At 37.7% G+C, this 72,089-nt stretch overlaps 3 protein-coding genes across 3 annotated transcripts; 1 reads left to right on the top strand and 2 right to left on the bottom strand.

The window, feature by feature from the left end:
- Positions 1 to 17,883: 17,883 nt before the first annotated feature.
- LOC125809874 (methylthioribose-1-phosphate isomerase) lies at positions 17,884 to 26,897 on the top strand. Its single transcript, XM_049489431.1, has 9 exons — positions 17,884 to 18,153; positions 18,281 to 18,336; positions 18,707 to 18,865; positions 18,982 to 19,081; positions 19,275 to 19,417; positions 19,622 to 19,727; positions 26,022 to 26,160; positions 26,247 to 26,515; positions 26,674 to 26,897. Exons 1-9 carry the CDS (start codon positions 18,076 to 18,078, stop codon positions 26,746 to 26,748), a joined length of 1,125 nt encoding a protein of 374 aa, XP_049345388.1. The 5' UTR covers positions 17,884 to 18,075; the 3' UTR covers positions 26,749 to 26,897.
- A 10,048-nt stretch (positions 26,898 to 36,945) lies between these two features.
- On the bottom strand, positions 36,946 to 37,610 carry LOC125809871 (uncharacterized). Its single transcript, XM_049489428.1, has 2 exons — positions 37,106 to 37,610; positions 36,946 to 36,953 (listed from the first exon to the last, which is right to left on the bottom strand). The coding sequence occupies exons 1-2, from the start codon at positions 37,608 to 37,610 to the stop codon at positions 36,946 to 36,948; spliced, it is 513 nt and encodes a 170-aa protein (XP_049345385.1).
- A 592-nt stretch (positions 37,611 to 38,202) lies between these two features.
- Positions 38,203 to 43,213, bottom strand: LOC125809870 (uncharacterized). The gene is made up of 3 exons (XM_049489427.1): positions 42,911 to 43,213; positions 42,385 to 42,784; positions 38,203 to 38,258 (listed from the first exon to the last, which is right to left on the bottom strand). The coding sequence occupies exons 1-3, from the start codon at positions 43,211 to 43,213 to the stop codon at positions 38,203 to 38,205; spliced, it is 759 nt and encodes a 252-aa protein (XP_049345384.1).
- Between the last annotated feature and the right edge of the window lie 28,876 nt (positions 43,214 to 72,089).

Genomic DNA, 72,089 nt, shown 5'->3' with positions numbered 1-72,089 from the left:
TCGAATTTCACAGAAAAGAATTGAGGTTGATCAAGATAAAGTTGAGGTAATAGGAAAGCTGCCACAACCTATCTCTATAAAGGGTGTTAGAAGTTTTCTAGGGCATGCAGGTTTCTACAGGAGTTTCATAAAGGATTTCTCAAAAATTGCACACCCACTGTGCAAACTACTCATAAAAGAGTCCAAGTTTGAGTTTGATGATGTGTTTCTGAGAGCATTTAAGGAGTTAAAAAAGAAGTTGACTTCTTCACCAATAATTATTTCACCAGATTGGGGACAACCGTTTGAAGTAATCTATGATGCTAGTGGGGTATCACTTGGCGTAGTACTGGGATAGAGGCGAGAGAAGATTTTTTATCCTATTTATTATGCGAGCAAGGCGCTGAACATTGCTAAAAAGAGCTATATTGTTACTGAACAAAATTGCTTGTTGTGGTTTTTGCATTTGAGAAGTTTAGATCCTATTTGCTTGGCACTAAAGTCATTGTGCATACTGATCATTCCGCATTGAGGTATCTTATGGCTAAGAAGGATGCAAAACCAAGGCTTATTAGATGAGTATTATTGTTGCAAGAGTTCGACTTTGAGGTGAAAGATAGTAAGGGAACAGAAAATCAAGTCGTTGACCACTTACCCAGATTAGAAGAATAAACTATGATCAAGTTAGAAGATAGAGTTGAAATTAATGATGTATTCCCTAATGAACATGTATTGGCTGCTTCTTATGAACCTATTCCTTGGTTCGCTAACTTTGATAACTATTTGGCAAGTCATTTGATGCCTTCAAATCTGTCATTTCACCAAAGGAGAAAAATCATGTCTGATGTGAAGAAATTCTTTTGGGAAGAGCCTTACTTGTTTCATATTTGTGTAGATGGGATTATTCATCAATGTGTGCCTGAGGTTGAGATGATGAGTATACTAGAGGTGTGTTATTCATCCCCTGTGGATAGGCACCTTAGTGGTATCCGGACTGCTCATAAAATCTTGCAGTGTCGTATTACTGGCCTACTATCCACCAAGATACTCATGACTTCGCCAAGTCTTGTGATCATTGTCAAAGAGAAGGAGGAATTTCAAGGAAGCAAGAACTACCAATGAACCCGATATTAGTGATTGAGTTGTTTGATGTTTGGGATCTTGAATTCATGGGTCAGTTTGTGAGTTCGAATGGGATGAAGTATATTATTGTAGCGGTTGACTATGTATCTAAATGAGTGGAAGCAATTGCACTTTCAAACAATGAAGGAAAGAGTGTCACCGCGTTACTGAAAAAGAATATCTTCTCTAGATTTGGTACACCAAGGGCAATCATCAGCGATGGAGATTCTCACTTTTGTAATAAGTTTTTCAAGGCGTTGCTTGAGAAGTATGGTTTTCATCACATCGTAGCAACTCCATACCATCCGCATTTTAGTGGGCAAGTTGAAGTGACGATTAGAGAGATAATGCAAATTCTTGCCAAGATTGTGAATGACAACAGAACTGACTGGTCAAGAAGGCTTGATGATGTTCTATGGGCTTATCACATTGCATTCAAAACTCCCATAGGTATGTCCCCCTACCAACTTGTATATGGGAAGTCTTGTCATTTGTCTATAGAGTTAGAGCACAAAGTAATCTGGGCACTCAAAGAGCTGAACTTGGATAGGGGCAGTGCATCAAGTCAAAGATTGAATGAGATGAATGAGCTCGATGAGTTTTGCCTGAAGGCATATGAGAGTTCAACCTTGTACAAGGAGAAGATGAATAAGTACCATGATCAAAAGATCAACAAACGATAATTTTCTCCCGGTGAGTTGGTACTCTTATTTAACTCAAGGTTGTGGTTGTTCCCTGGCAACCTCAAGTCCAGGTGGACCGGGCCTTTCAAAGTGACTCAAGTATTCCCACATGGAGTGGTTGAACTCGAGAATAATGAAGGAACGAGGTTCAAGGTGAATGATCAACAGATAAAGGTCTACTTGGGGAAGTCTAAAGAAGTCAATAAACTAATATACAAATGGGGTCTTGATGAAGTCTGAGTAATCAAGATGTCTATGTCGTGTCGCAACGTTAAATCAAGCGCTACTTGGGAGGCAACCCAATATGTAATATCTAGCCAATCTTAGGAATGTTTATTTATTTTTATAAACTTTTAGCTTTCTTTTCTTAGATAGAAGTGTAGTTTTTATGTAATTTTTAGAGATTGGCTTGAATAGGATAGAATAGGGTCCGCATCCAAAAAGAGTCAAGAAAATGTAAAAAAAAATGAAGTCCTAATGTCTGCTACGTGTGCAGGAAAGCAAAGGAAAATCTTCAAAAATAAGTTTAGTTTTAAAACCTCTCTCTTGAGCAAGCCAAAAACACAAGGGTAGAATTGCATTTGCAACTAGAATTCTTAAATTAAATCACAATTAATGATTGAACTCACTTCTAAATAGCATTTAAACTAACAATTAACAATACCCATAAACTAAATCAGCCCATAATCACATAATCACACCCCAAGAATTGGAGTTTAAACTAGACATTATAAAAAGGTAAAAAAAATTACCAAATTGATTCTCCATCAACTGGGTAAGTGTAGATTCGTCCTTATAATGCTCCAATTCGAAGAATCTCAAAGACCCACTTCCAATTTCTCAAAAGTGAAAAACTTCAATTCTTCAAAACTTAGGAAAAACTAGAGAAAACTGTCTCACATATTCAAAACTCAATAATAGACTAAAAATATATGAGCTTAGATACTAAACTAAATGTTCAAAAATGTATTTATAGTCGCCAAAAATGTGTTGCGAAGAGTCACTCGGTGAAGTAAGTCGGGCTTGCCGAACCACTCGGCGAGCCGCCCTTTGGTCATTTCCATCGCCTTTCTGCCTTGGCATTCATCATCTTCAAGGTCTGTAACTTTGTGCGATCCAACACTGCATCGCGGAACCACTCGGCGATCCGCCGACTGCACTTTTCTCTCGCCAACTTGGTTTTTTCCTTCTGGGCTTGGCACACTGGAACTTTAGGCGGTCAAGTGGTCATTCGGCAACTCGCCAAGTGGACTTGGCGATCACCAGGCTTTCCTTTCTTCATTCTTTCAGCCTATTTTGTTCCTTTTTGCAAATTAGTGTCCTTGCTTTATTTCTCAATCCATATACCTGGAAATCAAGGGTTTTACATCAGTTATTGGCACAAAATAAGCATTTGAGAACACTAAACCTATATAAATAAAGCCCTAAATGAGTCCAAATCTCGGACTCATCAACACCCCAACTTAAACTTTTGCTTGTCCTCAAGTAAAACTCAAGTTCAGCAATTCAAAAACGATGTCTCAAACAGTGCTACAAATGACTCAATCATGAATGCACACAATAAGACTCAACTTACTCATGCAAGGATCAATTGTGCACTCAAAGATTCAAGTTGTGACTCACCATTATCAAAGATTCTCAAGTTCACAGTACTTGCTTCAAATGCAAGTTCAAGCTCAACAGAGGTACTCAAATGCCCTCACAACAAAGATGATTCCATATTCACACGTAATTTTCAACACTTCATAGCTCTGAAATCACATACAACTCTCACACTCACAAAGATGAACACATGAATGACTTCACCCATAGGTTTGCCCTTATTTTTCAATCAACATTCATTTCAGCTCACTCAAGATCAAAAAGGTCTTTTCAAAGCTTGTAACGGGGCTGAGTGTAAAGGTATGGTCATTTAGGCTCAGTGGCTGCTATCCTCATGAAATTTGGTATGAACATCACTTTCTTTCCTTTTCTTCAACATTTTCACTCATGCTCAAAATTCACCCCATTATTCACTTCTCATGGAATACCGGACACCCTATTTCTTTTGCAACTTTCACAACTTTATTTCACAACTTTTTCATTCTTTTTCTTTTTATTTCTTCTTTTCTTTCTCTTTTTTTTTTTTTGTATGGAGGGGTTCCATCTTTTTCAAATCCATGGATCAAGGCAGACTTCTTCACACTTCTTGATTTTCGTCCTCCTTTCACCACACCCCCAACTTAGGCTTTCAACCTAAGTTGGTTATTCAACCGCACCACACTTCATGAGGATTATGGGTGAATGAAAATATATACACATAATAGTCACAAGAGGTAGGTATGAAAATACCTCACCCCACCACAAATAAAAAGCAGTTGTCCTCAAATACAACAAAATAATAAAAGCCAATAAAAATGACAGAGAGGGAAGTAAAGAAAGGTCATGTCTACACAGTCGCCCCATATGTCGAGGCATCAGTTCCCGGTGCAACAACAGCACTATCGGCTCCACTAGGACCAACCATGGACATCTCTGTCAGCGATGTCTGAATAATCGGTTGTACAATTGTCTCCTCTAGGTCTGGCAGGTCTCCATAGATAGTATCATCTGGAAACTCCATCTGCTCCTCGTCTATCTCTGCCTCCGACTCATCAACTACCACATCATCCATCGGCTCATCTTCGGTGGTGGTCGGAGGAATCTCAGAAGTAGTCGGGGAATCCATATCATCGACTGCCTCCAAAAGTGAAGTGAAGTCTGTGGACTTGAAGTAGTCCACATCCTTTCTCAAATCATCAACCTCAGCTTTCAAAGTTGTTACCTCAGAAGTTGCCCCAAATCAACTCTCACAAGTCTCTACTCTCATCGTGAGAGTGTCAATAGATGCCCAGAAGGGTGTCAATGCAGCTAGAATGGCACTCTTAATCATCCAAGGTACCGCAATCTCCAATCGGGTAGCCCGTACATCAGCAAAATGGGCTAATTGCCCTATCTTTAGGAACATGGTCTGAGTAATCTTGGCGGGCTGGGAAGCAGTAAAAGCACCAGGAGCCTAGGAGGAAGTAGAAGCAGGTGTACCTGAACGCCCGGAGGTCGGAGTAGGCAAATATGCCTCTGTAGGTATCGTCTCAACATCAACCTTCGGGGATACATCTGATGCTTTTCGTGACCAAAAACACTAACCTATAGTATGAGTGTCTACGATCGTCGATAGTATAGTAACCCAACTAAAGGTCGGGCTCGTGTACCTAGCGAGTGGTTTTGAGAATTGATAGAAAAATAAAATTTAGCTCTAACTAGTCGTAGCTAACGACATTAACGAACAAAAACATGGTAAATTAAAAGGGTGACATGAAAGTGTCAAATATCAATTGGGGGTTTTGTCACAAGTTGTTAACATAGCAAAAATTAACAAGAAAATCAAGTATGGGGAAATGTTCTTGGGGTGTGCCGCAATACAGGTTGAGATAAATCGGTGGGTACATGCTTTCAATAGGAAATTTGCAAGATAATAGTGACAAGGCTAAGCTTTAGATGAAAGTAAATTCCCTCTCGGACAACTTACCCCGTTTCAAATAGATTTCTCTCAGACACCCAATTGCCACATGAAGACCAACATACGCCTTACCCCACTCACTCTCTCAAGCTGAGTATTAGTATATGGGACTAGGGCTCACCCTCTCGGGCTGAACCTCATGTCGACCCACTCCTTAGGCCATCAGTCTAGTGGTCGTGGTTTCGCGACCTCCCTCTCGGGGAAGCCGAAAACACATGGGTGGTTTTGTAGTTTCAACTACAAACCCATTAAATTAAACCACAACCACTAGGTGAAATCACCATTAAAATACATCTACCCTATCATCAAGCAATACCCAACAACAATATCAACACATATTTGCTAAATCACACCCCAAGAATGGGGGTTTTTAGCCACACATCAAGAAATAACAAAATACACCTAAAATGATACTAAAATCAAATGGGTATAAGATATTAAACCTTGATTTAAGAAAAGGAAGAAGAATGGAGAAGACCCACTTCTAACTTAGGGAAGATGAAATCCTTCTCTCTTCAAGTCTCCCACAAAACCTTCTCCAAACTTTAGAGAAAATATCTAAAAACGTACTATTCTATTCTGAAATAATAATACTGGTTCGAAACTTCTAAAATTAATAAAGAGTTTAGTATATATAGCCATAAAAAATTAGCGCAGATGGATAGTTCGGCGAGGTTAGTCGACTCCGCCAAATGACTCGGCGACTCGCCCTTTTTCTGTCTCATCACCATTGAGTGCTTGCCTACAACATCTTCACATTCTGGACCATTGGGCGGTATAGTACTGCTTCGCAGAACTATTCGGCGAAGCACCAAATGCTCCTTTCATCGCCTTTTTGATCCTCTTCCTTCAAGGCTTCGTATACTGGTACAAAGGGCGGAGTCTGTCCTTTCGGCGAATTGCCAAAGGTATTTGGCGATGCTCATGCTTCAACTTCTTCGTGCTTTTCAGCCTTTTTGTTTCTTTTTGCGCTGAAGTGTACATGCTTTTACTAAACTTCAAATACCTAATACTTAAGATTTTTCATCAGATATTGAGACAAAATAAGCATTCAAGGACACTACTTCTATTAAAATAAAGCCCTATATGAGTCCAATTGTGGACTCGTCAACACCCTCAACTTAAAGTTTTGCTTGTCCTCAAGCAAACTTGAGTTCAGCCGTTCAAAAAGGGTGTCTCAAACAGAGCTACACAAGACTAAATCATGAGTGCACACAACAAGACTCAATTTACTTATGCAAGGATCAATTGTGTACTCAAAGATTCAAGTTGTGACACACAATTACCAAAGATTCTCATGCTCGCAATACTTGCTATTAGTGCAAGGTCAAGCTCAACAAAAAGTATCTAAATGCCCTCACATGAAGAATGATTCCATATTCACACACAGAAGTTAATAAATTCAAGATCAGAAATCAGATGCAACGCTCACACTCAAAAAAGAGGGACACAATACATGTTTTCACCCATAGGTTTGCCCTTATTTTCCAATCGACTTTCGATTCGGCTTACTCAAGATTAAAAAGGTCTTTCTAAGGCTTGTAATGGGGCTGAGTGCAAAGGTATGGTCATTTAGGCTCAACGACTTTTTTCCTCGTGAGTTGTGGCATTCCCTTCTTTTCCTTTATCAATTCTTTTTCCAATGCTTCTAAGTCACCTTTTTATCCTCCTCCATGGATTGCTTGAAACTCGATTCCCTTCATACTTTATTCTACTCTTTTTTTTGAATTGAAGGAGTTCCATTTTTATGCAATACCATGGGTTAATGGGGACTTTTCTTGCACTTCTTGACTTCTCCTTTTCCTTTTCACCACACCCCCAACTTAGGCTTTTGGCCTAAGTTGGCTATTCACTAAACCACAACTCAAGAGGATTGTAGGTAGTGGGTCAAGTAAGGTCTAGGGTTCATCAAGGTTCTTCCAAAGAAAGGTAAGGCTCAAAGGGTGTTCAAAAGAGTTTCACATGCTCACGGGTAGGCCACAAAAGAGGTATATGTCAAATTTGGCTCACACTCTTTAAAGTTGCCTAAGATCATCTCAAGAGGACACCTTTCTAAATCAATCAGACTAAAAGGGCAAATTCTAGGTTTATTCATGAAAGTTTCAAAGCAAGCTAATCACACAAGGCATTCGACACTTAAGTCAAACAAGACTACACATTTTCGCTAGTGTGCCACGGTCATTATAAGAGAATCAATTTGATAAATGGCTAATCAGAACGAGATGCAAAGAGTTCACATATTGCCCATGCATCTTCATTTGGCCTCATCGTAGCCGTACATTCATGTTCGTTCAATTGAGAGCACTATTCAAGTCATCGGTATTGATCGAAACTGAGACTCAATTTTTTTGCAAAAGAACAGCCACATTTAACTCATAAGGGGTGGCAAAAATGTGCAAAAAATTCAAAACTTTTCGAAAGGGTCAAAAATCGTTTGCAATTAAGAATAAGTGGAGCCACAAGCTCAAACAATCGCAAAGCAGTTTTAAAAAAACAATTAAAAATAGATAACCCAAATGTACACCAAAACACAAGTATTCGAAACAAGCAAAACAAAGTGGGCCTCACCCCACCACAAATAAGAGCGTTTGTCCTCAAATGTGAATAATGACAGTACCCAGAGTTTAAGAAAGATAAGATATAGAAAGAGCTCAAGAAGAGTCCTGTCTATGCAGTCTCTCTATCTACTGGGGCATTCGATGCATTTCCCTAAAGTAAAACCATGGTCCTCGGAGTATTGTTGTTTTAGTCCTCATTGTTTGCCTTTGTCGTGGCCTCTAAAACAAGATTAGTTGCAATCATTTGATCTATCTTCTGAGCTGCTCCGATGGCCCGTATTACATTAACAAAACTTTTAGCCCATGAAGGCACATTAGGGTTGATGGGAATTTGTCTCTTTGCTCTGGCTTCATTGGTATATTTCCTTTGTCTGGCTAGCTCTGCTTTCTTTTCATCTTTCTTAAGCTCTCGTGCTCTTATGTGCCTGGGTGGATCATTTCTCCCTGCAACTTTTGATCTAGCCATTACTGCAAAGACTTCGAGGATAAGTTAGATAGCACTTTAAACAGGAGAAAAAGGGTGTTTCTAGGTGTGGAATCGCTTATCCAAGCTAGTTGGCGAAGTACTTATCCTGTTAGGCCAATCGTTGAAAGTGATGTACAACTGATACAAGGGCACAATCAAAGGGCAAGCAAGGGATCCTTCGGTGAGTCACCAAGTGCATTTTGTGAATTAAACCGACCGCCGAAAATCACAAATCGATCAATACATAAAGTATTCAGTTAAAGGCGGAATGGGGATGTTAGGGGAACCGCCGAGCAGTTCGGCGGATTTTGTTCATCTCGCCGATCAGCTCAACGTGTCTAGTTTCAACCCATCCTATCAAATTTCACCTCGCAACCCCAGATAATGCAACTTACGCTTATATAACTCAATTTCAATGAAAACCCAAAGAAACTTCTATTCCCACCGCTTAACAATTCAACTCAAAGCAAAGTTAAGTGGTAGTCCCTCAAATCATGTAGAAAATATCAAGTCTTAATCGATATATATACAATCCCAGTAACTCAGAGACTCAATAGAGATTTTCTACTATCAGTAATTATGCAAATAAGTAAAAATTCTGATCAAATAACTGAGGAGTTTGATTACCAACCTTTGATACTGAATTAGATAGTAGTGGCTTGCTAGACAACAATGTGATCCTAATCCGAGCACAATTCGACACATAAAATACTCTAAAAGTGCGAGAAATATAACTGCTAAAGTGTGAGTGTGAGTTTGTGAAAAGGGACAAAGTGAAAGAAATTAAATGAAATGGAACTTTTAAACTTGTGGCTTGTAACCGTCCAATTTTGCTCATTCAGCGATGTTAGTCGATTTCGCTCCATCACTCGGTGAAATGCCGAATATCTAATTTCCTTGCCGAATATAACAGAGTTTTCAGTTCAAGTAAGCAGTGCATCAGCGGTTTTTATCGAGATCACCAATTGGATTGGCGATGCGCCGACAAAATTTATACTCCGCAATTAATGATTGAACTCACTTCTAAATAGCATTTAAACTAACAATTAGCAATAACCATAAACTAAATCAGCCCATAATCACACCCCAAGAATTGGGGTTTTAGCTAGACATTATAAAAAGGTAAAAAATAGTTACCAAATTGATTATCCATCAACTGGGTAAGTGTAGATTCGTCCTTATAATGCTCCAATTCGAAGAATCTCAAAGACCCACTTCCAATTTCTCAAAAGTGAAAAAACTTCAATTCTTCAAAACTTAGGAAAAACTAGAGAAAACTGTCTCAACAGTTCAAAACTCAATAATAGACTAAAAATATATAAGCTTAGATGCTAAACTAAATGTTCAAAAATGTATTTATAGTGGCCAAAAATGTACTGCGAAGAGTCATTCAGCAAAGTAAGTCGCCGAACCACTAGGCGAGCCACCCTTTGTTCATTTCCATCACCCTTCTGCCTTGGCATTCAACATCCTCAAGGTCTACAACTTTGTGCGGTCCAACACTGCATCGCAGAACCACTTGGCAATCCACCGACTCTCATTTCTCTCGCCAACTTGGTACTTTCCTTCAGGGCTTGGCACACTGGAACTTTAGGCGGTCAAGTGGCCATTCGGTGACTCGCCAGGCGGACTTGGCGATCACCAGGCTTGTCTTTCTTCATTCTTTCAGCCTATTTTGTTTTTTTTTTTTGCAAATTAGTGTCCTTGTTTTGTTCTTCAATCCATATACCTGGAAATCAAGGGTTTTACATCAGTTATTAGCACAAAATAAACATTTGAGAACACTAAACCTATATAAATAAATCCCTAAATGAGTCCAAATCTCGGACTCATCAACTTGCTACACTGGATGTCCCGACACATTGTTGATGAGGGAGAGAGCACCGAGTGGGTGCAAAATATGTAGTTGCTGATCAGGAAGGCAACTTTGAGTTTTTCGGCAAAATTTTGGAGGTCCATCGTTCGCAACAGATTGTCCCCCACATAGGTAAACAATGTTGATACTTAGGACCATGCGGTGATGCTTGTTGCAGTGATGTCAAGGTTCGAGGTTGACTTTGCTAGGGTCATCATAGCAGAGATTCATGAGAGGGCTTTCCAGCGGATTACTACATTGCCCTTCTCGTTCTTGATTTTTTGCTTATGCAGAGAGGCTACTGTGCCGATATGGCATTGTGATTGGTTGGTCGACATGACCAAAACGGTTGATGTGGGGTTGATACAGGATAACACAAACCCAGTTGCCCCTCGAAAGAGTACACCGGTTGTAATCCCTCCATTGGGTGCTGATTTAGCTAATGATGTTGAGCAGGTTGAGGTCGAGCAGGCAGATGATGCGATGATGCATGCCACTACAGCGACGATCAAGGCACGAGCTCCCACTTCCACCTCCACTAGTCATGCTATGAGCTCTTCACGTGCTACTACCCCTTCGGGGTCTATTTTAATACTTGTAGCCCGAGTCCAGAAATTAAAGACTCAGATAGCCACACTATTGCAGCATATGAGACCTTGTATGTAGAGGTATTTGGAGGAGTCGGAGGCTCGCATGGAAAGGTTGATGGATGAGAAGATCAAGGCGGTCCACAAGAGGTTGGATGCATTCGAGCTCAGGGTATTGGAGAGGCCCCATCTTGGGACTACTATTGATCTCACTACTTTCCAAACGGAGTTGGCTAGGGTTCGATCTGATGTTGATGCTCTTCTTGCTCCTGTTGAGGCTGTCCCTGAGCCCACACCTGAGGCAGAGGCAGATGATATGGTGTTGAGTGCATTATTTGAGGATGCAATGCTAGTACCAGACCCTTCTCGTGCGGCTGTGAAATGCATCCGCTCTTCTAAGCACACTAGTGATACTAATGAGGTCGACGGGCAAGGAAGAGAGAGCGGCAGCAGTTGGAGGTAGTACATCGACAGTCTTTTTTTTAGGAGGAGGTGCAACAACGGAGTGCACGTGAGATAGTTGCAGGTTCATCTATGTCGAAGAGCACTAATGATGGTGCTCCCACTATTGTTGAGGGATCTACTAAGGGCGTCACTCGTGATGATCCAGTGGGTTTCGAGAAATCGGACCCTACTTCTTGATTAGTCTTTAGCCCCTACGCACCACAGGTTTGCTTCACCCTTTGTTTTACATTTTTTGTGCATTGAGGTCAATTTCACCATATTTTCATGGGGTGGGGTAAATGAGTTGTGAGTGTTAGGGTGAAGTCTGAGTAACCCAACTCATAACCCTCCCTTTGGGGTTTTCTTGTATGTGTTCTTTTCCCCAAGGGACTGTTTACATTTCTATTGAACCGACATGTTTAGGATTGTATAAGCGTAAAGGTAGACTAAATGAATGAAAGTATGATGGCACAAGAGCATAAAAATTGATACCTTTCCAACATTTCAATTTGTGCTATATTAGTAGGCTTAATGAGTTGAATGTGTTTGATCTTCATATGACATCATAAGAACCGATATGATAGCATGACTAAACTAGAACTTGAACTAGATGCTTCAATGATTCAATAATAGAACAATGTGTCATGTGTGTGTGAGGTGATGTTGTATATTCATATAGTAAATGTCAATCTAGAACTTGCCTCGTTGGTCTTGCTAAGATGATCTAGGTTGGAAAATTTGGGAAATGATTATAGGCCTTTATTGTAATAAGTCCACTTGAGCCTAAATGGAACCAACCAAAAGAAATAAATCCTCCCATTGATCCAAATGTTTGAGCCTAACGAATACCATATCTTTCAATACACTTTATTTACTTGATGCGTTCAAGAATTTTCAGGCCTTGGTTGACAGACTGACATGGAAGAAATTGAAATACATTCTTTCTGATAATGGTGTTGAGTATATTGTCCCTTTTGATAGATATTGCAGAGAGCAGGATTTTCGGCATAAAAAAAACTCATCTAAAGACTCCTCAGCTAAATGTTTTAGCAGAGAGGATGAATAGAACTCTTGTTGAGAGGGTTACATGCATGCTTTCAGATGCTAAGCTATCAGATTCCTTTTGGGCAGAAGCACTTAATATTTTTGCCTATATTATCAATTTATCTCCTACTGTTGCTTTGAATGGTGATGTCCCTGATAGAGTTTGGTCTGGTAAGAATGTTTCTTATGAAAATCAAGTTAATATTGAAGATGGTGATCATGCTCAGAATGATCATTATGTCGTTGATGCTCTAGTGCAAGACGTTGTGGCTCTTCAGCAACCAATTATTATTGATGATTTAGAGAGTTCTCTCAGAAGATCTACTAGAGAGAAAATACATTCATCTCGTTATTCTCCCAATGAGTATGTACTATTGATTGGCGGGGGAGAACCCGAGAGTCTTGATGAGGCCATGGAAAGTGAAGAAAAAAAAAGGTGGTTTGATGCTATGGAGGATGAAATAAAGTCTCTTCATGATAATTATACATTTGATTTGGTTATATTACCTAAAGATCGAAAAGCTTTGAAAACAGGTGGATTTTTAGGGTGAAACATAAAGATGGTAACTCAGTTCCATGGTACAAGGCTAGATTAGTTGTGAAAGATTTTAACCAGAAAAAGGAAATTGATTTTGATGAGATATTCTCTCCAGTTGTGAAGATGCCATCCATTCGTGTGGTTCTAGGCTTGGCTGCAAGTCTTGATTTAGAGGTTGAACAAATGGATGTTAAAACTGCTTTTCTCCATGGTGGCTTAGATGAAGAAATTTATATAGAGCAGCCTGAAGGCTTTGAAGTCAAGGAAAAAGAGAATTATGTTTACAAATTCAAGAAGATCTTGTATGGTTTAAAACAAGCTCCCAGACAATGGTATAGGAAGTTTGGTTCTTTATGAGTCAGCAGGGCTTTAAGAAGACATCTTCAGACCATTTTGTTTTTGTGCAAAAATTCTCTGATAATGACTTTATTATCATTTTGATTTATGTTGATGACATGCTTGTTGTTGATCATAATGCTTGCATGATTAAATAGTTGAAGCAAGAGTTGAATAAGTCTTTTGTTATGAAAAATTTAGGACCACCAAGGCAAATTCTTCGCACGCAGATTGTCTGTGATAGAGATGCCAAGAAGTTGTGGTTGTCACAAGAGAAGTATATTCAGAAAGTACTTCGTAGATTCAACATGGACAAAGTTAAAGTTGTCAATACACCTTTATTTATGCACTTCAAATTGAGTACTAAACATTGTCCTTTCAGTGATGGTGAGAAGGAAGATATGAAGAAAGTTCCTTATGCTTCAGTTGTTGGTAGTTTGATGTATGCAATGGTGTGTACAAGACCAGATATTGCTCATGTTGTTGGTATTGTTAGTCGTTTCTTTTTAATCCGGAAATAGAGCATTGGAATGCTGTAAAGTGGATTATGAGATATCTTTGTGGCACTTTTAGTTTAAGTTTGTGTTTTGGTACAGGGAAGCCTATTCTTTGTGGTTACACTAATTTAGACATGGCTGGTGATGCTGATACTCATAAGTCTACTTCAGGCTACTTGATTACCTTTGCAGGGGAGCTGTGTCTTGGCAATCTAGGTTGCAAAAATATGTAGATTTATCTACTATAGAGGCTGAACTTATTGTTGATGTTGAAGCTGCAAAGAGTTGATCTAGATGAAGAGATTTTTGGGGGAATTTGGTTGTGCTCAAGAGAGGTATATGCTTTATTGTGACAGTCAAAGTGCTATTCATCTAGGAAAGAATTCTACATTTCATGATTTGTCTAAACACATTGATGTGAGGCATCATTGGATTCGAGATGTGTTGAATTTTTAGTTGCTTGAACTTGAAAAGATTCATATCAATGATAATGGTTCCGACATGATGACTAAAGCTTTGCCAAGAGGGAAGTTTGAGGATTGTTGCATGATCGCCGGGATGACGATCTCCTCTACATAGTTGTGAGGTGGATAATTTTTGGGTTTAGGATCTTTTTTCCCCTTCCTATTTGAATAAATAAAAGTCTTATTTGGACCGTCCACTTTAGCCCATAAGCCCAATATTATGTGGCATATATAAGACTTATTTAGGTCTTATTTTCAGAAAAACAGGAGAAAAAAATCAAGAGAGAGTCATTTTAGTGATTGAGAGAAAGAGAGAAAGATCTTGTTTTTGCTTCAGGAAATTTTTGGCCCAGGCAGTTTGCTTCAAAGAGAGTTTTCCGCTTCGTTAACCGAACCGTGCTCAAATTTGAATCGGGAGTTCTCAGCATCGGGGTCTTGCAATTCAACGGTGGAGATCGGATTTGGATGTTTGTAGCGTCATTTGTTGGGGTGTGAACAGTAGCTCGGTTTTGGGTGAATTATCTCCTTTAATTCTCTAGTTTTGGTGCAATCTTGTTTTGTTGTTGATCGTTGTTTGGCACTTGTTTTGTGGCCAATTTTGGAGAGCAATTTTGTAATTCTTGGTGTTTATAGTGGAGCTTTTGGTCCTGCGGTTTTTTACCCTTCACATCGAAGGGTTTTCCAGGTAAATCTCTTTGTCTTGGTGATTGGTTTATTCTTGTCTTATTGTTTTAGTTTGGTTGATATAGTTGTTGTCCATTCTTCGTATTGCTTGATTTAGTTTGTCTTCTCTTGGTTCAAATTGAAAGAGAAAGTTTAGACTTGGGTATTATTTTATTGTTGTCGTGTCAGACATTCTTGTTAATGTCTTGTCTTTCCCAATAAAAAGGAGCCAGAATCACCTCTTTTTCGATCATGTTCATTTGATACATTTTCTACACACATAAAATTCATAATAACCTCAAAACACTCAAAATAATAGTCTAACAAAATAATTATGCATAGAATAATAAAGCAATAAGTTATTATTTGCCAATAACGTAATATAAATATAAACCTTTAGCCGAATATCACTCCACGATTTGACATTTGTAGTCAGAGATGATCCCAAAAAGGAAGAGAGATCGAAGAGTCAAGAATTGATTACATATGTGAAATGAAAGAGAAAAGTTGTTAATGAGATAGAGAATGAATATGTACCTTTAAGCCTTGGAAGGAATTTAATTAGCTGTAGAAAATAGTGAGGATTAACATAATTTAAATAGCTATTAGAAATTAAATACAATCATTAATGTTGCAATTATTAAAATAATTAAACTTTTCTAATTAGTGCTAATTTGTAGACAAGATTAGGAAAACGTCCTATTGCTAATTTAATTTTAAATATATTGTCAAATTAAACTACCATTTATTTTGTAATAAAAGTAAATTAACGTTACTGTCATTTGTATGGAGTTAATTAATCAAATTTTAATTCCAATAACATTTAACAATAATTTAATTGGAGAAATTACATGTTATAATTATAATAAATGCACCACTATGTTCTTAGCCGTTACATAATTTATTTTGATAGTAAAGGTAACTGTAAAAAATGCTTATAATAAGGAAAGAGAGTAACTGTTTAAAAAGTTTTTTTAACAAAAAATAAAAGAAAGAATTCAAAATTCTAAGAAAATAGATATAAATAGTAATAGAGGCCAATGAAGCATGCCATATCAACGTATTGTTTTCCAGCTTTATATATATATATATATATATATATATATATATATTAATTGATTTGTTCGTATTTCTATGAGTTAAAAATTAGATTAAAATTCAGATTTATCCAATTAAAATATAAGTAATCTAACTCACTAAAATATAAATTAAATAAACTGATTTTATAAATATAAACTGAAACTATCATCTCTAATCACATGACAATGACGTCAATGCTTTCCTTCATACGGATAGAGAAAATAATTAAAAATATAAATGGCAGAAAATGAGGTGCATTAGCCCAATTGACAAAATTTAAGCCATTTTAGTAACACCGGTAAGATTTGCAACCCATTTTAAGAAAATAGATTTCTTATAATTTATTTAGGGAAATTTTAACCTTTTGCCAATTAATATTTCAAATTTAATGATTTGTTCATTAAAAAGTTCATGGAAAAGGGTCAAAATTACCTTTCAACTATTTAAAATAGATCAAATATATTTTTCAACTATTTCTTGGCTCAAAACTGTCCCTTCGGTCTTTCTATTGGATCCCTTTTACCCTTCCTTTTAACAGAATAAGACGACATCCAATGTGTAAACTATAAGGCCACATAGACGTCCACCTAAGCACACCCATCCCATCCATTATAATATCCAATCTTTTCTAATAACCCTATTTTCATCCTTACTACATTTCTTAAAATAGAGACTAAAATAAATAACAGTGTTAGAATCTCTAATATCTAACATTATTGCTTAAGTTTTCTATTTTTTGACTGAGTTATTCTTAACCCATGAGCAAGAGGATTAGCATAAAGACTGTGAAATCTAAAACTCCTGAGAATCATATATTGTCACACAATGTCACACCCTTTTTTCTGCTCGGAAAGGATTTTTTTTGATGATATTGAAAATAAATTATTTTATTTTTTCAGAGTCGCAACATGAAATTGAGTTTTAGGGTGTGTTTGGTATGAAGAAAAATGTTGTCCATGGAAAATGTTTTCTTGGAAAACAAGTTGATTCTAACTTATTTTCTCATATTTAGTTGGTGAGTAGAAAATTATTTTCAGGAAAATATTTTTCAATGTTTAGTTGGTAAATGAAAAATATTTTTCAGAAAATATTTTTTATTTTTGGCTTGTGACTAAAAATACTTTTTAGGAAAATAATTTCTGATCCAAAAATCAACCCCGATAATTGATATAGGACCCGACAACCAAACTAGGATAGACCCCGATGACTGTTCCAAAATTCGACCCAGACCTGGATGGGGGGAGGGTGGCGACTAGGGGTAGGGTGGCAGCTGGGGGTGGCATAAAAAATATATGTTTTCTTAAATCTGAAATATTTTTTAAAAACAATTTTTTCTTTTAAAAAAATTGACAGGGTTGCCTGGGTGGGGTTGGTGCGCGGGGGCGGGTAGCGTAAAAAATGAAATCATTTTATATTTGAAATATTACCCAAAAACAATTTTTTCTTAAAACTCTTTTTGATGGAAATGGCTTGGGGGAGGGGGTGGCGTTAAAATGATTTTTTTTAAAAATTTGAACCATTTTTCAAAAATATTTTTAAAAAAAACAAAAATAATTGACGGGGATGGCTTGGATGGGGGGTGTGGGGAGTGGGTAGGGATAGGGGTGCGGGTGGCGTAAATATATATATTTTTTAAACTTGAAATATTTTCCAAAAATAATTTTTGACGGTGGTGGTGGAGGAGGGGGGGGGGGGGTTTGGTTGCAGAGATAAAAATATATTTGAAATTTTAAAAATAAGTAAATTAAATTTTTTATTTTTAATGGGGATGGTCGGGAACGGGGTATGGATAGGGTAAGAAAAAAAAATTAAAAGCTGAAATAGAGTTTTTGAAAAATGTTTTTCCTCCGTACCAAACACATCTTTAGTGTTCCAACTGATCCGATAGTAAGATGGAAAGGCTAATTTTGAGGAAAAAAAAAAAAAAGTCAAAAGGGTATATTTCATCTATTTTGGATAGTTGAAGGATAATTTTTGCTTTTTGTTTTCCAGTGAAAAGCTTAAAGCAATATACCACAATTTGGATTTTGGAAAGGGAATAAGTGCTTCTTGCTGGGGCCTGGGGCATGTGTTTCATGCTGTTTATGCTTATTCTATTTCAATGGAAAGACTGTTTATGTGGATCCTATCATCTTATTCTTGTTTTTAACTTATATAAGTTTGGTCCCTGAGCAAGGCAATCAGCGAATTAGGGTTTCTGTACACACAACATTCGATAACTATGTCTGTTGGAAGTGAAGGGGACAAAACACTGGAGGCAATCTGTTATAGGCGCGGCTCACTTCAGTTACTTGATCAAGTATTCTACTATACTCTCTTTTTATTCCTTAATCAAACTCTAATGATTGTAACTTGGCGATTCCTAGGGTTGTTGTTTTCATCTTTTTGCCACTGTCTACTTAACATTTAACTATTTTCTTTAACAGAGAAAACTTCCCTTAGAGACTCTTTATTTGGATATCCACGATACAAACGATGCCTGGTAATTTTTTCACTTGTTATCTTTAATTTGTTTTCCAAACTTCTTGTATTGCATACCTTATTTCACTATTTTTTTTTTATCTATCTCAAAAGTTGTTGCTCCCGAATATTCTAAATGATTTATTTTTTTACAATATAACAAATAATAAAGTGGAATGGTAGTAGATGATTCATGTAACAGTTCTCAAGTTTGTTTGGAATTGAGTCCTTGTTGATTCATGAAACATTAATGTTGTTGCTCTTGCTAGTGCATATGTTTTCCCGGATAAATGATCTTGTATGTGGATTTGCCAACTGTTGTGATGATGCCTAACAAGGTTCTTGAATATTGAGTGACCTGCTTTTTCACTTGCCTTCTTCATACATGCTAGGGATGCAATCAAGGAAATGGTTGTCCGTGGGGCACCAGCAATTGCTATAGCTGCTGCACTGTCTTTGGCAGTAGAAATTTCAAACCTAGCTTCCTTTGATGGGACTTCTCATGATGCATCAGTTTTCCTAAGTAAAAAATTGGATTTTCTTGTTTCAAGGTAATATTTAACTAGGACTGCAAAAATATTTCTCTGCTTATGTCTCATAATTGTGGAATTCTATGCTGTTACAACTTCTTTGAAGGATCTGATGATATTTTATTTTTTTCATCTAGTCGTCCAACAGCTGTTAATCTTTCAGATGCTGCAGTAAAGCTTAAAGAAGTTATAAGCAAGGCTGCTGCCACAGCCAAAGAAGCCAATTCAGTGTTTCAGGTAGTAACATTGTCTTGCTTTGACAAACACTCAGCTCTCCTGCCTGAATATTAACAATTTCATCAGTAATGTAAGTCTAGACTGGAAGAGGGGCACAACTTAATTGGGGATAGTTTCACCATAGGAATTTAGTAACTTGCTTTATCCTTTTTGTCTGTTGCTTGACACTTCTAACTCTCATCTGTTCAATCAGGCTTACATTGAAGTTGCTGAAGTTATGCTGGAGGATGATGTTACTTCCAATAAGGCAATTGGTTCATATGGAGCTAGTTTTATTAAGAATTACCTGACAGACTCTAAGAATATAACAATTTTGACCCATTGCAACACTGGAAGGTACACCCCAGTTCTAGTTTTCTATTTTATTTGCATGGTTGATTGGTTCTTATCCTACTTGGCTTAGCATGGTCTTCTTCCATATCCTATTTTCCTCCCGGAAATTGCAAAATATAATTCTGTGACAGGATTAACGAAAGCAATTGTGATAAGGATTAGATATCCAGATGGAGTTATTCTTATTTAACTTGCGTTTCTCAACAGTCTTGCCACAGCTGGATATGGAACTGCTCTTGGTGTTATCCGGGCACTTTATGCTGACGGAGCTTTAGAAAGGGCATACTGCACAGAAACACGTCCATTCAATCAGGTAGTGCATGGGATATAATTTATTCTAATTTTAATAACCCTGGTAGAGTCAACCAGTAAATATTATAGCAATTAACCTATTGATGATTATATTCTCCCTGTTAGGCTGCAGAAAATAGAGATTTTGCATTTTTTCTCACTGTTGCAGAGTAATGCTAATTTATAGCCACCAACATACCCAGTATAATCACACAAATTGGATCTGGGGAGGGTATAGTGTACACAAATGTTACCCCAACCTAGAGAGTGTTTCCGATAAACCCTCGGCTTAAAATAAAGTATTTCCAAGCAAAATGATAGCAGTAACAATAACTAAATAATGTGAAATGGGGGCAACACACAACATTTAGCAGAAAGAACAGTAATGCCAACAAAAAAATGTGATTGTTGTAGCACTAAAAGCATAGGTGATAATTGAAATCAATCACCAATCCTATCCCGCAGGAAAGCGAGAGAATGCTCAACTACCAACTAATCTTATATGCTAATCTGCAACCTCCAAACCCTCCTATTTAAGATCATATTCTCGGTAAGCTCAAGATGGGTCATGTCTTGTGATCACCTACCCAATACTTCTTCGGCCTGCATTTACCTCTCTCGATGCTCGCCATTGCCAACCTCTCACGCCTCCTCACTAGGGCATGTGCACTTCTCTTCACATGCTCAAACCATCTCAATCTAGCTTCTCTCATTGTATCCACCACGGAGGGCATTCCTTCCCTGTCACGGATATCTTCATTCCTACTATTATCTCTTAGTATGCCCACACATTAACCTCAACATTCTCGTCTTTTAACTTTCATCTTGTGAGCATGTGAGTTCTTGACCGACCAAAACACTATCTTATACAACATAGTTGGTCTAACCACCACTCTGTAGAACTTACCCTTAAGTTTTGGTAGTACCTTCTTATCACACAAGATTCTGGAGGCAAACCTTCATTTCGCCTATCCTACACCAATATGATATGTGATGTCGTCGTTGATCTCCTTATTACCTTGAATTAAAGACCCTAGATACTTGAAACATCCTCTCTCGGGGATGACCTGAGCATCAAGTCTCACTTCCACGCGGACCTAATGCGTAGCATCACTGATCTTACATTCTAAGTATTCAGTCTTGGTCCTACTCAACCTTAACTCTTTAGACTCTAGAGTGTCTCCAAATCTCCAACCTATTGTTAACTCTGTTGCGAGTTTCATGAATCAGTACTATATCTCTACAAATAACATACACCATGGAGCCTCACCTTAGATATGTTGCGTCAATCCATCCATAACCAATGTGAAAAGAAACGGGCTAAGAGATTAACTCTGGTGCAACCTATCATGATTGAGAAGTACTTCGAGTTTTCTTCCACTGTCCTCACTCTGATCTTGGCTTCATCGTACATGTCTAGTGTAAACCACAGGTACACCTTTAGCCTCCAAGCATCTCCAAAGAACCTTCCTTGGGACTTTGTCATAAGCATTCTCTAGGTCGATGAACACCATATGTAAATCCCTCTTTTGCTCCCTATACTGCTCCACCATATGTAAATCCCTCTTTCTCTCCCTATATTGTCAATTTTTTAGCCGTGTCATAATAAATGTTTATGGTAATTAAGAGTGAAGTGTGTTTCTAGGTATCATAAGTGAACTCATCCCCTTGGCAGTTATAACAGTCTTATATTGATGGTAACTATTGAGTGGTTAGTGTTAAATTGTCATGACCCAAAATTCAAGGTCATGATGGCAAATACCCCGAATCCTTGGTAGGTAAACCAACCATTAGCAAACACAGAAACATTATAAGTAAATGTGGAAGAAATAACTAATAAGTAATTAGTATTAAAACTCAAAATCTTAAGGATAATACAAAATGATGAAATGAAGCCATCCCAAGACTCAGTTTCACCGGTACAAGAGCTCACTAATAACAAATACACCGCTAAAATAGTAAACTGTCTAGAAAGTAGAAAAGACAGAAAATAAAACATAGTTGAAGTTGGGTCAAGATTTTGGATGCAAGGAGCTTACCACAACTTCGAATCAAAAATAGCCTCGGATGATTAGATCAATAAGGGCCACTAGTACCAGGATTTGCATTAGTAAAGATGTTGTAAAAGTAGTATGAGTACAAAAACATGGTATTCAATAGGCATTATAAGGTTGATTGAGCAAGGGCAATAACTATATCATAAAGAATGTTAAGAACCCTGCACTTAGAAGAACCCAACAATTAAGTCAAAGCATGTCTCCCTAGGTATGGAGTCGCCTTTGTCAGGGAGTGCGTTACCCCCTAATGTGGGACTTCCCGACGCGAATGCGGATTTAGTTAGGCTCTAATGTGGGTACCGGACACCGGGTGAGAAACCCCCAAAAAAATGAAAAAAATAAATAAGGACCAATGCAATGACCAATGTCCCTACCGTGTACATCCCCCCTTCCACAGGATCCACAGAATACACTGTGAGGGGGGACCCTTGGAGGACTCGCGAGATCTACATAGCCCGCTCAAAATATTTTCCTGTCGGACGATAATCAACATTTTCCTAAATACCATTCATAGTAGAACCATCCGAAATCATTTTCCATAGGCTATAAGTATTCTCTTTCAAACGTTGTTTCCATAGTACCAATCTTGTGATCCGTGAGAATGAATGTATATGCATTATCACAATATTAAAGTAAGTTTCAAATGCAATATATATGCATTATCACAATAATAAAGTAAATTTCAAATGCAATAGGTATATAAGAATGTCTTTCTCACCACTAATACAATAGGCTACAAACCTTCTCAACAGTAGATTTACTTTCAAACGGTGTCCTTAGGCCACATTTAATAAATTTAAGCAGATTGCTTTCTTCGAAATGAGTTTACCCATAGGGAACTCAAATCTGAAATTTCGTCGAAAATGGGGTTCAAATCGACCCTCAAATCATCAAATTGAATTCACTTAACTTTAGGAGAAAAATCCCCGAATTCCATTACCTATACGTGGTAAATCAACTAAATAAATGACATATTAGGAAAATACCAAAAGGGAAGTAGTGTCTTACCCCCGTGATGAAATCTTGAAATAACTTCAAGAATCTGCCCAATTCAAGCTCAAAATCTCCCAAAAATGAATCAAGAATTCTAGGTTAAAAATTAGAATTTAATGTGCCTAGGTGTCATGTGTTCTTCACAAATGCGAATGAATTGAGTCTCGACCCAGACCCTTGCAAACTGCCCCATCCCCGCGTCCGCAAAGAACAAACGTGACCTGACCCAACCCCTTACCTCTTCGCGAACGTTAATGTCCAATCACAAATGCGAGGACCCACAAACATCCTTCTTTGCAAATGTGGTGGTCCTCTCACAAACACGAAGAAGGACCACTGCACTAGATGACAACAATGCCAAAACCAGCCCAAGTCTCGGAATGGGCCCTTTGAATTTGTCGAAACCTCCCAAACACAAACCAGTAGTGCAAATCGATCATAAAACACATTCCTGACATTGTTGAAATTATCAAATCACCATTTCGAGGTCATCTTGACCATATATTGGTAGTGGTCAATTTTAAGCTTAAGAGATGTTAGAATTCCATCCAAGGGTCTAAAAAGCCCCCAATTGCCTCGAGAACCATGTCAAACCTCCAACTAGGTCATAAATTACCCTCTGAATCTAGTGGAATCATCAGAACTTGAATTAGACCTCGCCAACCCCAAATAGGGACTTTGGTCAAACTTCAAAACTCAAACTCTCCCGAAACCTATCTGATCACCTTGGGAATCTTGTCACCAATCGCTGCAAGTCATAAACAGCTAACCAACGCTATGAGGAGGGTCAAACAATGGAAAAAAAGTGAAAAACACAAAACGGCCTTGAGGGTCGTTACGTAAATATTGGTCTAGTAGAATATTTGATGCATCGATTTTTGCCTTTTTTTGGCATACTCAGATCAAACGAAAATAGGTTAACGCATACTACCTTGGACAGAGATATCAGATATATATGGAACACAAAATCAAGAAGAATTAAGCAAGGGACATGAAAAGAAGAAGTTTCTTTTCTATTTTTGGTGAAAACTTGCTATCCACCTTCTCCAATCAGTTGTTATACTGCTACCCCTACTCCTGTATTCATTAGCATTTTATTATAGGAAATGCTAAACAACTGCTATTTAACTCTTGAGTTCATTAGCATCATATTTAAGGAACACCAGTAGTTTTGAGAGTTATAACTCAATACTACCACCACTCTTCTCTCCTTCTCCATCCCCGAAAATAAATACATATTGTGCTTCTCTTCTATTGGAACCACTTATGTGCATTTTGGTTTATAAGTGCGAGAGAAAGATTGGACTTTCGTAGATTAACCCGTGAAAATGCATGTTTTCTACTTGATCAATATATACATATTCTCATTGACTACAGCTTCAGTAATCATGTACTGAAGAATCAAATACCTAATAGTATATGTTCAACTGAAATTTGATGGTGGACAATACTTCTGATTTGCCTTGTTGAAAGGCTTCTTTGCTTGTTTGATTTTGTCGGACTACCATTTGAGCCATTCTGCATCTGGCCTCCAACTGGAGACAGTCAGAGAAAGATACTGTTAGAATAATAATAGGTATATACAATCCTACTTAGAATAGAAATATGAATAGTAATAGTAATAGGATAGTATATAGTGTCCTACTTAGAAAAGGATTATATTGTAGTGTCCTAGTTGGAAAAGGTGTCTATTGTAGTGTCTATAAATAAGGTCTCTTTGTAATAATGTAGAGACAACAATTCAATAATATTCTTTTCCTATATTTCTCACATGGTACAGAGCTTCTACAATCTTGGCAGAGAATCAAAGATCTTCCGCTGCCGGCGGGTGGCTATTACCCATATATGCTGCCCGTCTGGCCAAATGATTATGTTAGCAAAAGTTGGGTCACCGTGTATCGTTCATGTGACTATTTTCTCATATCTAATTTGTGTAGCCACCGTGTCATCATTCCAGTGACTACTTTCGTATATCTAATTTGTGTAGCACAGTGCCATCTTTTTGGTGACTACTTTTTCATGTTTAATTGTGTAGCACCGTGTCATCTTTCTGGTGACTACATTTTTTTTGTATATCTTATTTGTTTAGCACCGTGCATCTCTCCGGACTACTTTCCATATTTAACTTGCATAGTACCGTGGATTTTTTGAACTATTTTCTCATATCTGAGTTGCATAGCACCGTGTGTCTTTTCGGTGAATCCTCAGATTTGATTTGCGTAGTTCCATTTGTCTTAACGGTGACTCCTCAAATCTGATTTGCATAGGTTTGTGCTATCATTCCGATCCTACCTATATAATTTCTCTTTTTCAGTAAGGTTGTGCCATCATTCCGACCCTATCCATATTATTTCCCTTTTTCAATAGGATCGTGCAGTCAATCCGACCTTCCCTATATAATTTCTATTTTTCAGTTGGGTCGTGCCATCAATCCGACCCTACCCATATAATATTATTTGTTAAATTGTGACCACTTTTAGCCATCAAATCTAATATTTTGGCATATGAGCTTTTTCGGCCAGATTTTTAGCGACTTGTTTAATATCGACTCATCTATTGATTCCAACATGATCCATATACTTATACTAGATTTTGAGCACTTTTCGACGACCTCTGCATTGTGATGAAGTCTATATGGAGCAACCACCTACTTTTGTTGCTCAGTGGGAGTTTAGTAATCTAGTATGTCGATTACGTAAGTCAATCTATGGTCTGAAACAACCTTTGCAAGCTTGGTTTGGGAAGTTCAACACTGTAATTTATCACTCTGTGTTTTATCGGCATTATGCATCAAATCAAATATTTCATGGGAAGACTAAGCACGTTGAGATTGACATCAAATCCAATATTTTATGAGAAGACTAAGTACGTTGAGATTGACTGCCAATTTTGTGAAGTCGAGTGATCAACTTGAAGATATCTCATCAAGCTCTGATGAGCTCCTCATCGGTCCTCATATTAATTACATTTGTAACAAGTTAGATACATATGATTTGTATGCACTAGCTTAAGGGAGAGTGGTAGAATAGTTATAGGTATATGCAATCCTACTTAGAATAGGAATATGAATAGTAATAGTAATAGGATAGTATATAGTGTCCTACTTAGAAAAGGATTGTATTGTAGTTTCCTAGTTGGAAAAAGGTGTCTATTGTAGTGTCTATAAACAAGGTCTCTCTGTAATAATGTAGAGAGAACAATTCAATAATATTCTTTTCCTATATTTCTCACGGATACTTAATCATATCTTCTCAATGTAATATCAGGGATCCAGATTGACTGCATTTGAATTGGTTCATGAAAACATCCCAGCCACCCTTATAGCTGATTCAGCTGCAGCTGCATTAATGAATGCTGGTCGTGTGAAAGCTGTCATTGTTGGAGCTGATCGTGTAGCTGCAAATGGTACTTCTGACTTATGAGTTACTTTCGCATGTGCCTTTTGGTTTTGAACTAGAGTGTTTTACGGAGAGCTATACATGTTATTGCAGGTGATACTGCCAATAAGATCGGAACTTACAACCTTGCTGTTTCTGCCATGTATCATGGTATACCATTTTACGTTGCAGCTCCTTTGACTTCTGTTGATCTATCCCTTTCTTCTGGACAAGAAATTGTGATAGAAGAAAGATCTCCAAAGGAACTGTTACATACACGAGGAGGACTAGGTGAACAAGTTGCTGCCTCTGGTATTTCGGTTTGGAACCCTGCATTTGATGTCACCCCAGCTAAGTTGATTAGTGGAATCATCACTGAAAAGGTCAGTCTATTGATATATTTGCCTCTCATTCCCATTGTTCTGTTCATCCCACAGTTGCACTGTGTATAATGGTGCACTTGGAAAACTACACTAAATATGTTCTGGCAATGTCAAATAAGTCGAATGATAAACCTGACAAGTGACTACTATTTGAATAGGGTGTCATCACGAAGAATGGGACAGACACCTTTGATATTGCTGGGTTTGTGCGGAAGACATCAGGAAATTTGTGATGCTGGTTTTGTTAAATGTTTGTTTAGTTGATATTTCTTGAACTTTGCTAAAACCCTCCATCTTACAGTGAGTAATAAGTGCTCACAAGGCAACATCTATTTCACTCCAATAATGTTAATCTATTGTGGTCCTATATGAACATGGAAAAATTGTTTTGCTACGGGTGAGTAACAGTAATTTGTACACTAATGGAGCCTTTTAAATGAGATAAATCCCATCTCCCCACTGGCATCCGTATTTTATCAATAAAAACGTTTGGCAATTTCAATATTAGTAGGTATTTCATCTTCTTTTTTCCCCCCTTTGTTTTCTTGTTTGGGTAATTTGAATTTGACAAAATTACCCTCAAGATGGGGCATGTAAGCCAAATGCTATGTAAGTAGTGTAAGAGAAGGCAAATTAGATTGTGTGTATAATGAAATAACAATGTAGGACAATCTGTAACAAGTGCAAGAAGTATAATAAAGCAAGTAGAATGTGTAGCCTTGATGATAATTGCCAAAGAGGTAAGAGCCTTTGTTGTAAAGCTTATGACATGGTAAAAATTGAATGTTAATCAGAAATTGCGGAGCCCTTATTACAAATGTGAAATGACTAAGCGACTGTTTATAGGGAGCAACCTTTGTGAAACTTGCTCTCTCATTGCAGATGGATCCATGAAAATCTTTCATGATAAGTGGACCTGCAAGCCCATATCATGCTTATCTTGTTTGGCTATCATCCAAGATCGTGTCTTTGGAGTAATCCGACTCAATTAGTCTTGGGGATTTCAATCATATGTTTTGAGAACCTCACTACCAAAGTCATGTCTCTATGCCTTAACTGCCATGTAGAGCACACATTTAAGATTTTCTTTTGAAAGTAATCACAAATGCAATAGAATGTGTTTAGGATAAATTTCTCAAACGCTCCCTTAATTAATTGAAAATACTTGGTAAACTCACTTTCTTAACTATTTTTGTACCATAAATTCATTTGATTTATACCATGTTTTCTATAGAACTCTGGCCTCAAAACTTATTTGTTCACTGGAAATGACTTTTGACCCCTTATATACCAAGACCTATCCGTGTGACCAAAATATCACAGTATAAGAAAATGAAGATATTTTCTGCTTACTTACCATATATATAAAAATAAATAATAAATAAGAAATCTACTTAGTTTTTTTTTTTTTTTAAAAAATTCTTCCAAATATCAAATATGCAATATAACAAGATGGTTCACTATATAAACACATTTTTAAGTCACATTATTCATCAGAATAAGAAAGACTAGGTTAAATTTGATGTTTCAAGAGGAAAAAGAAAATAAAAAAATAACAAGGGTTCGTTTTTTAATATTCACATAAAATATACTATACAATAATAAATATACATTTCTGTTATTTCTACTTACATTGAACATTATGTCTTCTACATCTTCTATAAAAAAACTCTTGAACGGGATTTTGCCGTAACTGGTAAAGTTGGTTCAAGTCATGGAAGCAACTTCTTGGGATAAAGTTATGTACACTAAAAGCCTTATGGTTCAGTTCTTCGCTCTGGACCCCGCACACAACAAGAGCTTTAGTACGCTGGGCTGTCCTTCCATAAAAAACTCTTAATCTCTGAGATGGATGCACCATATATTTCATGAATTCAATTGAACTTATCATTTTTGACTTGAAGTATGGGGATGTACATGCATGACAAATGGACCATATGTTTTAATTTGATAATTTCAATAACACAATATTTTCCAGATGAAGCATATATAGCAATAAATATCAATACTAAAAATGTCAACAACCGTTGATCAATTATAAGAAGCTTAAAACATGAATCCATCAAGCTTTAATTCTCGATCCACTTCAATGTTATCCCTTTCAAGACTCAATTCATGCATTTTCTCCATCTTTGTGGCTATGTCCACTTTCGTCCACTTCCACAACACAATCAAATTTGACATGTTTTTCATCATAATTATTGTTATGATGACAACAACATGTGGAATTTCTGGTAGAAACATTCCTAGGGATTCCAAGATTTGACATTGTGGATGGTCTAGAGGTGTCCCGTGAAATTTGTGGATTGTGAATATTGCAATAACAACGTTTAATGCAAGTGTACATGTATGTGAGGAGCCAAAAGAGCCATGGAGAGCCAACCAATATCAATGCTAATAAAAGAAACCATGACTGAGAAAATTTAGGCACGGTAAGATAGATGACAAGGAATACACCACCGATAACAACACAAATACAAAAAATGGAAGATATAAGGGAAACTCTAAAATCCCCATCCCTATCTTCCATTAATGTTCTATAACATCAATCAATTATACAACTTCAATCTACATAATAATCAATCACAATGGGTAATTCACAACCAAAATATTTTTTGATTCTTCTTAATTTGTTATGAGAGTTAATCAAATTGGATGCCTAACCTAACACACGTTATGCTATTTTGTTCTAATGGAGAAAAGAATGGCTACTCATCCAATAGAATCCCCTGATTATGTGAATACTTTTTGGCCTCTCATAAAAATGGATGTGTGTATGTAACGACTCGGAAAATGATAGGTTAAGCAAGAGCCTATGACTTTGTGTTGACTTTATAATGAGGTTCTATGAGGGGTTTTTATGTAATTTCGTTTTAATTGTGTTACATCCGACAATTTAAAATGAATATGAAGTAGCTTGAAATTGGAAGTAGTCACTTTTGGAAAAAGTTCAGTAACCTGGAAATTTGGTTAAGTGTGGGAAATCAGTGAGTTTTTGGCCAACTTTGAACAGTCATAACTCCTAGCTCAGAATGATCTAGGAGTAGTTCCAGTTATGTTTGGAAATCCCTTGGAACGATCTTTCCAACTCCACCGAGTTTGCTCGATTCCGAGTTCGTATGAGCGAGTTATGCCCTTTGAAAGTTGGGCAGTTAGCAGGAGTCCGTCCGGAAATTTAAGGGCATTTTGGTCTTTTCACAAATCTTTTCTTTTGAGGTTATATTATTGTGTTAGGCTGATTGTGGATCATTTTTGTTCCATTTTAAAAGAGTAAGAGTTAGAGTTCTTGAGTGAAGAAGAGAAGAAGAGGGGAAGAAGAAGAAGAAGTTGGAGCTAGGATTGAAGATTTTGGGTTCTTTCTTCTTCAATTCTCGTGGGTTTTCAACTTAGAGGTATGGGGATCCTTTATCCTTGATTATTCTTCCTTTCAAGGAGCTCAATTCAAATGATTCAAAGTTCTTCCAAAAACACAAAAATCCTAATTTCGATTCTAAGTATGGGTTCTTGCATTAAATGATTTTTTTTGATGATTTACGTTATTAATGGTGTCTATTGATGGTTTTAAGAAAGAAATTTCCATGAACCCATGTCTTGGCAAGTTTCCTAAAGTTGGCTTATGAAATGGGTTTATTATTTATGATTGAATGATGATGGAAGTATGCTTGGATTGAGTTGAATAGTTGACTTCTATTATTATCTATGCTTATCTATTGTGAATTGTTGGAGAGTTGAGGAATGGTGATTGTGGCTTGGGAAAAAGGGTAAGTGGACCTAACTTCATTGTTAAGGTAGAATTGATATAGAATTGTGATAGATTGATGTGTGATCCACTTATGGTGGAGGTGTTTACTTATTGAATGTATTGTGTTTATGGCCTTGGAGGAATTATAGGAGGAATTGAAGTGTTGACATGATATCATATATGTGAATGTGATGTGAAGGACTTGAATGAGAATCAAATGAAGTAAAGGCAATCATGTTGTGAATATAAAGGTGTTCATGTGATCTCAAGGTGATCTTGTTTAAAGTGTTATTGTATTGTGATTGAAAGTGTGTCCTCTATTATTGTTCATATGTGATGATGATGGAATGTGAAGGATCTTTATAATGTGATGTGTGTCTTGACTTGGTAGACTTAGGTGCCTCTTCTTGATACATTAGAAGCTTTGTTGAATATGAATCGATAGGATATGGCATTCCTTTCGGATGTAAGTGACGAAACCTGTTTTTGAGCTGGATAGTGTTTGGTATTTTAGGCATATCTCTTGCTCTAGAACTTAGTTTGCAGTGAATAAATATGATTTGGAAAGCTAACTCGTATACCTACAACTTTTATGTTTATGTAAAATTCTAATTTAACTGTTATGGATACGAAATATGGGACGCAACATAGGGAAAGTTCTGCCCAGATTCCGAGAATTGAAATCCTGCATGACCAGCGGCTAGTGTCTTGACTATATCTTTTTGTACAAAATATATTTTGTTGTGATCCTTGTTTGTTTGCAACCCTAAGAGATGTATCTACATCTTTCATGAAGGTTATAAAGTCTAGTTCTGCCATTTTCCTTTTCAAATCTAGGATGCAACATGAGGTACTAGGCTGGCCAGATTCACTGTTTTGGGAGCATAGTTGTATTTGTACATGCTAGGCTTACTTATGATGATGATCCTATTTTACGTCAACATTACTGAGCTAATAGAAGTTAAATAAGTTATGTAATTGTATTTCTAAGGTTGATATACTCGTGAACAAGTTGAGGTATGTGGGTTTGATTGTGGAAACCTTCCTTTCCACAAGTCCAACCATTTATTCTCTATTTATACTTCAAGTTTATGGGTCCTTATGATTATTTATGAACTCTTGAATTATGGAATTACTACTACACATCCTATTATGGTCTATTTTTGCATATTATCATGAAATGGAATTATTATGTGATGTTTATTGTTTTCATGCTTCCATGATCAAATTATGAAGGTTGATATATATATATGTATGTTGTTGGTGGGCTGATTTATATGTATTTCGGAATTGGTTGGACTTAGTACTCTTGAAGTACATGATTTCATTTACATGAACAATAGCCCATCATGTGTTTGATAAAATGCCCATTTATAGAATCCTTAGGAAATGGAAGGTCCAATGTATGTCCTATGAATCGAATGGTTATATAATTATTGAAATGATGATGAAATGGACACATGTATATGATTTTCTCTATATAAGTGTTGTGAGTCGACCAAGCCTAGTACGGGGGGTAGTAGGCCCGTATAACCGTATCGAGGGGTTGGTACCTTGGTTGCCTAGTACTGGGGGTAGTAGGCCCGTATAACCGTATTGAGGGGTTGGTACCTTGGTTGCCTAGTACGGGGGGTAGTAGGCCCGTATAACCATATCGAGGGGTTTGTACCTTGGTCCCTAGCTCGGGGGGTGGTAGGCCCGGGTAACCACATTGAGGGGTTTGTACCTCTTTCGCCTCTCCAAGGGGGTGGTAGGCCTTGGAAATACTATATTGATGGTCACTCACCACACATGTACTACGCCCCACTAAATATGATTTATTTTATGTAAGCATCATTATACATATCATCTCATTAATATGCTATCTATCGGGTATGATTATGCACTTTACCTATAAAGTCCTTATCTAAGGTAATCTTGGGGAACACTTAAGTGTGCTTGAAGAGGATTGTGTGGGCGGTCACTTCTTGTCTCACTCAAGTGTGTCTTAAGGTTATATTAGGTAGAGGTCCTATGGTAATGAAATGACATGTGTCCTTCTAAAGTTAAGCATGAGTTGTATATGGATTTATGTTAAGTAGATGTATGGTTGGCTATGGTCTTATATGTTAATGATGACTTGTATTATGTCTCTTATACTTGTAAAAGAAAGGTTTTATCAAAGGATATGAAAGCATACATTTCTTGTAAATGTCCGTTGTGCATATTTTCTTGCATGGTCTCCATACTTAGTACTTAATTGTGCTAACCCCTTTCTTTCGCTTTTTGACTAAAGTGTAGGGATTTGGAGATGGTGATATGTCATGGCTACTTGATAGGTTTTTAAGAGTTGAAGATGAAGACTTGGTGAGTCCTCATAGATTCGAGGGCAATAACCAACATGTTCCTTTTTTATGGCTCTCTAGTATTTGCTTAAGTTTTGAGTGGGCTTAGTCCCAATGTTATATTCAGGTATTAGATGGTTTTGAGACATATTGTATAAAGTCTAGAAAGTCTTCCGCTTGCTATTTATTGAAAGTATCTTTGTGTGTGAAGAAAGTTTTTAATTCCTTATGGTTTTGGTGTCTATGCGATGAATGAATGCTAAGAGACTTGTATTAGACCTCTTCGAGGTCGAGTACGCCGGTTACGACTAGGGGGTGCTCCCGGGTCGTGCCAGTGTATTTATTTCTATACAAGAAATATGCTATATAAAATCTTTAAATATGAAATTACTATTATATAAATTGCACAATACACGGACAATTAAAAGGTTAATAATAAATCATTTCTTAATTTGAGAAGAGAAAGATTTAAAAGGATCTGTCTTTATGATGTTCATATCCAGTCAAAGTGAAAAAGAGAGATGGAGTATAGAATATATTTATGTTGGGACCGGATATTTGCTTTGCTATGCACTAGACCAATATCTGGTTTGCTATGCACTAGACCGGATATTTGCTTTGCTGTAGGCATGGTTAGCAGATTTCAGTCTAACCGGACTGCAGTCAAGCATATTATCAAGTACCTTAAAATGACTAGGGTATGCTTGTTTTCCACCCTGGCCTCTTAGCACTCATTACATTCGACATATAGAAGTAATGCGGAATTAAAACTTATTTAAAACTAAACTATCAAAATCTCATTTATAAAGTAGCGGAATACTAAGTCTCACATGGCCATCTTAGACAAACTTTAACAAGATAGGGTCACAGCCCTTTACAATCGAAGTATAGACAAAAGTCTTAAAACATAAGAACTAGAAACAATAAAAGTCTTTGTCCTAGACATATGAGGACATACCCAAAGGGGTCTTGAGAGAACTCTAATCCCAAACTTCACTAGAGAAGGCTGCCGGAACCTATACTTGTAGTAAAAATAAGAGAAATATGGGTTAGCACACATAAATATACTAAGTATGATGATCATGCAAAAACATGCTTTAAAAGGGACATTTTGTTGAAAGTCATGCTTTATGCCATTTTTGTAAAACTTCATGAAACATTGATACAAGAGGCATAATATAAGTCACAACCAACATACAAAGTCACATAATTCACATTTGAGCAAAATCACATATAACCCTTTACCTTCACCTTGAGCCTCCACCTTAGTTACCATCAAGCTATGCCTTGTGCAATGTATGGATAGCGTCCCATACCACCACCCATACTAAGGCACAACCTTGAGGTCACCAAAAGTGAACTTACCATTCATCCTTCTCACCTTTACAAGATAGAGCATATAAGTCACATAAAAATAACATGAATCACATCATCACATTAAGACTAACATCTAAACAACTCTAAGTCATACTTGTGCAATGTGCAAGTAGCATCCCATACTACTACCTCAAACTAAGTAATCCTTTGAAGTCACCATAGACAAGGAAGTAACTCATAATACAATCCAAGTATAGTATGCATCTTTACATCTAAGCATTTGAGCCAACATTCTTCATTAGGTTCATTTAGGACACATTCATGCATTTAGAGGACTTCATACATTTAGTCATTTAAGACTTAGAGAACTCACTATAGACCTTTCAAAGCTACTCATGCAATGTATAGATAGCATCCCATACTACTACCTACACTTTGTAGTACCTATCAAGAAACTATAGTGCACATCTCACATGATGGGAATAAGCGTTTAACCGACATAGACCATGAGAGCTAGATCATGGAATCCGATGTACTATCCCACATCGTAAGGGTTGATCTACTTGCCTAAGGTAAACCGGTTAACATTAGCTCGGATGGAATCCGCTAGCTAATATCCCATGTGGGCATATAGTTATGGGATAAGAAGATGTTCATTCGAACTCTAACCTAACATTGGGAGATTTTCCATCTAACTATATCCACTCGATGCTTAGCCTACATTCCCATAGATTATTTCATTCACATTATATTAGTGTATTGGGGAGGAATGCCATAGGCCTATCGACCCATGATACATCATTACCAAGGAAGGAATGCTATAAGCCTATCGATCCATGGTACATTCAAGGATAACTCTAGGGTCCATATGAAAGGAATGCTATAAGCCTATCGATTCATGGCCCTCATTACTTTCTTATACTCATGAAAGGAATGCCACTAGCCTATCGATTCATGATACATTGACTCATTAAGAAAGGAATGCCACTAGCCTATCGATTCTAGAGTCTTCATATATTACATTAGATCATTTATTAAAAGAATGCATAAAGCCTATCAATTCATAGTCATCAAGTCAAGACACATTCATCACTCATAAATGAAAGGAATGCCATAGCCTATCGATTCATATTCATCAAGTCAAGACACATTCATTATATAAGAAAAGGATGCATAATGCCTGCCAATTCTAGATTCAACATTCACATTATAGGAACCCTTCATATTTCATCATTTTCGTTCATGAGTGTCAAATTGAGAAATAGCTTTTCAATACTAACACAAATACCTTGAATACAAGATCATCATTCTATCATTGAATCACATGTAAATCCTTCACATTATACAACATCATGATAATACTTCAATTCATCACACCATGCCTTCATGGCCATGATCACAATGTACATAGTAAGTAACACCTCCACCTTCTGGTGGATCAACAATTCAAGCACAATTCTACATTAACATGAAATTAGGTCAAAACTTTCCCTTTCAAAGCTATGATCACAATTTCTCAATTCACCATAATTAGACATAGATGATGATACATATCAATAATCTAAATCAATCTAGGCATAAATCCATCAACATTCATTCATAATCAACAAACCCACTTCATAAGGCACAATTTAAAATTTGATAGAAATCATGGGTTCATAGAGTATTTTCATATCAAATCATCAATTAAACATCAATATAATCATAGTTTATCATTGGAAAACGTTCGATGCAAGAACCCATGAGATTGAGTAAAAACCTAGAGTTTTTCACGAAACTTGGAAACTTAGAAACTTCTTTGAAATTGACTTTAGGGTGAAAACTAACCCTAGATGAAGGATCACCATACCTTATACTTGAAAAATCCCATGAAATTGAAGAACAAATACCTTGAAATCCCCAACCCTAGCTTTCTCTTTACCTTGATCTCCAATGGAGTTTCTAGAGAGAACCTTTAGGAGGGAAGGGTTTTGTTTTTGGGGAAAAATGAATAATGAATTCTAAAATATCTTTCTAATGCTTTAATACTCTTAAAATACCTGAAAACACTTAAAATAACTGTCCACACATTAATTGGGACTTGGGGTGAATTTACCAATTCACCCCTAAGTTGGCCGTGTCACTTGACAGCAACACAGTGGCCATTCACGCCCTAGACTCGCGGACGTGAGTCCATTCACGGAGCTGTTGGTCCATGGTCTGGGGCTGTTGCATGGTTTGGAGGGGCCTGACCTACAAAGGCCTTCCACGGGGTGTGGATGGACCTACGGGGCGTGGATGGACCTACGGGGCATGGACCCCTTCCGTAGGTCACCCAATTTCGGCCAACTTTGGCCATTTGGGGCAGCCTTGGGGTTAGACTTAGGGTCCTACTCAAGGACCCTTAGGGTGGTCCTTGGGGAGTCGTACCTTGACGTTGGACCCCTAAAGCCCTCAACCAAGGCTTTGAACAACATGAAACACCATCAAGCCTCAAGACAACCACAAACACACACACGTTAGGCTCTAGTTTCACTAGTTCATTTTTAGGGTCGTTATATTATCCTCCACTTGGGAACATTCGTCCTCGAATGACACTTTAAACACATTAAGGGGTAACGACTCAAGACTAGCAGACCACAATCATGCATGCAACATCAATATAAATGCATAAATATAGGAGGAAAGATCGACTCCACATCAATAAGCTCAAACACAACTAGAAGGTAGGAACTACATCTACAAACTTATTATGCATCAAAACATCTTATTTCTCATTTCATTGGAGGAACTTCCTTCTCCAAGTCACATCATTCTCATTACAACATTAATAGGCACATTGTGATATTTTCTCATAAAAGCACATTTAGGCATGCTCGACAAGTCAACTCATGAAACATTTAGGCAACTCATCATAGATTCATATTAACATGAGGAACACAATTTGAAAACTCATTTTGCTCATTTAAACAAGAATTCAACTAGAACATGCACAACATAAAGAGACCATGGAAACTCAATATCACACATGACTCCAAAACATGAAACAAGCTACAAGGAACTTTTGGTCACAAGCCTGAATACAAATAGAAGGAAAAGAGATAAGGATATCAACACTCTCAACAACCTTACTATTCACAAACCATCCCTCACTTAGGAGAAAACCCAACTATGACTATCATGAAACAACATAAGGATCTCATCACCACAAAAGGAAATATAACTTACCAGTACCTTCATCTGGATTATCTCCTTTGTCCTTGTTAGCTTGAAGCACATTGAAATGGTTCTTCTTTGGAGCATTGGGATCCGAGCCATCATAAGGAGCTTGTTTGGCCTTCCTTCCTCTAGTCATAAGAGTAGGACAATTTCTCACTTGATGATCACTTTTGCCACACCCATAGTACCCACTAGTACCGGCTAGGCACTTCCCATGATGCCTCTTCCCACAAGTGGCACAAAGTGTCTTAGAAAATTGAGATCCACCACCTTTCTCCTCATTAGCCTTAGGAGCACTTGAAGATTCTTGGTTAGGAGCTCTCTTCTTGAACCTAGGTTGACCTTGCTCATTGGATCTACCCCTCTTCAAATCCCTATTCACCCTCTTAAGTTTGGACTCCTCAATAGATTGAGCATACATAACAAGTCTACAGCTATTCATATCATCATGGAGCATCGCCGTATGACACTCTTCCTTAACTAGGTCGGATACACCGGTAACAAACCTACTCATCTCATCTCTAGGGTTAGACACCAAGGATGGAGCATACTTAGACAATAGGGTAAAGTTCAAGGAATATTTCTCCACACTCATGTTACCTTGCCTAAAGTTTATAACTCCTCAACCTTACACTCCCTCTTCTCACGGGGAAAGTACTTACCTAGGGAAGCTCCCTTAAACTCCTTCCATTCTATAGGACCCGCTTCAACCGGCCTATTGGATTTCCATTGAGTGAACCACACTTGGGCCACATCTTTCAATTGGCAGGAAGCCAACTCCGCCTTCTCCCTAGAAGTTACTCCCATAGCATCTACTATCTTATCTTCATCCTAGATTTCTTGTGGATCTTCCCCAATGTTAGAGCCAAGGAAAATAAGAGGATTCATCTGCACAAAGTCTCTCAATCTTGAGGCAACGGTACTCTCATTAGCATTCACCTTAGGCCCCACATCTCTATTCGCTTGAGCCGTCATGGCTCGGGCTTGGGTTAGAAAAGCCGTCCTAATCTCTTTATTAGTCATGTTCGGGGGAACCACCGGAAATTCATTCTCTTGAGGCACTTGGTCACCTTGAAGACCTTGATCACCTTGGGGGAGGAACTCACTCATTCACCACTTCCTCTTCCACTCTCCTTGCGGGCGTCCTTCTTGTATTCATATCCTATAGACACAAGAGAAGGATTAGGAAAAGGACACTTACAGAACTTCAATCTAAGGCACAACTTCAAGAATATGAAAGAAGTGTAACTTTCTATCGTCCTATAGCCTCTCGCTCATATATGTGTCGTGACTCACACCGATGAACAAGACTCTACTAGACGTGGCTTGTGAGACATTGATCCTAAAACCATTTCCAAAATCTTATGCTCTAGTACCAAGTTTCTCACGACCTGAGAGCACCCCCTAGTCGTAACACGACGTAGTCGACCCCGAAGGGGTCTAATTCAAGGCTCTTAGCATTCATTACATTCGACATATAGAAATAGTTTGAAATTAAAACTTATTTAAAACCAAAATATCAAAATATCATTTATAAAGTAGCGGAATACTAAGTCTCACATGGCCATCTTAGACAAACTTTAACAAGATAGGGTCACGGCTCTTTACAAACGAAGTATAGACAAAAGTATTAAAACATAAGAACTAGAAAAAATAAAAGTCCTTGTCCTCGACATATGAGGACATACCCAAACGGGTCTTGAGAGAACTCTAATCCCAAGCTTCACTAGAGAATGCAATCACTTGCTAGAACCTACACTTGTAGTAAAAATAAGAGAAATATGGGTTAGCACACAAAAATGTACTAAGTATGATGACCATGCAAAAACATGCTTTAAAAGGGACATTTTGTTGAAAGTCAAGCTTTATGCTATTTTTGTAAAATTTCATGAAACATTGATACATGAGGCATAATATAAGTCACAACCAACATACAAAGTCACATAATTAACATTTGAGCAAAATCACATATATAACCCTTTACCTTCACCTTGAGCCTCCACCTTAGTAACCCTCAAGCTATGCCTTGTGCAATGTATGGATATCGTCCCATACCACCACCCACACTAAGGCATCACCTTGAGGTCACCAAAAGTGAACTTATCATTCATCCTTCTCAGTTTTACACGATAGAGCATATAAGTTACATAAACATCAAATGAATCACACCATCACAATAAGACCAACATCTAAGACAACTCTAAGTCATACTTGTGCAATGTGAGAGTAGTATCCTATACTATTACTCACACTAAGTACTCCTTTGAAGTAACCATAGACAAGGCACATTCATATACAATAAGATATGACAATGAAGTAACTCATAATACAATCCAAGTATAGCATGCATCTTTACATCTAAGCATTTGGGACAACATTCTTCATTAGGTTCATTTAGGACAAATTCATGCGTTTAGAGGACTTCATACATTTAGTCATTTAAGACTTAGAGAACTCACTATAGCCCTTTCAATGGCTGCTTGTGCATTGTATAGATATCATTCCATACTACTACCTACACTTTGTAGTACCTATTAAGAAACTATAGTGCACATCTCACATAATGGGACTAAGCGTTTAACCGACATAGAACATGAGAGCTAGATCATGGAGTCCAATGTACTATCCCACATCGTAAGGGTTGATCTACTTGCCTAAGGTAAACTGGTTAACATTAGCTCGGATGGAATCTGCTAGCTAATATCCTATGTGGGCACATAGTTATGAGATAGGAAGATGTTCATTGGAACTCTTACCTAACATTGGGAGAGTTTCCATCCAACCATATCCACTCGGTACATAGCCTACGTTCCCATATATTATTTCATTCACATTATATTAGTATATTGGGGAGGAATGCCCTAGGCCTCTCGACCCATGATACATCATTACCAAGGAAGGAATCCTATAAGCCTATCGATCCATGGTACAATCAAGGATAACTCTAGGGTCCATATGAAAGGAATGCTATAAGCCTATCGATTCGTGGTCCCTCATTACAGTCTTATACTCATGAAATGAATGCCACTAGCCTATCGATTCATGGTACTTTGACTCATTAAGAAAGGAATGCCACTAACCTATCGATTCTAGAGTCTTCATTACATTAGATCATTTATGAAAAGAATTCATAAAACCTATCAATTCATAGTCATCAAGTCAAGATACATTCATCACTCATATATGAAAGGAATGCCATAGCCTATCGATTCATATTCATCAAGTCAAGACACATTCATTATATAAGAAAAGGATGCATAATGCCTACCAATTCTAGATTCAACATTCACATTATAGGAACCCTTCACACTCCATCATTTTCGTTCATGAGTGTCAAATTGAGAAATAGCCTTTCAATACTAACACAAATACCTTGAATACAAGATCATCATTCTATCATTGAATCACATGTAAATCCTTCACATTATACAACATCATGATAATACTTCAATTCATCACATTATGCCTTCACGGCCATGATCACAATGTACAAAGTAAGTAACCTCTACCTTTCAAGTGGGTCAACAATTCAAGCACAATTCTACATTAACATGAAATTAGGTCAAACTTTCCCTTTCAAGGCTATGATCACAATTTATCAATTCACCAACAATTAACCATAATTAGATATAGATGATGATACAAATCAATAATCTAAATCTATCTAGGCATAAATTCATCAACATTCATTCATAATCAACAAACCCACTTCATAAGGCACAATTTAGAAATTGAGAGAAATCAAGGGTTGATAGAGTATTTTCATATTAAATCATCAATTAAACAACAATATAATCATAGTTTATCATTTGAAAATGTTTGATGCAAGAACCCATGAGATTGAGTAAAAACCTACGGGGTTTTCACGAAACTTGTAAACTTAGAAACTTCTTTGAAATTGACTCTAGGGTGAAAACTAACATTATATGAAGGATCACCATACCTTATACTTGAATAATCCTACGAAATTGAAGAACAAACACCTTGAAATCTGCAACCCTAGTTTTCTCTTGACCTTGATCTCCAATGGAATTTCTAGAGAGAACTTTTAGGAGGGAAGTGTTTTGTTTTTGGGGAAAAATGAATAATGAATTCTAAAATAGCTTTATAATGTTTTAATACTCTTAAAATACCTTAAACCACTTAAAATAACCGTTCACACATTAATTGGGACTTGGGGTGAATTTACCAATTCACCCCTAAGTTGGCCGTGTCACTTGACAGCAACACAGTGGCCATTCACGCCCTAGACTCGCGGACGTGAGTCCATTCACGGACCGTGCTGTTGGTCCATGGTCTGGGGCTGTTGCATGGTTTGGAGGGGCCTGACCCACGGAGGCCATCCACGGGGCGTGGATGGACCTATGGGGCGTGGACCCCATCCGTAGGTCACCCAATTTTGGCCAACTTTGGCCATTTGGGGAAACCTTGAGGTTAGACTTAGGTTCCTCCTAAAGGACCCTTAGGATTTATTCTTGGGGAGTCGTACCTTGACGTTGCACCCCTAAACCCTTCAACCAAAGCTTGGAACAACATGAAACACCATTAAGACTCAAGATAACCACAAACGCACACATGTTAGGCTCTAGTTTCACTAGCTCATTTTTAGGGTCGTTACATTATACCCCACTTAGGAACATTTTTTCTCGAATGACACTTTAAACACAATAGGGGGTAACGACTCTAGACTAGCAGCCCACAATCATGCATGCAACATCAATATAAATGCATAAACATAGGAGGAAACATCGACTCCATATCAATAAGCTCAAAGCACAACAAGAAGGTAGGAACTACATCTACATACTCATTATGCATAAAAACATCTTATTTCTCATTTCATTGGAAGAAATTCCATCTCCAAATCACATCATTCTCATTATAACATTAATAGGCACATTATGCAATTTTCTCATAAAAGCACATTTAGGAATGCTCAACAAGTCAACTCATGAAACATTTAGGCAGCTCATCATAGACGCATATTAACATGAGGAACACAATTCAAAAACCCATTTTTCTCATTTAAACAAGAATTCAACTAGAACATGCATAACATAAAGAGACCATGGAAACTCAATATCACACATGACTCCAAAACATTTAACAAGCTACAAGGAACTCTTGGTCACAAGCTTGAATCAGAATAGAAGGAAAAGAGATAAGGATATCAACACTCTCAACAACCTTACTATTCACAAACCATCCCCCACTTAGGAGAAAACCCAACTAAGGCTATAATGAAACAACATAAGGATCTCATCACCACAAAAGGAACTATAACTTACCAGTACCTTCATCCAGATTAGCTCCTTTGTCCTTGTTAGCTTGAAGCACATAGAAACGGTTCTTCTTTGGAGCATTGGGATCCCGACCAACATAAGGAGCTTGTTTTGCCTCCATTCCTCTAGTCGTAAGAGTAGGACAGTTTCTCACTTGATGATCACTTTTGCCACACCCATAGCACCCACTAGTACCGGCTAGGCACTTCCCATGATGCCTCTTCCCACAAGTGGCACAAAGAGGCTTAAAAAGTTGAGATCCTCCACCTTTCCCCTTATTAGCCTTAGAAGCACTTGAAGAATCTTGGTTAGGAGCTATCTTCTTGAACCTAGGTTGACCTTGCTCATCGGATCTACCCCTCTTCAAATCCCTATTCACCCTCTTAAGTTTGGATTCCACAATAGACTAAGCATTCACAACAAGTCTAGAGATATTCATATCATCATGGAGCATTGCCGTACGACACTCTTCGGTAATTAGGTCGGATACACCGGTAACAAACCTACTCATCTCATCTCTAGGGTTAGACACCAATGATGGAGCATACTTAGAGAATAGGGTAAAGTTCAAGGAATACTCCTCCACGCTCATGTTACCTTGCCTAAGGTTTATAAACTCCTCAATCTTACACTCCCTTTTCTCATGGGGAAAGTACTTACCGAGGAAACCTCCCTTAAACTCCTCCCATTTTATTGGACCCACTTCTACTGGCCTATTGGATTTCCATTGAGTGAACCACACTTGGGCCACATCTTTCAATTGGTAGGAAGCCAACTCCGCCTTCTCCCTAGAAGTTACACCCATAACATCTACTATCTTATAAACTTCATCCATGAATTGTTGGGGATCTTATCCCACTTTAGAGCCAAGAAAAATAGGAGGATTCATCTTCACAAAGTCTCTTAATCTTGAGGACATGGTACTCTCATTATCATTCACCCAAGGCCCCACATCTCTATTCGCTTGAGATGTTATGGCTCCAGTTTGGGTTAGCGAAGCCATCCTAATCTCTTCATTAGTCATGTCCGGGGGAACCACTAGCACTTCATTCTCTTGAGGCACTTGGTCACCTTGAAGACCTTGATCACCTTGGGGAGGAACTACCTCATTCACCACTTCCTCTACCACTCTCCTTGCGGGAGTCCTTCTTGTATTCATATCCTATAAACACAAGAGAAGGATTAGGAAAAGGACACTTATAGAATTTCACTCTAAGGCACGACTTCAAGAATACGAAAGGACACTTATAGAACTTCACTCTAATACAAACCTCTTAGCATTCAATACATTAGACATATAGAAATAGTACAGAATTAAAACTTATTTAAAACCAAACTATCAAAATCTCATTTATAAAGCAGCGGAATACTAAGTCTCACATGGCCAACTTAGACAAACTTTAACAAAATAGGTTCACGGCCTTTTACAATCGAAGTATAGACAAAAGTATTAAAATATAAGAACTAGAAACAATAAAAGTCCTTGTCCTCGACGTATGAGGACATACCAAAAGGGGTCTTGAGAGAACTCTAATACCAAGCTTCACTAGAGAATGCAATTACTTGTTAGAACCTACACTTGTAGTAAAAATAAGAGAAATATAGGTTAGCAAACAGAAATGTACTAAGTACGTTGACCATGCAAAAACATGCTTTAAAAGGGACATATTGTTGAAAGTCATGCTTTATGCCATTTTTGTAAAACTTCATGAAACATTGATACAAGAGGCATAATATAAGTCACAACCAACATACAAAGTCACATAATTCACATTTGAGAAAAATCTTATATAACCCTTTAGCTTCACCTTGAGCCTCCACCTTAGTAACGCTCAAGCTATGCCTTGTGTAATGCATGGATAGCATCCCATACCACCATCCACACTAAGGCACCACCTTGAGGTCACCAAAAGTGAACTTACCATTCATCCTTCTCACCTTTACAAGATAGAGCATATAAGTCACATAAATATCATATGAATCACATCATCACATTATGACCAACATCTAAGGCAACTCTCAGTCATACTTGTGAAATGTGCAAGTAGCATCCCATACTACTACCTCACACTAAGTAATCCTTTGAAGTCACCATAGACAAGGCACATTCATATACAATAAGATATGACAAGGAAGGAACTTATAATACAATCCAAGTACATCATACATCTTTACATCTAAGCATTTGAGCCAACATTTTTCGTTAGGTTCATTTAGGACACATTCATGCATTTAGAGGACTTCATACATTAAGTCATTTAAGACTTAGAGAACTCACTACAGCCCTTTCAAAGCTTACTCGTGTAATGTATAGATAGCATCCCATACTACTACCTACATTTCGTAGTACCTATCAAGAAACTAGAGTGCACATATCACATGATGGGAATAAGCGTTTAATCGACATAGACCATGAGAGCTAGTTCATGGAATCTGACGTACTATCCCACATCTAAGGGTTGGTCTACTTGCCTAAGGTAAACCGGTTAACATTAGCTCGGATAGAATCCGCTAGCTAATATCCTATGTGGGCACATAGTTATGGGATAGGAAGATGTTCATTCGAACTCTAACCTAACATTGGGAGAGTTTCCATCTTACCATATCCATTCGGTGATTAGCCTACATTCCCATAGATTATTTCATTCACATTATATTAATGTATTGGGGAGAAATGCCATAGGCCTATCGACCCATGATACATCATTACCAAGGAAGGAATGCTATAAGCTTATTGATACATGGTACATTCAAGGATAACTCTAGGGTCCATATGAAAGAAATGCTATAAGCCTATCGATTCATGTTCCCTTATTACATTCTTACACTCATGAAAGAAATACCATTAGCCTATCGATTCATGGTACATTGACTCATTAAGAAAGGAATGCGACTAGCCTATCGATTCTAGAGTCTTCATATATTACATTAGATCATTTATGAAAAGAATGCATAATGCCTATCAATTCGTAGTCATCAAGTCAAGACACATTCATCACTCATATATGGAAGGAATGCCATAGCCTATCGATTCATATTCATCAAGTCAAGAGACATTCGTTATATAAGAAAATGATGCATAATGCCTACTAATTCTAGATTCAACATCCACATTATAGGAACCCTTCACATTCCATCATTTTCATTCATGAGTGTCAAATTGAGAAATAGCCTTTCAATACTAACACAAATACCTTGAATACAAGATCATCATTCTATCATTGAATCACATGTAAATCCTTCACATTATACAACATCATGATAATACTTCAATTCATCACACTATACCTTCAAGGATGTAATTGTAATTTACATAGTAAGTAAACACCCCCACCTTTCAAGTGGATCAACAATTCAAGCACAATTCTACATTAACATGAAATTAGGTCAAACTTTCCCTTTCAAGGCTATGATCACAATTCCTCAATTCACCAACAATTAACCATAATTAGACATAGATGATGATACAAATCAATAATCTAAATCAATCTAGGCACAATTTACCATCAACATTCATTCATAATCAACAAACCCACTTCATAAGGCACAATTTGAAAGTTGAGAGAAATCAAGTGTTCATTGAGTATTTTCATCTTAAATAATAAATTAAACATCAATATAATCATAGTTTATCATTTGAAAACGTTTGATGCAAGAACCCATGAGATTGAGTAAAAACCCAGGGTTTTTCATGAAACTTGAAAACTTAGAAACTTCCTTGAAATTGACTCTAGGGTGAAAACTAAACCTAGATGACGTATAACCATACCTTATACTTGAAGAATCCCATGTAATTGAAGAACAAACACCTTGAAATCCCCAACCCTATCTTACTCTTGACCTTGATCTCCAATGGAGTTTCTAGAGAGAACTTTTAGGAGGGAAGGGTTTTTTTTTTGAGGAAAAATGAATAATGAGTTCTAAAATAGCTTTCTAATGTTTTGATAATCTTAAAATACGTTAAAACATTTAAAATAACCGTCCACACATTTATTTGGACTTGGGGTGAATTTACCAATTCACCCTTAAGTTGGCAGGGTCACTTGACAACAACATAGTGGCCATTCACGCCCTAGACTCACGTACCGTGCTGTTGACCCGTGGTCTGGGGATGTGGCATGGTTTGTAGGGGCCTAACCTAAGGAGGCCATCCACAGGGCGTGGACCCCTTTCGTAGTTCACCCAATTTTGGCTAACTTTGGCCATTTGGGGCAGCCTTGGGGTTAGACTTAAGTTCCTCCTCAAGGACCCTTAGGGTGGTCCTTGGGGAGTCGTACCTTGACGTTGGACCCCTAAGCCCATAAACCCTTCAATCCCTCAACCAAGTCTTGGAACAACATGAAACACCATCAAGACTCAAGACAACCACAAACGCACACATGTTAGGCTATAGTTTCACTAGTTCATTTTTAGGGTCGTTACAGGATCATTGGGTCCAATTCGACTGTTCTTAAGGGTTATCTACAATCAATTACTAAATCTAGAATTTTGATAGTATTGTTAGAGTGTTTGTATGCTGGGACATATCCCTCGATGAGTATCTAATGTCTAAAGATCAAATTTTTATAACTTAAGCTCATGATAATTTATGTTGTGAGATGGAGATGTTGATAAGAACTATGATGTTTGGGTATTATGAGTGTGTGTTGGTTGGTTCAGTTTCACTTCTAATTGTAGCAATGATTGATTTAGAATTTTATCCTGCTTATGTGAGAAAGGATTCGTCCTGATGATTGTGTCAAGGTCCTTGTTAACATGTTGCAGGAGTGTGTGAGATCAACTTTGGTGGTTATTGGGAATAGCTTTGTTGTTAGTTAAGTTTACATACTACAATATTTATTACTTGAGTATTATAATGACTTCATTGAGGCAGTGTATGTGAGGATGCGTAGGTATTCAATTGGTTGGTTTGAGGTTGAAAATGTGAAACTTTTGGGGGTTGATTTGGTGATGAGATTTGACAAAAAGGGAAAGCTTAGTCCTCGATACATGGGGCATTTGAGATTTTGACTATGTAGGGCCAGTGGTCTATAGATTGGCTTTAACTCCTAACTTAGCGAGAGTTCATCCGGTATTTCATGTGTCCATGTTGAAGAGATATCATGCTGACGGGGATTACATCATAAAATGAGACTCAGTTGTGTTAGACAAAGACCTTCAGTATGAGGAGAAATCGATTGCAATTCTTGATCGTGATGTCTGGAGGCTAAGGACCAAGGAGATTAAGTTCGTGAAAGTTCAATGGAAGCATCGCCTAGTTGAGAAACCCACTTGGGAAATCGAGAGGGACATGCGAGACAAGTTTCCCCAGTTGTTCGATGATTCTGATACTACTTTACCCTTACTTTAGCCAGTCTTTCCTCGTTGATCACTCGGTGATGAGTAATGGGTAAATTGGTATCTATTGTAATGACCTAATTCTGTTGTTAGGGAAACGCCAATGGGGGAAAGAATTGGAGCCAGAAAACTTTTAGGTAGTAACTTGGAAATTCCTAGCCTAGTCCAAATTTGGATGAAATCTGAGTCAGTGGGGTCTAGGAAAATCTGGTAATGAATGAGAATCTAATTATGAATTTGATCACATGAGTAGATAGCTAAGACGTAAAGGAACCCGTCCAACTTTATGGAATCAAATTCGGGCGAGTAGAACTCCCAAAACTGATCTTAGCGTGAACATGTTGTTTTTGAATGTCATAGGTTGAAGGTGTGTTGTGAAATTGGGGTTTGAGACTCTAATTCTGACGTTCTGTCTTCGCGCAAGCCGCCAGAGCGGGATTAATGCCGCTATAGTGGGACAGTCGCAACTTAAGTAAAAGATAAACCCCAAAAATGTCATTATTTTGCAAACTTTGTTCTTAAGAGTTAGGAGGCGACCCCAGGCGATTTCTTGATAGTTTTCCATGACTTTTGGTGCTAAAAGTAAATATTTTACTCCTCTAATCAATTTTTCGATCAGTAGAACTTAGATTTATGGGTGATTATCATTGGGGGAGGGTTTTCCCTAAAATTAATAGCGGAAAAAGCCTGAAGTTGGGTATTGGGATCTTGGATTTGGCCTAGGGTTAATAATGTCGATTATAATCCGGGTAATTATACCTCTTTTATTGATCCTTGCATTATTTGTATGCTTTTAGACCAAGAACAAGTGGAAAAAATCTAGAAAAGGAAGGCTTAAGTGTCTTAGAAGGAATCAAGCTTTGTTTCAAGGTAGGTGATGGTTTGATTTCATGTTTTGCGTGATGTATGTTAGTAATTGCTTCATTTTAATGCATGTATGTATGTGAATGAAGCCTATTGATCACACCTAATGTAATTGAGTATGAACGAATAATTGTATGCCATGAATCAACACTTGATTGTATGATTATGAGAATGTACATTGTGATTGTGATTGTGGCTTGTTGAATAGATCGAGTGTCACGTTCTGACACACTAACTGGGATCGGATGTCACGTACCGAAATACATATTGGATCAGGTGTCACGTTCTGACACACTAACTTGGATTGGGTGCCATGTTCCAGTGCACATATGGGATCGGGTGTCACGTCCGACACACTGATTGGGATCGGGTGTCACGTTTCGGCACATTAACAGTTTGGGTATGGGTTCCATGAGAGGACCATTGAATTAGGTTCCATGAGAGAACCATTGACATGTCATATATACTTGTTATTGAGAATGTGGAATTGTACATTGCTCCGGAAATGATAACTGAAATATATATATATATATATATATATATATTCTGTATATGCGTGTTTTACTTTGTTGTGACTGCTTATATATGTTTCGCTTACTGGAATAGCCGCGTGATCCTACCAGTACACTGTGGTTGTGTACTGATACTGCACTTGCTCGTTCTTTGTTGAGTACAGGGCATCTTTAGGCAGCTATTGATAGACCTCAACTAGGAGATCAGTGATCGAGATCGAATTCAAGGGTGAGCCAGTTCTTCCAGGCTGCCATGAGTTCTCCTTTGTTTAGTCCATTTTCTTCGGACTTAGACTAGTATTTTAGATATTCATTGGTTTAGTTTCGGGGTTGTACCCCTTTTTCTTAGACTTGATGAACTTTAGAGTTTTGGTACATTGACTTTCAGGTTCTAGGCATTGTTTTCCGTAATAGTTGTTAGTCGTTTATTAAACTTCCGGAGTTTGTGGGAACTCAATATTTCTTAGGTCATTTAAACATGCTTCCGTATCTTTAAATGCATAATTTTTGGTTAAGTTGCTTAGTTGGGTTGTAGTATCGGTTCTCCCACCAGAGGGTAAGTGTGGGTGCCAATAACAACGGTTTGGGTCATGACAGGAAATATTACTTGATTCGTGATATAACTCAAAGGGGTGATATAAGAGTTTTGAAGATTGAATCGAAAAACAATTTGGCAGATCCATTTACCAAAGGCTAACCTCAGAAGTATTTTGATATGCATGTGGATGAAATGGGTGTTAAAATTGTACATGCATGGTTATAAGTCTAAGTGAGAGATTGTTGAGATATACTATTAACCATATGGTTGAGTTATAGTATTAATTTTAATCCTTTATAAATACTTTACATTTTGTGTTAACTATTACAATAAAGTCTTTGTTTGAATAGATCATTGTTCTTATATGTGTGTCCATTAATTATATAGTAGATGATTTTTGGATATGGAGTTGTTTAACTCATATGCGGAAGATTAAAATTGTTGGTTCTTATAAGTTATAAATTAAATGTTCATAATCAAAGATGAAGTTGGACAAACATCTTGATGATTGTAACACAAGATTAAATATAAGTCAATATTATTTATGTGAATGGTAAAATTCCAACTTCTTGTGTTAGTACATTTTATATGTATTGAACAGACCAAATTGAGATATGTATTTAGGTTCTGAATTTCAATAAATAATATTTCTAGTCCATTACATGAGTTTATACTCTTAATCTTGATGTAGTTATGATGATCTGTGTTATTTGCTTTATTATTTTAATCTATTAAAAGGTGAGACTCTATGATGAGTCAAAATATTCCTAATGGATTGGATAATAACAAATTACATTTATGAAATAATAATTAGTTGATAGAACCATATCTCATATATGAGAAAGAAGACACCCATTTATGGTTGCTTATAAGTAGTCACATGAAAACCTTGCAGGTGCATTGTATATATATATCCGTCACGTGAATTAATTTAAGTATAAAGATAAAGGATTAAATTAATCAATGAATTAATTTTTTCAGAAGTTTGATTTAATTGATTTGTGTCGGTAATTCTAACATGGGGAGTTAAATAAGTTGTAACGGTAAAAAATTGAAATTAAATAGAGGAGTGCAGTTACAGATTTTTAGCGGTACAATCTGTGATTTATTATGATATGGTTAATTTATGCTTTTATGAATTAAATATTATAATTGGAAGCCTGTGCTAATAAATTTATGGTTCCTATTATGCCTGATTAGTTGATTGAGTTCGAAAAAGAAAAGGATTGCTAGTATTATTTTTTTTAGTTTAGGAATAAATCATTTTTGACTTTTATTAGTTCAAAAGAGAAAAAAACTTTTTATTTCCTTAATAGAAGAAAGAGCAAAATACTGGGTTTCTTTGTTTTCTTAGAAGATGAAAGAAACAAATAATAGTGTTCAATGGGTATTACTTTCTATTGATGGTGAATGACTGTTGAATACCTTTGGTGTTTAATGACTTTTTAAATACAATCAATGGTATTTAGTGATTGTTGATAACTATTGATCATGATTGTTGGATACTCTTAAAGGTGTCAAAATACACTTAATGGTATTTAATGGTTGTTGATGACTATTGATCATGATTGTTGGATACACTAAGCACTGTCTAAACACACTTAAAGGTATTTAATGACTATTAATGACTAGAAACATTTCATCTTTCAAACCTTTCCGTTCTACTGAAAAGTATAAATAGGTGGTGGTTCTCAAGGAAAGATCATCCTTTTTCTAAAATTTTTCTTGCCCACAAAAGACTTGATTGAGAGAGTCAGCAAGAAATTAGTAGAAGGCTGCAATCTTGGAGTCCCAGTCCCTGAACGAGTTGTGTGAAGAGGTTAGAATTTCACAATTTATTTAGTTTACATTATTGTGCTACTCTGTTAGTTTGTGATTCTGAATAATGCTTCCGCTGTGCATACTCTAACAATTGGTATTAGGGCCCTCTTACATATAACTGATAATGTAATAACCGCCCATAATTTCGATACATGTTTGATTAAATATGTGTATATCATGTCGTTCTTTTGATAAACAATTTTTATAGTTTGAAAAAAAATAAATTTTGATAATCAAGAGTTTAAGGGTTCATCCCTACTTCTTACAAATGATTTTTAAAGTTAATATATGAGTTTATATGTTGACATAGGTCCTCTTCCCCATCTAATAAACTTGTATATTTGATACTGTTATGTTTGCCTTTTGATTTGATGACTTGTTTTTAAATTTCCAACTAAGTTGCATGTTGAATTAATGAACAAACGACAATGTATATACCTGACTAAACTTCACAAATTTCTCTCTAACTGAGTTGGACTTGTCTTGTTTAAGTGGTATTATATATATGAGATTGCTCATATATTTGCTTGAATAGTTAACTTTCCCTGTCGATTCTAACTGTTCATTAGCATGATTATATGTTTTATGTTTTTATTTTTGTTTTTAAATAAAGCATATGTTACTAATGATTTGTTTTAAATATCTCTTAGATTAACTATGTCTCACTTCAATCCTCTGTCCTCTATCTTGAATCCAAATGTAACACCCCGTATCCTAGACAGACCAGAATGCAGATTTCAGAAGTTTCAGGTGCCAACAACTGGCACTACCCACAGACCGTAGGGTGACCCACAGACCATAGGTGGGGTCAGTAAATAGCCACCTGCAACCTTTCCAGAAATAGTCCAGAAAAATGTCTAAGGTTCGACCTACGATCGGACCCACATACTGTAGTTCAGACCATGGGCCGTGATCCTGGTCTGTGAATCGAGACCCCAAACTTCCATTCTCTGAAGCCAGTCGATGGTTGTCAGGACAGACCGTGGGTCAGTCCACGGACCGTCGATTAGTCCGTTGGTTGGACCCGACAATTTTTAAGTTAGGGGTCATTTGGTCTTTTCCCTATGCATTGGACCCCTAAACTACATCGTTTAACCCCTACACTACGTAGTTTTTGTCAGTTTTATCCTAGCAACTAAATTAGAAGCTACCCTAGTCAATTTATTCTCCAAAATTCATCCAATTAGAAAGAAAAGAGGAGAAAGCAGTCGAGCAACCCTAGTCCAAGAATGCAACAAGGTTTTGTCTGTTTCATTCGCGAAATCAAAATATTTCTCCGTGAAATTCGTCACTAGGTATGTGGGATTTCACTAGTGGGTTCCTTTCGTCCATTCCGTAGAATTCAGTCAGATTCTTGATTCCCTTCATTATGTTTAGACCTAGGGTTTCTAGAACTCCAGATTATTGCTGTGATTTAGCTGGTAGATTAATCCCAATCATATTATCATGTTTTCGTAACTATGTTGCTCAATCCTTGCATGAAATTCAGAACCCTAGTTGTGTAGATTAGTTTGGTTTATGAATTACACATGTGAGGTCAGTTTATTCAGTTATACATTCCCCAGTTACAAATATTTCATTATCAGTATATTAATGTTGCATTTTCAGTTAGCATGTTAGTATTTTTGAGCTATTCAGTATTAGGGAATTCAGTTATAAAGTGTTACTTACATAATCAGTTGGGAGTAGGCTTAATATCGAGTTGGACTAGGGTCAGTCACCCACTCACCCTCATAGTACCAGAACTACATGCCCCCGTAGGTTTGCAATTCCCCTCTATGGGCATCATATTTAATGATCACGCCAGTCATGCTTTTATACCCTTGAAAAGGTACTTGGTCATTGTATTCAATTAGTTCAGCATTCAGTATATTTCAGTATTTACTTCATGTTCAGATTATATCATTGCTCGTATTGCTTTGTTCAGTTATGTATATGTTATTCAACTTATCCTACCCTGCATGCCTGCATGCTCAGTACCTTTCAAGTACTGACGCATACTCTGCGCTACATCTTCTCCTGATGTACGCTCAGGTCCTCAACATTCAGATAACGCATAGATCGAGTCCCAATCATTAGTTCAACAACATCAGTGGCGAGTCCTCATTCTTTGAGGATGATTGACATGTTATCCTTCTCTTTTTAATCTTTCAGTTTTAGTTTTGCTAGAAGTTAACTGGGGGTATGTCTCAACAACTCTAGTCAGTTAGAGGCTTTATTTCAGACATAGTACTAGATTCAGCTTTAGTTTTGAGTTTGATCTTTCAGTTGTTATTAAAGTCATAGTTTCTTTATATTCAGAAAATATTGGGTTTTCCATATCTTTCAGTTATCTCATGATTTAGCTTCCATATTAGTTTATCTTTTCATAGATTTGTTCATTTGCTTATGATATGCCAACTCAGGGTTAGCTTGGGGTCACTTGTGATCCTAGGTCCAGTGTCTACACCCTGGGGTAGCTTCGGGGCATGACAAACTTGGTATCAGAGCGTTAGGTTTAAGTGTCCTTGGATGTCTGAAAAGCCACACTAAGTAGGGGCTTTTTTTCATGGGTGTGAAGTTCACCATATCTAATGAGAGGGAGGCTACAAACTAGTTTAGGAAAAACTTCACTTTCTTTGCTATTCTTATCGTGCGTATGGTATGAACCAACTTCTCGCTTCTAACTCATCGTTATGATTTTTAGATCATGCCTTCTCGTAGAGCTGATGCAAGGAATGCGAATGCCCGCAACGCTAACACATCTTCTCTAGTCCCAGATCAGGAGGTTTCAAATGTAGAGTTTCGAAATGTGATTCAGCTTTTGGCTCAGAGTGTGACTAACCAGAACAATCAGCAGGTTCCAATTACTGCAAATGCTAGTGGTGGATCAGTGGAAGCTAGGGTTCGTGATTTCGTTAGGATGAATCTGCCTGAGTTTATAGGGTCGCAAGTTGGTGAAGACCCGTAGTACTTCATTGATGAGGTTAAGAAAATTTTTGGAGTGATACAAGTGACTATAAATGATAGGGTAGAGTTGGCGTAATATCAGCTTAAGGATGTGGCTCACATATGGTTCACGCAGTGGAAAGAAAACATGGGTGAGAATGTAGCTCCTGTGACTTGGGAGTGTTTTACCGGAGCTTTTTTGGACATGTTCTTTCCAAGAGAGTTGAGAGAGGCAAAAACTCAAGAATTCATGAATTTGAGGCAAGGTTTTATGTCAGTCCAAGAGTACGGACTTAAGTTCACCCAACTCTCCAAGTATGCTCCACACATGGTTGCTGATTCGAGGGCGCAGATGAGTAAGTTCCTATTTGCGGTATCTGACTTGGTAAAGACAAAGTGCAGAAATGCTATGTTGTTGGATGATATGAACATCTCTAGGCTCATGACTCATGCTCAACAGGTTGAGGGAGATAAGCTTAGGGAAATGGCTAAGGACAACAAGAAGGCTAGGACTTGAAACTATGATTACTCTCAGCAAAAATAGGGTGGTGGAAATCGCTCACAGTTTTAGCATAAATCTTCAGCTCCAGGACCTTCATCATCTAGTGCTCCATCCTCCAGGTTTTGACAGGATCAGAAAGGTAGGGTATCAGACTCTAAGTCTAAGGGAAGTGTTTCAGGTACTAGAACCAACCCAACTTATCCAAAATGTGGTAAGAACCATCCGGGAGAGTGTCGTGCAGGAAAGGAAACATGTTTTAGGTGTGGTCAGAATGGTCAAAGGTTGAGGTATTGCCCTTCTTCTAAATAGGGTCAGGGAGGTAACAATAGTAGGGCTCAGTCTACAGCTCCAGCAACACCAGAAGGTCTCCCAACTCAATAGGGTGCTTCATCTGGTATAGGTGGCGGTCAATGCCAGAACATGTTGTATGCTCTCCAGGACCAGAAAAATTCTCCTGAAGTGTTTACTGGTACGTTACGAGTCTTTCATTTAGAATTTTTGCTTTATTAGATCCAGGGGCTACTCTTTCCTTTGTAACTCCCTATATAGTAGTGAACTTCGGTGTCAGTCCAGAAACTCTTTCAGAACCCTTCTAAGTCTCTACTCCAGTTGGTGACACAATTATAGCTAGACGGGTATATAGAAACTACCCTATCATAGTCTCTCATATAGTCACCTCAGCAGATATTGTAGAGTTAGAAATGGTAGACTTTGATATCATTCTAGGCATGGATTGGTTGCATTCCTGTTATGCCTCAATCGATTGTAGAACTAGGATCGTTCATTTTTAGTTTCCTAGCGAACCAGTCTTAGAATGGAAGGGTAGTAGCTCAGTGCCTATGGGTCGATTCATTTCTTATCTTAAGGCTAGCAATATGATTTCCAAGGGGTATATCTATCATCTAGTTCGGGTTAGGGATTCCAGCTCCGAAACCCCAACTCTTGAGTCAGTTTCTATAATAAATGATTTTCCAGAAGTGTTTCCAGAAGATCTTCCCGGAGTTCCTCCCAAAAGGGAAATCGACTTCGAAATTGATCTCCTTCTGGATACCCAGCCTATTTCTATTCCTCCTTACAGAATGTCTCCAGCTGAGCTTAAGAAATTGAAAGAATTGTTGAAAGTCCTTCTAGATAAGGGCTTCATCAGACCCAGTATTTCCCTATGGGGTGCTCCAATGTTGTTTGTGAAAAAGAAAGATGGTTCTATCACGATGTGCATTGACTATCAACAGTTGAACAAAGTGACAATTAAGAATAAATACCCTATTCCCAGGATTGTTGACTTGTTTGACCAACTTCAGGGTGCTAGTCATTTTTCGAAGATAGACCTCAGATTCGGTTATCATTTACTCAGAGTCAGAGATAGTGACTATTCAAAAACATCCTTAAGAACTCGGTATGGTCATTATGAATTTGTAGTTATGTCATTTGGACTAACCAATACTCCTGCAGCTTTTATGGATTTGATGAACATGGTGTTCAAGCAGTATTTGGACTTGTTCGTTATCGTCCTTATTGATGATATCCTCATTTAGTCTAGGAATGATGAAGAGCATACAACTCATTGAGGGTTGTTCTACAAACTCTCAAAGATCGCTAGTCATTTGCTAAGTTTAGCAAATGTGAGCTTTGGTTGCAATCAGTTGCTTTTCTTGGTCATATTGTGTCTAGCAAAGGGATCCGAGTGGATTCTTAGAAAATAGAAGGAGTGAAACAATGGCCCATACCTACCTCTCCTACTGATATAAGAAGTTTCTTAGGTTTGGATAGTTATTACAAAAGGTTCGTGGAAGGATTTTCATCCATAACTTCTCCATTGACTAAGTTGACTCAGAAAAGGTTAAGTTTTAGTGGTCAGATGAGTGTAAGAAGAGCTTCTCCAAACTTAAAACTAGGTTGACTACAACTCCTATTTTGACTCTACTAGAGGGTTCAAATGGTTATGTGATCTATTGTGATGCATCCAAAGTCGGCCTAGGTTGTGTGTTGATGCAGCGAGGTAAGGTTATAACTTATGCTTTTAGTCAACTTAAGGTGCATGAGAAGAATTATCCAACTCATGACCTTGAGCTTGCAGTCGTAGTATTGGCCCTAAAGATTTGGAGACACTACTTATATGGTGTTCACGTAGATGTGTTCACAGACCATAAAAGCCTTCAGTAGGTGTTCACCCAGAAAGAGTTGAATCTTAGCTAGAGGAGATGGCTTGAATTCCTCAAGGACTATGATATGAATTTGCTTGACCATCCTGGTAAGGCCAATGTAGTAGCTGATGCTCTTATCAAGCTATATATAGGTAGTATAGCACATGTTTATGAAGAAAGGAAGGAATTGGCAAAAGATGTTGACCGGCTTGCTCACTTAGGAGTTTCTCTTATGAGCATATCAGATGATGGTGTGACAGTTCAGAATGGGTCAAAATCTTTTTTGGTAGTGGAGGTTAAGGAAAAACAAGACAGTGATCCTATTTTACTTCAATTGAATGGTGTAGTTCATCAACAAAAAGTTGAGGTTTTCTCCCACGGGGGAGATGGTGTGCTTCGTTATCAGGATTGTTTATGTGTTCCTAAGGTGGGTGAGTTCAGACAACAGATCCTTTCAGAAGCCCATAACTCCATGTATTCTATTTATCCATGTGCCACTAAGATGTACTGTGATCTGCGGGAAGTCTTTTGGTGCAATGGCATAAAGAGGGATATAGCAGATTTGTGGCTAAGTGCCCTAATTGTCAGCAAGTGAAGATAGAACATCAGAAACCAAGAGGTATGACTCAAGAGATCAACATTCCTACATGGAAGTGGGAAGTGATCAACATGGACTTCATTACAGGTTTACTTCGTACTCGCAGACAACAAAATTCCATTTGGGTAATAGTAGACAGAGTTACTAAGTCCACTCACTTTTTGGCTGTTAAAGACTACATATTCGACGGAGGACTACACCAAGCTTTACATTAATGAGATAGTCAGGTTGCATGGGGTTACTTTGTCCATCATTTCAGATAGAGGACCTCAGTTTACCTCTCATTTTTGGAAGTCTTTTCAGAAAGGTCTTGGTACCCAGGTAAATCTCAGCACACCATTTCATCCACAGACGGATGGTCAGGTAGAGCGTTCAATTCAGACTTTAGAGGACATATTGAGAGCGTTCGTGATTGACTTCAAGGGTAGTTGGGATGATCACATTACTCTTATAGAGTTCGCCTACAATAATAGCTACCATTCTAGTATTTAGATGGACCCTTATAAGGCATTGTGTCACGACCCATGGGACCCCTAGAAGTAACATAGCATACTCGACCTTGAAGGGGTCTTATATAAGCCTTATAACATATCTTGAACATAAGAGCATATGAAAATAGTGCAGAATTTAAAACTTTTATTTACAATCGAAGTCTTTTATAAAATGAAAAAGAGTCTATGACACTATGTCTCAAACCATCTATAATACTTGGAATACAACTCTTGAAATACAATCTTAGGGACATAACCCTTACATAAGTCTAAAACATAAGCATAAAGGCATAAAGGACATATGGTCAAGTCCTCGAATACTATGAGGACTCACCAATCTTCTTCTTCTTGATCTACTAAGGTCCTAGCCACGAGGATGAAATCCAATATCTCCAAAGCCTACACTTACAGAAAATGTAGAAATATGGGTTAGCACAAAAATGTACCAAGTATGGTAGCCATGCATAAAAATCATTGAAACATGCTAAAAAGGACATTTTGGTTGAAAACCATGCATATGCCAATTTGAAAGATCCTCTTTGGAAAATAGTTGGAGAACATACTCATAAGACCACTCATAGATAGTGCATCATAGCATAAGGATAACAACATAGTCTCCAATCATAGGCATAATGCAAACATCAACATTCATAAGGCATATTGTACATACATAGTCAAATACACAAACCACCTCATCATAATAGAACCATCACATAAGTGACCCTAGGTTATACTTGTGCCATACATAGATAAGATCCTATAACCCTATCTACACTAAGTACTACCTTTAGGTCACCATACTCATACTTATCATACATTAGTCTCATCCATAGTTAATACTCATAGATAAGGAAACATGCGTATTCATTAGCTCATGTCAAGAAAAGTCAATCATAACAACAATCCAAATGGAGCATGCATTAATACATAAATCATCATAATTTAATGGAACCATACCATGGCTACTCTCAAAGTCTACTTGTGACATGTATGAGTGAAGTCCCATACCCTCACTCATACTAAGTAGATCTTCTTGAGTAGTCATTAGTGATAGTTCATGTTTCATGTTCATAGTTTAAAAAATAAGAGAAACACACCATGGCTACTCTCAAGGTCTACTTGTGCCATGTATGAATGACATCCCATACTACCACTCATACTAAGTATCCCTTTTAAGGAACCATAGCACATAACTCACTTTCTTGTTCATAGAGGGAAAATAGCCTTAACTGACATAGACCATGTGAGCTACATGGAATTCAGTGTCGTGTAACCCCACACCGAAAAAGGTTTCTTACTTGCCTAAGGTAGAACTAAATGTATTATCTTTTAGGTGGATTCACTAGCTAAATACCTATGTGGGCACATAGTTATGGGATAGGGAGATTTCTTCTAGAAACCCGACCTATTGTATTGGCGAAGGAGCTTCCATCTCATGAGAATAATTTAAATGACCCGACCTCTTGTATTGACGGAAAGGCCTCTACCTTACTTTCCATATCCACTCAGTGCTAAGTATTATTTTTCAAAATAACTTGTTTTAGTCTTTGAATTGGGTTGACATGTTTGAAGGAGTATTTCACCTTTCGTTCAATCCAACTCATAAAATAGCTCATAGACTCAAGTAGGTGAGAATGGACTTTCAACCTTCGAATCATCATTAGTATGTGAGTAAACATTTCACACCAAGATCATGTGTTTTCATGAGAATGGACTGTCAATCAACACAATAGGATCATCATGGTCATGTACATTTCATCCATAACAATGTGTAAGGATGGATATGAGAACTATACTTTCAATTAACACCATTGATACATCATAATCAAGTTTATGCATGGAGTGTGTGTGTGATTGTCCTTGCAATGACACAACAACAACATTATTATCATAGACACTTCCCTCTCAAAGTGTTCAGAAACATGTACATAATATCACAATCTTGCATAGTTCACACATATTTTGCATTCAAGGATCATAAACAATGTAAATCAACACATCTAACATTCATCATAATAGACATGTACATAATCATAACCCAAATAGTTCATTCATTGCATGTATAAGCTCATATACTCATATTATAGGTCATGTGGGTAAAGTCCTTCCACAATAGTACCTTATACAATTCAACATGCATAATAGCTTTCTTATTAAAGCCTCAATATCCATAGTTCATCCCTATTAGCTTTTACCTTTAAAGCCTTAGGATTCATCTTCATATTATGAGCATTACTCTCAAGCAACACCTCACATGGTCATCATGTAAAACTAAATCTCAAGGTAGACTAACCACATGCTTCATTCTTACTCAATTATAGTCATATAACATCAAGTAAACTAAATCTCAATACTACTCAACCATGATTCATCATGTAAGACCTAATCAAGTTCATTTTTGTCTACAAATTCACTCATAAGCAATTCATGTTTAGGTGATCTAATCTAAGGTAATTCATCAATTTTAGAAGGTCACATCTAAACCATCAGTTTGCCTCTTTCATGACATAACCCTAGGCTATATCAATTTCACCCTAGAATCTTAGGTTAATCAAGAGTATATGTAGAATTATACTAAAATCATGTAATTACATCATAATCAACTCCCACCCAATCAATTGAACCAACTTGCAACAACATTCTTAATGTAAAGAAGGATCATAGCTAGGATTGGGGAATCTCATGGATTCTTGAAGAATTCAAGTTAGAATCATGTAAAATCAGTAATTCATCCATAAAAAATAATAATTCAACCTTTAAAAGCAACTTTGAAAGGAATCCATGGGGTTGAGTTGAAACCCTAGCTATTTGGGTTTTCTAGCTTTAAGATAAAAGCTTTTGAAGGGGCACCTTGGGTGATAGCTACCGAAGGATGAAAACTACCATACCTTAGGTGTAGAACCCAACCAAATTCGTATTGAAAATCTCCCATATTCAAGTCCTAGTTGATTTCTTTCTTGGTTCTTCAATGGAGGTTCTAGAGAGAAGATTTTTGGAGGGGAAAGTATTTGGGTTTTGATTTGGGATCTTGGGTTAATAAATTAATGAGGTGTTTAATGAAATAAAAATACTTTATACATACTTATTAAATAAGTATAAAACGACCCTATACTAATATAATTACATTAGGAATTAATTAGGAAAAGCTTACCTTAGGCAGAATTTTTGAACAGCTTGCACGTGTGACCTACGGCCACCACCTACGGGGCGTAGGTCAGCTCACACTCTATACTGGTGGGGCTTAGGTTGAACTTGAAGCTCCTAAGTTCCCCCCTTGACCCACGATCCACTCCACGCAGCGTGGACCACCCTACGGGGCATAGTTCCCCTCTTTGGGTCACACTTCTTGGGCAGAAAAATGGAACTTAGGCTGCCATGGGGTCTAGACTTTATGGTTCCCCTCAAGGACCCTTGGTAGGTCCTTGGGGGATCGTACCTTGACGTTTAATCCCTAATTACCTCAATCTAAACTCGGGAACTCATTTTACAACCTATAACCAAACATCAAACTCGAAAGCTCACACGTAAGGCTCTAGTTTCACCTACTAGTTTCCGTTAGGCTCTAGCTTGGTCTTACTAGTTTTTCCGGGTTGTTACACATTGTATGGGCGTAGATGTGGATCTAAAGTTGTTGGTTTGAGGTAGGTGAATCATCCTTGATAGGGCCAAATTCGGTTCATGATGCGATGGAAAAAGTTTAACTCATTAGGGATGTACTTAAGACAACTTAGAGTCATCAGAAGTCCTATGCAGATGTAAGGAGAAGGGACTTAGAGTTTGAGATTGATGATTAGGTTTTCCTATAAGTGTCACTTATGAAGGGGGGATGAGATTTGGCAAGAAAGGGAAGCTCAACCCCAGATATGTAAGTCCTTACAAAATCTTGAAAAAGGTTGGTAAAGTGGCTTATGAGTTAGAGTTGCTAGCAAAACTAGCAACAATCCATCCAGTCTTTCACATTTCCTTGTTGAAGAAGTGTGTGGATGATCCAGCATCTATAGTTCCATTAGAAAGTGTGGCTGTGAAGGATAGTCTCACTTATGAAGATGAGCCAGTTGAAATCCTTGATCGTCAGGTTCGAAGGTTGAGAAACAAAGAAGTCACTTCATGTAAGGTTTTGTGGAGGAGTCAGTCCGTAGAGGAAGCTACTTGGGTAGAAGAAACCATAAAGGCCAAGTATTCTTATCTCTTTCCTTCCGATTCCATTCCAGCTTGAGGTAATAATTCCTCTCCACTCTCTCAGTTTACTCTTGCATGAATTCAGTCTTAATATCAAGTTCCTTTAGTTATAGTTTCATTGTCATCGTATTTGCATGTTCTTGGAACTTAGTTCAGTCAGAAATAAGTTTTCAGTACTTAGTGGTAGGGTTTGCAGCTCTTTCCCTCCATATTCAGCTAGTTTAGTCTTCATTCGCGGACGAATGTTCCAAGGGGGAGATAATGTAACACCCTGTATCCTAGACAGATCAAATTACAGATTTTAGAAGTTGCACGTGTGAACGACAGGAACCACCCACAGACTGTAGGGTGACCCACAGACCGTAGGTGGGGTCTGTGGATGGCCACCTATAGCCCTTTATAGAAATAGTCCAGAAAAATGTCTAAGGGTCGACCCAAAGTCGGACCCACGAATCGTAGGTTAGGCCAAGGGCTATGGTCCTGTTCTGTGGATCGAGACCCCAGACTTCCATTCTCTGAAGCTAGTCGACAGTTAACAGGATGGACAGTGGGTCAGTTCATGGACCGTCGGTTGGCCCCAACAACTTTTAAGTCAGGGGTCATTTTGTCTTTTCCCTATACGTTGGACCCCTAAATTACGTCGTTTAACCCCTAAACTACGTAGTTTTTGTCATTTTTAGTCTAGCAACTAAATTAGAACCTACCCTAGTCAATTCATTCTCCAAAATCCATCCAATTAGAACGAAAAGAGGAGAAAGGAGTCGAGAAACCCTAGTCCAAGAACACAATAATGTTTCATCTATTCTAGCCTCGAAATTAAATGATTTCTCTGTGAAATTCGTCACTAGGTATGTGGAATTTCACTTGTGGGTTCCTTTCACCCATTAGGTTCTTAGAATTCAGTCAGATTCTTGATTTCCTTTATTATGTTTAGACCTAGGGTTTCTAGAACTCCAGATTATTGCTGTGATTTAGCTGGTAGATTAATCCCAATCATATTATCATGTTTTCGTAACTATGTTGCTCAATCCTTGCATGAAATTCAGAACCCTAGTTGTGTAGATTCGTTTAGTTCATGAATTACACTTGCTAAGTCAGTTTATTCAGTTATACATGCCCAGTTAAGAAAGTTTCATTATCAGTATATTAATGTTGCGTTTTTAGTTAGCATGTCAATATGTTTGAGCTATTTTGTATTACAAAATTCAGTTATAATATGTTACTTACATAATCATTTGGGAGTAGGCTTAATACCGAGTGTGACTAGGGTTAGTCACCCTCACAGTCCCAGAACTACGTGCCCCTGTAGGTTTGTAAGTCCCCTTTGTTAGCATCATATTTAGTGATCACGTAGTCATGCCTTTATACCCTTTGCAAGGTATATTGGGTCCTCTCGATGGGGCGTATACATTGGACTCCACATTTAACTCATGTGGTTTTATGTCGGTTATTAGTAGCTCCCACAGTCAGATTCTAGTGCATTGACCAAGTTATCAGTTACAGTTCAGTATTCAGTCTGAGCATGTCATGTTTTTGGTCATTGCATTCAGTTAGTTCAATATTCAGTATATTTTTGTATTTACTTCATGTTCAGATTATATCATTGCTCGTATTTCTTTGTTCAGTTATGTATATGTTATTCGACTTATCCTATCTTACATGCTCATTACCTTTCAAGTACTGTCGCATACTCTGCGCTACATCTTCTCGTGATATAGGTTCAGGTCCTTAGCATTCATATCACGCATAGATCGAATCCTGATCTCCAGTTCATCAGCATCAGTGGTGAGTCCTTATTCTTTGAGGACGATTGACATGTTATCCTTCTTTTTCAGTCTTTTAGTTTTAGGTTTACTAGAAGTTAGGTGGGGGCATGTCCCAGCAGGTCTAGTCAGTTAGAGGCTTTATTTCAGACTTAATACTAGATTCATCTTTAGTTTTGAGTTTGATCTTTTAGTTGTTATTAAACTCATAGTTTCTTTATATTTAAACAATATTAAATATTTCCCCATCTTTGAGTATCTCATGATTTAGCTTCCGCATTTGTTTATCTTTTCATAGATTTGTTCACTTGCTTATGATATGCCAGCTCAGGGTTATCTTGGGGTCACTCGTGATCCTAGGTCCCGTGTCTAAGACTTGGGGGTAGCTTCGGGGCGTGACACAAAACAAACTGGAAGGTCCTAACTATGTGGACTGTAAACGAAACTTTGATATTGTTCTAACATCCGAGGGATTCAAATTTGTGTTGGTTGAAGAATGCTCCATTAAACCAAAGGATGCTACTGATGATGAGATCAAGACCTATGATAAATGATTCAAGGATGATGAGATCGCAAGGTGCTACATTCTTTCCTCAATAGCGAATGTCTTACAACATCAACATCAGTCTATGACGTCTGCTTACGATATGCTCAAATCTCATGAAGAGCTGTTCGGAGAGCAGAATCATGCTGCCAAACAGACTGCAAAAAAGGATCTCTTGACCACCAAATTGGTTGAAGGATCTCCTCTACTGAACATGATGAATTATCTGAATGAGCTGGAGATACTTGGAGCTGCTATTGATAAGGAATCTCAGGTAAAGATGATCCTACAGACTTTGCCGGACAGTTTTCAACAGTTTCTCTTGAATTATAATATGAACATGATGGATTTGTCTCTTGCGAAATTGTTTAATGAACTGACATCAACGGAATTCATTATCAAGCAGCAAACTCCTCCCTCGGTGGCATATATGGTGGACAAACCTGTCGCTTTTTTCTCTAAGCCGGCTAAAGCCCAAAAGAAGAAGAAGAAGAAGTTGTGCAAGGTTGTGGCACCTGGAGGTTCTAGAGGTGGTGTTGCTAAGCCTAAGGGCAAGTGTTACCAGTGCAAGCAGCCTAGTCACCACAAGAGGCAATGCCCTGACTATCAAGCCAAAATGAAGAACAAAGGTAATTCTTATTTAAATATCGTTGAAACCTTTTTAGTGGATGTTTCTACCCAATTATGGGTTGTAGATTTGGGATCCACTAACCATGTCTGCACTTCTTTGCAGGGGTTTTAGGAAATGAGGCGGCTAAGCGAGAATGAAGTTTATGTTTTTCAGGCGAATGGGGAACCAACATCAGTCCTAGCAATAGGAAATATCTCCTTTTCTTTTAGTAGTTCCAGAGTTATATATTTAAAAGATGTTCTTTATGTACCTTCGATAAGAAGAAATTTACTTTCAATTTTAAAATAATGGATGCTGGTTATGAAGTTTTATTTACAAATAAATGTGTTGTTATTAAGTATTATAAGCAATTCATCCATAGTTCTCCTAAAATACATCATCTATTTGTATGTGAAGTCTCCCATGACATGCTACAACAAAATGAATTAAATAATATTGATATTTCTCATAAAGAAAACATATTTCTTAATTGAGTCAAATTTACTTATGGCACTTATGTCTATGTCATATAGTATAAATATGATTTTAAAGTTGGTTTCTAATGGACCTCTGAGTTAATTGAAAGTGGAGGCACTACCAATATGTGAATCTTATTTAGAAGGTAAAATGACAAAGAGACATTTCCCTTCCAAAGGAAATAGAGCCAGTAATAAGTTAGAATTAATTCATATTGATTTGTGTGGTCCTATGAATATACGAGCAAGAAGGGTTTTTGAGTATTTTGTGACTTTTAGAGATGACTACTCAAAATATAGATACATTTATTTGTTGCGCCATAAATCTGAATGCTTTGAAAAGTTCAAAGAATTCAAGATAAAAGCAGAAAAGCGACATGGTAAACATATCCAAACATTACGATCAGATCATGGTGGTGAATACCTTTCGGCGGAATTTATTAAGTACCTATTAGAATCGGGCATTACATCTCAATATTCTTCCCCAGGAACACCACAATAAAATGGGTGGCAGAATGAAGAAATAGAACTCTTGTGGAACCACCAATAGGTGTTAAACTTGTTGGTTGTTAGTGGATCTACAAGAAATAGAGAGGTGTTGATGGAAAAGTGATAAATTTTAAGGCTCGGCTTGTTGTGAAAGGATTTACTCAAAAAGAAGGAATCGATTATGAGGAAATTTTTTCACCGGTAGCCATGCTTAAATCCATTAGGATTCTCTTATCCATTGTTGCTCATTATAATTATGAGATTTGGCAAATGGATGTAAAGATATCTTTTTTAAACGGTAGTCTTGATGAGTGCATTTATGTGGCACAACCAGAAGGTTTCATGGTAAATGTCAATGAACACATGGTTTGTAAACTTAAGAGATCCATTTATGGATTAAAACATGCATCTTGGGCATGGACCATATGTTTTGACAATTCTATTAAAACTTTTGGTTTTGATCAGTTTGAAAATGAATCATGCATCTATGAGAGAGAGAGAAACATTTTAATTCTGTACGTAGATGACATCTTTCTCATGGGAAATAATGTGAGCATGTTGAAGTTGGTTAATGAGTGGTTGTCATCGCGTTTTGAAATGAAAAACTTGGGAGAAACGACTCATATCCTTGGGATTAAGCTTTTGCGAGATCGCAAACAAAGAATATTAGGCTTGTCTCAAGCACTTTATATTGATACTATTCTTGCGAGGTTTAGCATGCAAAATTCCAAAAAAGGGTTTCTTCCTTTTAGACATGGAATTACTTTATCAAAGAAGCAGTCGCCCAAAACTGTAACAACCCTCAAAATGAAGTAGGATAAAGTATAGCCTCACATGGGTTTTATGCATTAATAACTTGTTAAAAATAATGAAGAGTAGCCTTTGTAGTCAGTTTTAAAGAGTTTGGAAGTGAAACATCAAGGGACGACCAAGATGTTCGGAACCTAGTCTTTTTACGTGTTGGTGTGTTCTAGTATGTTGTTCATGTTTTTATGTGTTGTTTGAAGTCTAAAATCATTGGAGGTGACCCTAGTGTCTTAATAAATGTTTTTAGGGTCAAAACATTCAGGTATGACTCCCCGGGACCACCCTAAGGGTTCCCGAGGACCTAACTTCTACTCTATAGTATGAGAATTAATGTTGTATGGTTTGGTCCACTTATGGTGGCGGTGTTTACTTCTTGTCTATCTATGTATGTTGAGATTATGGCCTTGAAGGCAATAGATGTGAAGTGAATTGATGATTATGATGCCTATGTTTATGAAGTTGTGCTATGAAGGTTATGTATGAAATCCTCAATGCTAGCATGATGTTTAAAGTGTGTTGATGATGAGGAGTATAATGTGAATGATAAAGTTAGGGATAAGGTGTGGTCTACATGGTTGATTATGTTAAGTACTATTGTGGAGTGACCCCTACCTATATGACCCCTATATGAATGTTTGATCATATACATGTTAGGAGTACGTATTCAAAGTTGAATGTGTCCTTGTCTCCTATGATGAAGTGTGGGTGTGTGGTCTAGAATCCCTAAAGGCTTTATATGTGAATTGCTTATGATTTGGGGACATTGTGAATGTGTGGTGATCCCTTGAGGGGAAGTGCACTCAATATCAATGTTGTTGCTATTATGTCACTATGAGGACCAATATGCACACACACTCTACATGTATAGCTATGAATATGATATGTTATGGTGTCTATTGAAAGGTTAACTCTTATATGCACCCTTACATCTTATTATGAATGCAAAATGTATGATTAGCAAGGTATGAATATGTGTTGTATAAATGTGTTTATGTGAAAGGCTTTCTCACATATGTACACACACATGAATGAATGAATAGGGTTATGATAATATAGTGAAAGTGAGTCTCTTGAAAGGTTTCCTCAATTGTACTCTAAACTAGACTATGTTATGAATATGGTATGATTATGTGAAAGGTCATTCTCACATAATGTAGGTTCTATGATGAAAGGTCATTCTCATTTTAGAAACCTTTGAGCTATATGATATGAGGGATTAAGTTCCTAAAGCCTATTTTAAGAACTAATGTTAAATAAAGGCTTAAAGATGTTTAAAAAGGGAGTTGGAGCTTAGCACCTAGTGAACATGAAAAATGAGAGTGGGGGCTTCACGTTTAGCAAGTCCGGCTTCCCACAAGAGAACCTTCACGTTTAGCAAGTCCGGGTTCCCAACATAGATGTTGTCTCATGAGATGGGAACCTCCGCGCCTAGCAAGTCAAGGTTTCTAGTAGCAATCTCCTTGTTCCATAACTATGTGCCCCCGTAGGTCTTAGCTTAGTGGATCCACTAGATAGCTATTATGTATATAGGTCCTACCTTGGCAAGTAGTACCCTCTCTTTTCGGTGTGGTAATGTCTCCCAAAAGTTAAGAAATGAACTAAGATAAGAATAGATTAGGCTAAACTTTAGATGTAATAGCCATCTCTCGATACTATCACGATTCAAGCGAGTTCTCTCGAACCTCAACAAGCATAACAATTAAGAAGAACCCAAAACCTTAATTAATACTCTCTCGAGCTAGATTGGTAGGATCGAATTTAGGATTCACTTTCTCAAGATGAACCCACAATAATCCAATCACTACAAACATCAATTGATAACCTTAATTCTAAAGCCTCTTTCTCAAGCAAGAAAAGAATACTAGGCTAGAACTTCATTTGCAACTACAATTCATGAATTAAAACTCAATTATCAATTGAACCCACTTCAGAACAATAAATGAATCAGTAATTACTAACACCCATAAGCTAATTGGGACAATTAATCACATAATCACACCCCCAAGAATGGGGGTTTTAGCCACACATTATAAAAAATAGGAAACAATTACCAAATATGTTCTCCATCATTTTGGGTAATAATTTGCAAGTCTTCACAATGCTTGAAATCAACTAAAAATCAAAACTCACTAGAAATTCTACTCAAAAACTCCAAGAACAGTGTTTGGAATAAAAAATTCAAGGTAAAAAATCCCAAAAACTCCAAGAACAGGCTGGGAAATCTGTACTCAAAACCTCTAGAAGATCCATAGTGCCGAATAACATCAAGATATTAGTGGATTTCAACTCATCTACATCGCGTCGTAACCCAACCATATCGGCCTTCAAGGCCATCACATCCGTAGAAACACCCCTTTCTTGCTCACAAGCCTCCACTCTCACAGTGAGGGCATCTAGTGCCAATCCATGGGCATCTATCATCTCTCTGTTCTCTCTAAACTTAGCCTAATCAGGGCTAAGGCAGCAACAAGTGCCTTCTCAATTAGCCTAGGCTCAACAGACTCTACCCGGGTGGCATGAACATTGGCAGACTGGCAAGGTGGCCCATTTTATATAACATAGCCTGGGTAATCGGTATCGAGAAGAAGCAATAGTAGGAGGAGGAGCAGTAGTAGAACTAGAAGGGATATACGTAGAAGTGCCAGGGGTACCTATAGACTCACTGGCCTGAGTAGGAAGGATTGCCTCTGTTGGCAGCATCTCCACATCAATGACCAGGGAAGTATCTGCCGGTGCAGCTCTCCTCCTATCAGCCTTATCCCTCATTAACTCAACCTCTATCCTTTAAATGTCAATAGAGGAAGTGGGAGTCACTTCCACATTCATCTTAGAAATGAAAGGAACACGGGCACGTCTGCACAACATTGTAATCGGGACTTGGAATGGGAGAGAGGTATGGCTCTGCTTGGCCCTCATGGACATCTCCTTCTCAATGATCAGACCTAGATTAAGTCTCTCCCGGTCCAGGATACAACCCAAACAAGTAGCCTTCAGATGCCGGAGTATCGAATCATTCTGTGATGGCATCAATGTGCTGTTGATGAACCCAAACCAATATCTAGCAGCCACGTTCAGGTCCTTCTTCTCTATAGGGACACCTGCCTCAATCCACAGCGGTGTGATGTCACAAATCAGTGGTTCTAACTAACCCTTCAAGTCATCGAGAGTCTTTTTCTGTATTTTATCCACATAGTAATGGATTACATTAATCGTACAACCAAGCACCTCATTGATGTCGGTGCTGCTGCATTTTACTTTCCGGCCCCGCACTATCACATGATCCACCTGCTTGAACGAGCTGTCCTTCTTCTTCCCTTTTGGCATTAGCTTACTATACTCCGCATAAAACTTACGGACCCAAGTAGGAATATTGGAGCCTAGGGGCTTTGTGAGGATTTCAAACTTGTGGAACTTGATAGTGTTCCATACCTCTGGGTACCGGTCTAGTACTCCGTCAGTAGACAATCTATTTTCTTCCAAGATGGTCCTCAAACCCTCGGCCCTCAGTCAATTAAATAACCTAGGTGTGGGTGCCTGAACTGGTGGCACCGGAGGAACCTTCTCAACAATCAGCGTTGGATGTAGAGGAGTAGGCGGCACTGGGATCCTGACTAGATCATGTAGAGATTTGGAGCGTAGCTCCCTCTCCTAGTCTAGAGAGTTTGATCATCCTCCAGTTCAGACACTGAGGTCGGTGATCTATCACCCGAGTTTCCCTCACTTTCAGAAGTAGTAAGGTGGGTGGCATAAATAGGCTTCAATGTCAGAGTACTCCACCGCTGGCGTTGGCACTACGAGCTCCTTTCCCTTGCCTTTTCCCCCTTTTGGAGGAAGTTTTTCCTATGCATTCTAGGAGGGTGCAACACCCTCATTGATAAAATTGCCTCGTGCACGCTTTTGGGGCGGTTGATTTCTTTCTGGTACCTTGGGTCTAGCGAATCCTGCAAAAAAAAAACCCAAATATGTTAGACTTAGATTGAAAAATTTTAAAGTTGTAAAACTGTGCAGTAAAGCTCACCGAGTAGTTTGATGTGTCACCGCACCCATTTAGCGAGCCAAGTCGGGCTCGCCGAATGTTCCAGAATAAATTTTTTCAGAAATCAGCACAAGTTGGCGATGTCCATGGTCTTTTGGTGGATCGCTTACACCATTCGGCGAACTAAAAGTAGCTCGCCGAATGTTACGTAACAACTTCTAAAAATTGGGGTGTAGAAGGGCGATCTAAAGTGGCATTTAGCGAGTCGCCGAGTGAACTCAGGCGTATTGCCAAATGTTACAGAATAATTTCCATAATTTTGAAGGAAAAAAAGGCGATCCAAGGGTCGTTAGGCAAACCGCCGAACCATTCAGTGAGCTCGACCCAGCTCGCTGAACAGTCCAACGTGCCAGATTTTGACCCCGACCTTCAATTTCTAACCCGCATCCCACAAGAACAAAATAAAACACCTATTCTATGCAATTAAGTCCATATCCAATATATTAATGACTTTGAGGTACTCAGATGTCCCTCGATTTGTCTAAATTTGACCAATCAATGCCTTTTGCCCTTAAGAATGTTGTCACCTGCTCTATCATTGGGCAAAATCAGTCAATTAGAGCAATTGGGGTTACTTAGACTTCACCCATACTAGACCCTACACTTAATCAATGCACACTAATATTTTTTAATCAAGCGCACAAACGGGATTCAACAATTAAAGGCTAAAACTATGAGATAAAACACGATAAGGGCACATATTACCAACAAACATTCAAAAACTCATTACTACACACATACACCGACATGACAACGATCATGCAATTGATATTACCAAAATTTAAAAACGGGGTTCGAATAACCAACCTCAAAATTGATTAGGTGAGTTCTAGGCTAATGAATCGAAGCAAAATACACCAAAGTTTCCCCCGAGCAAATTCACCCCACCCAAGATTGCAAGAAAAGCAAGTAACAAAATCTAAAGTGCGGTTGTGAAAGTGTAGAAGTCAGAAAATATGAAATGAGGGAGATTTTTGAATTTAAAAATGGTCCCGCCCTTCATGACTCTTTAGTTCGCGCGCTAGTCGGTGATGGTCACTTATGTCGTCGACCAATTTGGCGATATGCCGAA

The sequence above is a fragment of the Solanum verrucosum genome, unplaced genomic scaffold (genome assembly GCF_900185275.1).
Source record: "Solanum verrucosum unplaced genomic scaffold, falcon-dt-bn FXZP01000662.1, whole genome shotgun sequence".
Classification (NCBI taxonomy): domain Eukaryota; kingdom Viridiplantae; phylum Streptophyta; class Magnoliopsida; order Solanales; family Solanaceae; genus Solanum; species Solanum verrucosum.
Note: the sequence above shows the minus strand (reverse complement) of the source record. Positions and strands in the feature narration are given on the sequence as shown.

Excerpts from the sequence above, each read along its gene's own strand:
- LOC125809874 (XM_049489431.1), top strand. The coding sequence starts at position 18,076 with ATGTCTGTTGGAAGTGAAGGGGACAAAACACTGGAGGCAATCTGTTAT. Across the intron at positions 18,337-18,706 it reads CACGATACAAACGATGCCTG|GGATGCAATCAAGGAAATGG; the intron begins GTAATTTTTTCA and ends CATACATGCTAG. Across the intron at positions 18,866-18,981 it reads TTGGATTTTCTTGTTTCAAG|TCGTCCAACAGCTGTTAATC; the intron begins GTAATATTTAAC and ends TTTTTCATCTAG.
- LOC125809871 (XM_049489428.1), bottom strand. The coding sequence starts at position 37,610 with ATGAGTAGGTTTGTTACCGGTGTATCCGACCTAGTTAAGGAAGAGTGT.
- LOC125809870 (XM_049489427.1), bottom strand. The coding sequence starts at position 43,213 with ATGGATGAAGTTTATAAGATAGTAGATGTTATGGGTGTAACTTCTAGG. Across the intron at positions 42,785-42,910 it reads CTAAGTATGCTCCATCATTG|TCTATTGTGGAATCCAAACT; the intron begins GTGTCTAACCCT and ends GTGAATGCTTAG. Across the intron at positions 38,259-42,384 it reads TAATCTGGATGAAGGTACTG|GATATGAATACAAGAAGGAC; the intron begins GTAAGTTATAGT and ends TTGTGTCTATAG.